This window comes from Canis lupus, chromosome 22, assembly GCF_003254725.2.
Source record: "Canis lupus dingo isolate Sandy chromosome 22, ASM325472v2, whole genome shotgun sequence".
In the NCBI taxonomy this organism is placed as follows: Eukaryota; Metazoa; Chordata; class Mammalia; order Carnivora; family Canidae; genus Canis; species Canis lupus.
In genome coordinates, this window is record NC_064264.1 from 34,446,141 (window position 1) to 34,518,229 (window position 72,089).

A 72,089-nucleotide genomic window follows, 5' to 3' on the forward strand; every position below is an offset into this window, starting at 1 on the left:
AGCTTGGTTGCAAAAAAGGAGAGATGTTTCCAGCCTAATGGATATCTTAGAGAACTTATTTCCCAGCTTTCTGGAAGGAGCTGAAGCCAGTGGAAATGTTACAACCCTGAAAGGTAACCCAGCCCTTTATGACAGAAATAACTCAGATACAAAAGTACTCTTTCCTGAGATTGTTGTGCCAATTGGCATTGCAATTTAAAAATTCCACTGGGGAGAGATCTCAGCCCTGCTGATGTAATTACTAGGCTTTGCCTGACCTTATTTGTTTAGATTTTCCTGTATTGAGTGTTGCTACGAATTCTGCCTAAATTTATTTAGTAGTATTGAAAGAAAAAAATATGGCACTGACTATTTTGGTTAAAAATAACAAAAGCAAAACAGGATTTGTACAGCTAAGAAAAGATCTTGTTAGAGAGACAACTTATTTATTTATTTATTTATTTATTTTAATTCCCAGATGCTTGTCTGGTCATTCAAGCCAAATGAAGAGAATTGTTAGTAATTAAAAAGTAATTCACTGAAGTGAGTGCAGCTGTAGCAATGGCTTTACTGCCAGACTCGATGTGATCTATAGAAGCAAATTGCAATTGTTTTAAGTGAAAAAAATATTCTGTACTTATGAGGATAAATCTGAAATGTTCATTTCATTTATAAAAATTTGGGGGAATTTTTAGCAATGAAATTATAAAGAAGAAAGGAAAGTTTGCCAATTTGAAAAATATTAGCCTCACATATGTATGCATCTGAATAATTATATAAAAACTACTCTAAAATAAGCAAGTGAATACCATACAGCCATTTTATTTCCTATTTTAGCCCTTGGGTTTAAAAGGATTATAAATAAAGAGCCTGGAAAGGGAGGAAAGAAAAAAAGCATTTAAATTATTTATTTATTTTGACTTTTAAATATTGATAATACTTTTAAACTTGGTATTAAAATATCACTAAAGCTATGAATATTTTATTAACACTCTTTGGGCATTTTATTTGACACATATTGTTTTTATGACCTTCAAATCAAAGATTTCTGCTTACTTTCCATACCTACCTGAGGGTGTGTTTCCTTTAGTTGGTATCTCCCAGATTCCTTGGTGCTGTTGCTTGCTTTATCCTGTCAACACTTTGAACTTTTTTTTTTCCTATTTTGGTACTTAACCACAATTTTGAAACTACTTATTTTTATTTTTGTCTTCTCTAAAAGACTATTATTTTTTGACGGTCAGAGCAGAAAATATTTTTGCCTATTGTCACACATCACTGTATAGCAGAGTCCAGGCACGCAGGAGGGCATTGGCAAAAGTAAACTGAATGAAGAGAGTAGAGTAGAGGAATGATAAATCTTATATAGACTCTTCTGATTTATTTTTATTTACCAGATTTTTTGCTGAAATGTATCAGCACTAATTTTAATGCATAAGAAATATTTGTACATGGGTTGTATTTATTAATGAAATGTTGATTACTTGCAAAACAGGTGGTTTATTGTTCTACTTTTATTAAATATATGCATTATTTAAACATAAGTTCAAATTATATATATATATATAAAATTAATTATATATATATATATATAAATCTTTACAAAGCTTTATTGAAACCTGTACATCAAGGTGACAATAATTCAGTGTTTGGAAAACAGTACCAAAAAAAGGGTATCCCAGACTCAGGTTTACCAAATAAATACTGGAAACCAGGGAGCGTGTTCCTCCATCTCTCGGCAGGAACACGGGGCCTAACAGTAGCTTCTGCTGACTGGGGGCCAGGAACCTGTGCTAAAGGGCACATCTGCAGCATCTCCCCAGAAACCATGCCAAGTGTAAAGAGGTTTGCTTTGGTCCAAAGAATGTCTTCCCGACACAAATTTAGAAGGCTGCTGTCAAGTTCTAAGCTCCTTCCCAAGTAAGCAACAGCAACTGCTATAGCCTTCATTGCTAGGTAGAGACAGAGGTCCTGAGCAAGGTAGCACAGGCTAGAGTAGGGTGCTTCTCTAAAGTTTTCATGGTAACACTGCCACCTCATTACGATTAGAATAAAAAGCTGCACAACCCTCCAGCGAACAGTGGTCAGTCCTCAGAATCATCTGGCTTAATGGAGAAATCCAGCAGCAGTTTTCAAAGTCTGTTCTAAAAACAGATTATTGGTGAATACACTTCACATGATCTATATTCTAGATGGGGTGATTTTAAAATTTAAATTATATTCACTGAGAAACTGCATTAACCACAATTTAAAGCAAATTTATTAGATTGTAAAATTCTAAAACCTAAAGGATAGACTTAATCTCTTTCAGAGTACATATGTATATACGTGAAAACTTCATGGATCTCAATTATAAAACACTACCTTTAGAACTGTTCATAAACTTCATGTTGGATCTGTAAGTTAAGTTATGAAATAAATAAGTCCTCTCTATTTAAAACACAAAATATTTAAAAATAGAATTCAGAGATTTTAATAGCTATTATTGTTTTAGAAGTTATTAAAAAGAACAAAACAAAATTGTACATGAATATAGTAATAGGTTGTTGCAAACGTAAAGGGGTTAAAAAGAGACACATGGATAATTCTAAATTAAAAATTAAAAGACATCTGGAACAACTGGGTGACTCAGTCAGTTAAGCATCTGACTCGATTTCAGCTTAGGTCATTATCTCAGAGTTGTGAAACTGACTCAGGCATTGGGCTCCATACTGCTGAAGATTCTCTTTCTCTCGCTCTCTCTCTGCCCCTCCCCACCTCTCTAAAAAAAATCCATTAAAAAAATTAAAGCACAGTCACTCATTCAGTAAATGTGTTCTGAGACATTCGATTTACTAGTTACTGAAAATACAAAAATATATTTGGCATTTGCTTTTATAGTTTACTTCCTAGGGTGGGTGGGGCAAGAAACAATAAACATGAATAAATGAATAAATGAAGGAATGAATATTAGGTAGTAATATGTGAAATGTAGAAAAATAAAGAGAAAATGACAACTGGAGGTCAGCTGATAAAAGTCTATGTGAGTAGAGACTTGAAGTACAGGAATGAATAATCTGGCTAGCCAAGGAAGAGCCTTTTGGGGAAGAGGGAAAAGTTTGGCAAAAGGCCCCATGGCAGGACGATCCCTTGATTGTCCCCAAAACAGGGTAATTTGTGTGCCTGAAATAAAATGAGTGAGAGAGAGACAGGTAGAATGTCGGCTTAAAGAAGTGACCCCCTCCCCTCAAAAACAGGAAGCGGCCCAGCACAGCATAAAGTAGGACCATGTAGCTTATCAATAACATCTTGCATTAAGAGAAAATTGTTAAGACACTGGGTGGTTTGGAGTCAAGGAACATGTCTAATTGTTTAAAAAAAGATTATTTCTGCTTTGTCAAGAGTAAGTTATAGAAGGCCAAAAATGGAGGCAGTGAGACTGGTTGGAAGCTTCTGTGATTAGAGTTCTGTATTTAGCTGGAATGCCCAGTATTATTTATCACAATCATCTTTCAAAATTCATAAAACATATACTGCATGACAATTCTGATTTCTTTGCATATTTCTTTATTTTTTCATGAAACTAGTTTTACCTTTTCTTCTGTTTTTGATACTATTTCTGTACTTTTACAGTCTCTTCACCTAATTAACATGATTAATACAAATACATGTAGCTTTCACTTACTATTTATGTACTATGTGGCATGTTGTGTATATAAATCACAACAATCTCCTGAGGCAGGAATTATTATGTCCTACTTATTAATGAAAAGTGAAGCACCTACAGGTTAATCAACCTGCCTAATTTTCTGCTATTAAATAGCAGATTTGACATTCAGATCCAGGTCTGTTTCCTAAAATGGCCTGCTATTTTTCCCCTGGACTAAGTGAAAGTTCCTAGTCACTGTGGCCTATTGATTATACCAGAATCTAAGAAAAGACTTACAGTGATTCTGAAAGAAAAAAAAAAAATCCAAATTAGAAAGATCCCAGAATCCCAAAGTTAGAACTTTGGCTCAAAATATATTTACTGAAAATTCATATCTATATTGCTCAATTGTTTTCTAGAATAATAATAATATCTATAAAACATAGCCATGGAAATTAGAAATAATCTGTCTATTCTATAGCTTTCAGACTGTTATGGTGGATAAAATATTTGACCAAATTATTTATTTTTAAAATATTGACAGATGGGTCACACATTTCGCATACAAACTCTTCCCAGAACAAAGTATTGCTTATTACTTATGTTTTCTCAGTCTGTCTTAGACTATACATAAAAAATAAACTACTTTGAAATCTGTACATTGTCTCAACCATTTCTTTAGGAATTAAATGATTGTTGCTACTAAAATTTTTTTAAAGATTTATTTATTTATTTTAAAGACAGAGTGTGCAAGTAGGGGGAGAAGCAGAAGGGGAGGGCAGGAAAGAATCTCAAGCTGACCCCAGAGCCACCCAGAGTGAGTGTAGACATGCACTGCTCAGTCTCAGAATGCTGAGATTACGACCCCAGCTGAAACCAAAAATCAGGTGCTTAAGTGGCTGAGCCACCTAAAAATTAGATTTGAGATAGTGCAGTCTTTCTGTTAGCATGGCAATAAATATATTCAGTTTCTGGCATTTAGTGAGAAAGAAATTTAAGACTAACATAGTATTTGCATATGTAGTTCATGTCTGTGAAAAACAGTGTGTGAAGCCTTGTAAATCTACAAAATAAAGAAATACTGGTAATTTATCCTGATACACTTGAATGGACTGATACACTTGGATGACCAAAAATGTATTTTTCAATGTATTTGTTGCAAAGTGTTGCTGGATGTCTGATTAAGTTACCCACTATTTTTCAAGGAATTAACAAGTGAGATATAAAAAAAATGTTTTTTCAATCAAATATAATTTTTCCTTTTTAATATTGGCATAGTAAGCTAAAAGTAATATGCATTTTATTTTTTTTATTTTTTATTTTTATTTTTTGCATTTTAAAAGTATAGAAAATATGACTTGACTAAGAAGTAATCAATGAGAGAAGTGGTCTTACTGGGGAAATTCAGAGTATATCTCTTCTAAAAAATTAGTAACTGCTGTTTATATGTATATGAATTTTCTTGTATCTTTTTGTTTTGTTTGGTAACTTTTTAAAAATTGTACATTCTCTGTAGAAAATGTAATGAGTTTCTGAGAATTGTTGAAATGTTCTCTTTTTTACATGCCTTACATATTTCTGAGGATTTATCGAAAATATATGTTGAAGGGTATCTTCCTAAGAAATCAACAGATATGTTATTTATCTTAAATATTTAAAATAAATAGATATTTAAAATAAGATATTTGAAATAAGTGGGACACCTAGGTGGCTCAGTGGTTAAGCATCTGCCTTTGGCTCAAGGTGTGATCCTAGGATTGAGTTTTACATTGGGCTCCCTGCAGGGAGCCTTCTTCTCCCTCTGCATATGTCTTTGCCTCTCTCACTCTGTGTTTTGCATGAATAAATAAATAAAATCTTTTAAAAAAAGATATTTAAAATAAGTAAAATATTTAAAATACCTACTTTCTCCAGGAAAGGAAAATAAATCTTTCACTAACTGAAATTAGTTTTTTAAGTGAAATCTTCCCTAACTTAAAGGTATATTTAATAAATTAAATTTATATTGATTTGTCAAACCTATAGTCAAAGTTTTCAAGTGTTCCTTTATAGTATCCTTGGGGATATCTGGAATAGTAGTATCCCAAACAAGGGAAATGAGAGTCAGGACTTTGACCTCGTTTATTTGCAGCCCAGAAAAAGGTCACGGACACTGCAAGACATACAGGATCTTATGTTCTACATTAAGACATTGGAGTATGTTCTAATGGAAATAGGAAGCATTGAAAGGCTTGAGCAGAGCAGTGACAATCTGAATTGCACTTTAATCAGTACATTTAATTATTCATTGAAAAAAATAAATGTCAGACATTCCAGATTAGTAAGGGACTTACTTATTCCTTTAAAGAATGGAATTGGAAAGCTAAAATGTTTCTCATATTTCAGTGACATTCAGAATTCTGGACATAAATTCAATCTTTAAAATGTTTTCTAGCACCTGACTTGGTAAGTGAAAATCAATCATATGTCATCAAATTCTTTCCCATTTTCCCCAGCACAAAACTCTGCCAACTTTACCTTCACTGTGACAAATAAGATAAAACAAGAAAACAAACAAAAGAAATTCTGGGAAATTTGCTTGCTAGTTTTTTGTTTTTTGTTTTTTCTTACAGTGAATAGAAATTAATTTAAACCATAAAGGAGCAGATTAAGTATATTCTCTAAATGTTACACTCTGCTGCTTGATGAACCTAGCCACTTGAAGAAGGTAAGGACTTTATCATACTGGGTTAACACATATTTTATATATAAAATAATTTATACTGTGGGACGTTTTGCCTTTCTTAATGCTTGTAGATATTGTATTTTCTTGTGGATGGGTAAGGATGGATTGTGAAAGGGAGATTGGGACACTTATACTTAAAACTGTATTGCATGTAATTATGACAACCATTTATAGTAGCAAACCTCTAATCCAATTTCCATTTAACTGTATTTATGCCTTGCTTGTTAGCTACCTAAAATCCATACGTTTCTGGGTATTTTTTCCTTACACAGAGACGTTTATCTAACTAGTTTATTTCTTTCAAAAACATGAATTCAGGGCTTATAAGTTGCATGTCAAATGATTCTTCTAAATAAAGACTATTTGTCCCCAAAATATACCAGTTGATAAAATAATTTTCATCCTGTTATACATGTAAGTCAGGAAGGAAATACACTACAATATTTAATGGAATTATATATGAAGTCTTATTCATGGTCTGAAATATTGTACAGTTAGAAAAAGTGATTGAAAATACATTTATACAGTAGATGCACATAAGCATAGTTCTTCTGCCCTAATTTATCACTGTTAGTGGGAACATGTGGAATTATAGAACCAGATAATTTAAAGGAAATTTCAGCAAACACATTGTACATACTTCCGTGAGTAATTAAAAAAAATCTTTATTTTTAAAGAAATAGTGAAATACACATTGGAAATTTCACATCTGAGGTTTTCAAAGGACATGCACATAAATTAAAATATTCATTTTGCACTAATATCGTGTAATATGAAGGAGAAAGCACCTATTATTTTCAGCTTACTATTAAGCAATGAATTATTATTTTTAAAAAGGATTTTATTTATTTTTTTGAGACAAAAAGTGAATAGGAGAGAGCAGGAGCGAAGGGAGGGGCAGAGGAGAAACAGACTCCCTAAGTGGAAGCCCCAGTGTGGGTTTGGATCCTGAATTACAGGATCCTGAATTCCAGGATCATGACCTGACCCTAAGGTAGACACTTAACCAATTGAGCCACCAGGTACCCTGGAAGATACCCAATGAGTTAATATCTAAATCCAAGGTTACCTGTCCAGTAAGTAATCAAGACAAGAATAAATTCCTTAACTATGCTATCTTCAATTCCTCATTATGTCTTCAAATTGCTAAGGGAATGTGAAAATGACACTTCAAAGTAAAATTAAACTTATATTTTGTTTCTATTATTGATTGAATTATTCCTTATAGTATTTCCTTAAATGCTAAATTTATTTTTATATATTCTTTTTATTTAAGTTCTAAGCAAAATTAAATATGCAATATCACCTTCTATAGCACTGTAGTTGAGATGACAAGATCATATAAATGAAAACTGAAGGTCTTTTAATTTGTCCTCACTCTTATGAATAGATTCTGGTAATTCTGAGTTTTGGTGCAGCTTTGAAATTCAATTTGAACCTAGTTCCATTTAACTAACAAACATGCAAATTAAAAATCTGCATTTCTTCCCAACAAAGCACAAATGGAGTTTGAGATATGTAAATATTTTATTCAAAAGCAAAAGAAATGTTCGAAACAGGGACTCCATCTCAGCAGTTTTGACATATTAGTGGGTTTCCCTTCAACTTCTCACTACTCATCACAGGCTGTTCAACTATAATCTACCTTCCAGCTTATTAACCTGTAATGTTTTTATATTATATGACTCAAGAATAAAGTTTTATGAATATTTTTGATCAACCAATTCAACTCTGCCTTACCTAAAATAGTATTGCTTTCCAAATATACAAAATACAAGGATTTTATATCTTTTGGATATTCTAATAAAAGCAGAAATAATCTATTGAATTGAAAATAAATTAAAGACCTTAAATTAAAGACCTTTCTATTTCATTCATTCATTGATTTAATAAATATTTAGTTTCTATATGTGGTGAATATTAAATAAAAGGAATTAAAGAACCTCAGTGAACTAGGCAGGCTTTCCATAGTCTCATATTGGTTATGGGCAGTTTACTAATAGTGTCTATAAAAAGGGGACCAGCAGATGTTGAACACCTCTGGAGCTCAAGAAAATAGATTATTATTAGACACAATCAATGTATTGGAGGTAATTGATTAAAGGGTATACTGAGGCCACTTGAAATAATATAGTAAATTATAAGGAGTTATACAAATTTAGATAGTATTTTTCCTAATGTGTGTGTTTGTGTAATTTTGCATATGATAATAAGGCACATTTTAAAAAATTAGATTCAATTTCTATTATGTTGTATTGATAAGACTGTTTAAATGTTAATTTTTAAATGCTATATCTTCAACAAGTGTTAGAAGATGATTTATGATTAAAAAGGGAAAGAAGATGAATTCTATTAAGGGAAGTATGAATTATTCTATCATTAAATCTAGATTTTATACTGCTTGGGAAGAAAAAAAAGTTGATTTCCTAATTTACACTGATAAAATATCTAGTAGTCTCAAAGCTGCTCAGAAGCAGTGTTTCTCAGTGCTAGGACTGTTGACATTTTGGGCTTGATAACTCTTTGTTGTGAGGACTGTTCATGTATTATAGAAATGGTTCGTATCATCTCTAGTCTCTCCCATTAAATTCAAATAGCTTCCCCAGCTCCTCTCTTCCAATTTGTTGTCAACTAAAAATGTCTCCAGACCTTGCCAAATGACCTTGCCTATGTGGGGTGCAAATCGCCTTGGCTGATAACCAATGATTTAGGAAAACCCTCAGCAAAGCATATTTTTGATAAAAGTTATTTTTTCCTTTTTTATCTTTTGCTTTCAAGGTCTAAATAATATTTGAATCAGTGTTTTAGAAAATGTAAGTTTAATGGGCATAAAGTCATTGTAGATTAAAAATGTATTATCTTATTATTATTTGTTGGGTATTTTAAACTATATTAAATATAAAATTTTTTAAAACTTAAAAAAGCACTTTCCTTTTCATTGTTAAATGTGTAAAATTGATAAACTTTGCATGAGAAACATGCAATTGCCTCATCTACTAAATAGATACTACTTTTAAAGTAAATAGTCATAGGAGAGCATTTTACACTTAGTATTGATTTAAATGAAACTAACTGAAATGTTTTACAGGCATCAAAACTTAATTCAAACACATTAATCTGTGCTTTTAACTTGAGTATTTTCTCATCCTATTTAAAAAAATTTATTATTGGGATCCCTGGGTGGCGCAGCGGTTTGGCGCCTGCCTTTGTCCCAGGGCGCGATCCTGGAGACCCCGGATCGAATCCCACGTCAGGCTCCCGGTGCATGGAGCTTGCTTCTCCCTCTGCTTATGTCTCTGCCTCTCTCTCTCTCTCTCTCTCTGTGACTATCATAAATAAATTTAAAAAAATTAAAAAAAATAAAATTTATTATTAAGGACTTATGTCTCCAAAAAGTCTATCAAATGTTATATTTCCATACATTTATCCTTCCACACTCTTTTATGTTTGTCGTGCTTTGTAAATGTAGCCAGGAAGAGTGTTGGTATAGTTGAGAAGAATGACTAGTTAAACTATTATGATTGCTGTTGCTTTATTGCATTCTATCTAATAATTGGCCACTTAATTTATATCTGAGAAATTATCTCTTAATCAATATTTCATGTGCAATATTCATGGATATAGTCCTACAAATACATGCATTTTTATTTTTATTTATTTTTATTTTTTTAAAGATTGATTTATTTATTCATGAGAGACTCACAGAGAGAGAGGGACAGAGACACAGGCAGAGGGAGAAGCAGGCTCCCTGCAGGGAGCCAGATGTGGGACTTCATCCCAGATCCCAGGATCACACCCTGAGCTGAAGGCAGACACTCAACCACTGAGCCACCCAGGCGTCCCAATGCATGCATTTTTAAAACAAAAGAAGTAAAATTGATGAAGACTATTTTATAATATCTTAAGGCTTTTTCTCATTATCTCTCAATATGTCATTAATTATTTTCATTTCATTTACTTAATTATCCCTCATCCCCATAAAAGTTATCTCTTAGTCATTCAGATTTTCAATGTTAATTTATTTGGAAACTAAGACATGACTTTAAGTTACTACTTTGGAAAGTGACTAATAAAACTTTATATTTATAATGAATTTACCATTTTTAATGAGCTAATTCTTTATTCATTATCATTGTTGGCAGTCTTTTCTAAGCTATCTCTGGATTCTTTATACTTAACAAGTAATTAAAGATTTCAAACTAAACACAATATTCCATGTGCAGCCTTACTAGTCTTTTCGAATTTATATGTTTATTTCTTATATTTATTTCTTATTGCTAGAAACCATATATTATGATAATAGCTATTTCTTGTGCCACTTATTATGTTTCTCCTCTTAACTTGTAACAGTCAACTAAGCATTCTAGCAGCACACCATTTACTAGTGGTAGGCAATTTCTCAGACGGATATGAAGTTTATAATGATATTTACTGTACTTGAGGCATTTCTGAATCCATTTAGGCTAGAAATAAATACAGCTGCTATCTTTTGGTTATCTGTGGTTACATGAGATTAGCAAAATTGGGATGCCAACACATTTGAAAATTTCTCTTTAGCTTTATCTTTTAAGGCATTTAATGGCAAATTTTAGTGATATTTTAATACCTCCTTTTTGTTATTATTTTAATGTTATTTTTCCAAAATTTAATACCAACTTTTCTAATCATATCAATATTCCATTCTAAACAGGTGAATAATTAGAACAGGACTGAAGCCTTTAGGATCACAGAAATAGCTCCCAGACAACTAAAAGGAAATAAATAGAAACATGTGGAAATCAAGGTGACAGTTGTAGGAAGATGCTCATTCTGGAGAGAGGGCGGTGGGTTGGAAGAAAAGATCCCTTGGAATCTTGATGGTAAACAGTAGAAGGCAACAAGTTGCAGATTTCAAGAGTCATAAATAAGCAAACATCTTTAAACAGATGAAACAGTACTCATAACCCCAACATAAAGCTGCCATATAGTAAAGACACTGTAATATAAAACAAAGTAATCCAGTAAGTACAAAAACCCTATGAGAACCATGTTACTAGAAGCACAGAATATTAAAATTCCTTTGCTTACTCACCATGTAGGCAAAAATACAAAGACATGTCAAAACTTTCACCTAGGGAGTTTGTAAAGAATCCTTATCTGTAGTAGTGATAGGTGTAGTCTTTTGGTAAAACTCATTGAGTACTTTTGAACTGCTTGTTAGAGTAGTTGAGATAATGGGTTATAACATCAAGAAAAATAGATGTGGTTCCTGTTTTCTCAGGGCTCAATCTTTAGCTAATGTCAAAAAGTTAGAGGTTGGATTTGGCATCCTCTATGTGGTAAGTATATATTTTCTCTAGATAGACTTAGTAAATAAAAAATTTAAGGTCATGAAAAAGTTGTTCACCATGATTATGGCCCAATAGTATTCTAACAGTCAATCACAGACAATTTCATGCTGTGAACAAAGGGGGAAAAATGGAAACAACTCTGACTAGCACTTTTTTTTTTTTACATCCCTGGTTCCAAAGGCTTGAACAGTATCTCTTTGGATAGATATACTTGAAAATAAATAGAATACTAGTAAATTCTCCTGGCCAGAAGATTGTGCTGTAAATCTGCTAATTCTTATACCTTGATTTAGGTCAAAACATTCATATGGGACTTAAGGCATCATTGAAATATGAAAAATGCTAGTGTCTTACCTCATGGCCAGACCTTTGTCCTGTTGTAGCTTGTCTTCCTCTCCTGTCATCTGAGTCTTATCTACTCCCAGTATCTACCCATAAGGTTACAGTATTCAACAAAGTTACGAATTACCCCTGATAATTATCAATTAAAGTGCCTCACCATGTTTCCACAGTTAAAGGTTACTAACCTCAGGAATTAAAATATTTTTAAAAGTATTGCCTTTATAATCAGTAATAGATAATTGTTTCTGCAGTATTGCTAAAGTTTTAGCATATAAATATCAGGAATTTTACCTCCCTTCATAATACATACTGAAGTAATCCCCAATAAATAGAGGTATCCTTATAAATTCAAACTAACCAAACTATAGTTGTAGGTAATAAGATGCAATATTTATTTCTATTGAAGTCCTCCCTTTTCTTTATAGCAAGTTAACAAAGTATCAATGGATTATCACTTAGAATTGCTGCCATTTTATTTTACTCTCATCTGTAAAAATTAGTTATAAAATAGGAGTTCCAACCATAGGAAGAGAAGTGGAATAAATGTACTTTGATCTACATCATTTGAAAAATGTAAAACTAATTCCAAATCTCTATTAACCTAGTTCAACAGAAAAATATCATTTCAGTCATCAATCTCAGCTTTTTTTTGTCATATCACCTTTTCATATTCTCATACAGGTTCTAGGGTTTTTCAAAATCTGCCAAAATTCTAAAGAAATCCTGTATTTCTATCTTCCCATGGGTTATTGATTCTTCCCTTGAAAGTCAATGATGACTTTGTAGCTTTCTGTGTTCTTCTTGAAAGAATGAAATTGGCCCAGTATCCAGCCTCCCTAGGCAACAATAAGGCATATTCACTCCTAAGATATGCCATACACTCAGGGGAACATGCCAATATGATGAATGGCCAAAAATCTACATATTTTAGTGAAAATATGCAATAAAATTTAACTGGCTGAAAGACAATTTACCAAGTGGCCAAGTCATTAAATTGAAAAACTTAGCTATTTACCAAAAATATTATACTTTCTAAGTATTTGAAAATTCCTAAGGTATATAGAATGTCATAGTCTTCACAGCATTTGAGTTTTTCTTCTGAGTTATAATTGTCAGGTTCAGAGTTACAGTTTAATTTTAATTGCAATTTATTTTCTATTTGCCTGCTATCCTTTTGCCTTACCACTTCCACTGTGAACAAACTACAGTATGCTCAAGGTTCTTACAGAGTTCAGGCTTATGATATTTGATGGTGCATTTCTTGTGAATTTTGACTTACAAGTGTTTACAAAGGGTGAATGTTAATATATTTGTAAATTGTGAAATTTTCTCAATTTCAACACATTTTCAATCCTAATCCAGAAATATAATTGACCTTATCAAATATAGTTTGTGTACATTGAAAAGAAACATGAGATGTTCAGTGTCTGAGATATGAATGTCTATACTTTGGCACTCAAATCAGCTAACCCTCAAAACCACAGCTAACTAGCTGAAACAATGTTCTGAAATTTAAAACACACACACATTAAAATTAAAACTGAACAAACACTTCAAAAATATTCAGACTGTTGAAACCATCACATGCAGTAAAATTTGCTAAAGGCTGCAAATATTTAACAGGGATATGTTCTGTGATAACATGTAACTTGACAAGCATAATGAGTTGTTTTGAGTGAATTTATTAACAGTAAAATAGTTTCCAAAATATAAGGCACTTCTCCAATAGGGCACTTAGCAAAATCTCGTAAATAAGCTAGGGCTTTCATGTACATATAAAACTAAAATGTGTTTGTAGTAGCTTCCCCTACCTATCTTGAAAAACCTTCTTAGGGGGATCCCTGGGTGGCTCAGTGGTTTAGCGCCTGCCTTTGGCCCAGGGCGCGATCCTAGAGTCCCAGGATCGAGTCCCGCGTCAGGCTCCTGGCATGGAGCCTGCTTCTCCCTCCTCCTGTGTCTCTGCCTCTCTCTCTCTAAGTCTATCATAAATAATAAATAAATAAATATTAAAAAAAAAGTCTTAGACAAGGATATATGAAATGCCTGATTCTTCCTTTGGAATGGAAGATAAGAGGAAAATGTTTACTAAAAATGGAAAAGAAATATAACTTGAAATTTCAATGCATCATTTTGCTATGTCAGAATATAATGAGATTACAAACAATGCACTTGTAGCAAATTGTGTAACCCATAAATGAAAATGATCAACCCATTAAATGATTGATGCCCTGACTTATACCTGCACAACAAAATTATTTAAAATCCTTTGGGGTTAAAGACATCGGATTGTATAAACTCATTGCCCATTATATAAAAGTGAATCTGTAGAAGAGATATAGTATATTTATACCTTCTCAATGTTTAATTGTTGCTGAAATGTAGCTGCTTGATATTTTCAGTGAAGTGTTACATCTAGTCTCCTTGCCAAAGTTAAAAAAGGAGAGGGTTTAGGAAAAGGACCTTGAGAGTATGATAAAAGACCCAATCAAACACGTATTTTGCAGTAAACTGCGGTTTGCTTCTTCTTGAACCATTTAAGGAACAGAGTGAACTCACCCACTTTTGTATCCCTCAGACAAGTTCATTAGAGACCATTGAAAGAAATTTTTTGCTTCTCTCAGATTACAACACACTTTTAATGCAAATCCAATAAATCATTCATATTTTCAAGTTTATTTGCAATTGTAATTTAGGCACAATTTAAATACCATCAATAAGGTTATTATGTAGCTTTACAGCATACATAACAAGAATGCAAATTTGCTGCTCAATATCATTGCTAATGGATTTTTTTTTCTTTACAGTTCTTCATGCTTTCGTTATGCATTTTCTAAATCAACCACTGCTAAAATTGTCCATGATGTGGTCCCTGGTTCCATGGAAGTGACCTTACTTTCACTTGTACCTGCTTTGCCTGCAGCCTGACACCTCAGACTTCATTGTGTATTCTGTTCTAGTGCCTCTGTCGGCTCTGTTGCACTAGTTGTGACACCAACAATGATGTGCAGCCAGCATTTCTGCCTTCTAGATGTTTTTGTTATGAGTCTTCTCTAGATTTTAGGAAATGTTCTTATAAGAGTTCAACATAACCGTTCAGCTGATTTAGGATTTTAACACTGAATTTGCCTAAATTTCATTTTCTGGTAATTTTATCCAACCTTCTATGTAATGCATAGATTCTCTTTTTAACATGTAGTATCAAAGCAGGCTGAAATTTAAGCAAATTCTCTGACTCACTTGCAGCATCAGTTTCAAATGTAGAAAGTGAGAGCAATTGTCAGTGATGTGATACTCCTGGAATTATGTGTAACATTTGTTAAATTACCAAAATGTCATTTTTTCCTGAGGAAAGATAATTAAATGTGTGTGGTTATAATGATTATAATAATACTGATGATCTGATGGATTACACTGCATAGGAGAGAAGCTGGATCCATATTTGAGATATTAGAAATAGAAATATTATATATCACCAGGACAAAAGCTAGACTTTAAAAATATTTGGGGTCATAAAAAAGGAAAAATTATTCCAGCAATGTAAAGAATATAGAATAGATGCCAACCCTCTAAAACTAGGGCTTAGATACTATGGATACTGTTGAGAGCCTTCTCTTTTATGCAAAGTAAACAGGCATGTGTGTGCTCTCACACATATACAGTAACACATATACATACATAAACAGGGTTGGCATTTGCCATTGAACAAGCATAGATATATAAATAGAACTTTATAATCAGAGAAATGGCCCTGTTTCTCAGTGACATTGGGCAGGTGTCTATACAAAATAATAAAGCAAAACAAAACACCGTATTTATAAATATACATATATTTCTAATTCTATAATTCAATGTAAAATAATAACCCTACGCTTTGGCTCATGGTGAACAGAAGAAACTAACAACCTAAGCAACTAAATAAGGTTCCTTAGTTCTTTTAGCATTTTTCTTTCCCCTATCCTGACCCCTGTCTTCCTTAGGCACACTATCCACCACAGCCTTTCACCTAATATGAGTAACACGTGTGTATATATATGCTTATCCAAAATTGTCTGATACTGTTTCATGAATGTATCTGCTTATAATTTACATAAGTGATATTTTTCTTTAATCTCATTGCATTTTAATTTCTGTTGCTCAACAATTTGTTATGAGTTATGCATGTATGCATAGCGTTCTGTTATATAAATCTACTTCACTTTAATTATTTACTGTATTTATCTTTAGTTGGCAATAACCCTCAGATACAATGTAAAGATGCCAGAAAATATTGGGTTTCAGTGCCCATTTCGTCATTGCTAGTTTTCATATTTAACTGATGGAGGGGTAACCCACAGTCATTACCAGGGAAAATCTTCCAATTCTATAGAAACTAAAATTGACCCAATTAATAATTTTTTAAAGTCATTGGATGAAAAATATAGATACCTGTGTGGCTTCTTCATAAAGAAATTTCTCTTTTTGTGAAATCTAGAAGTCATGTTGCAATTTCAAGAGCAGTGTGGAACTTCATGAGACAATGATAGGCTTTTAAAGTCAACACAGTTTGAGACTTACCTCAGCTGCTGTTTATAATATCCATGTTAACATATACATTTTTCCTCGTTCCTTTTTTTTTTAAAGATTTTATTTATTTATTCATGAGAGACTCACACAGAGAGAGAGAGAGGCAGAGACACAGGCAGAGGGAGAAGCAGGCTCCATGCAGGAAGCCCGAGGCGGGACTCGATCCCAGGTTTCCAGGATCAGGCCCTGGGCTGAAGGCGGCGCTAAAACTGTTGAGCCACCCGGGCTGCCCTTTACTGGTTCTTTTAGATAAAAGTTTTCCTGTTTAAGTAATAAGTGGTCAGAATTGTTACTTTTCTTTTCTCTCGAAAAAGCCATCAATATGAACCCTTATATATTTATAAAGAATTATTTTGATTAACTTTAGCTGCCATTCTAAAGAAAATCCAGTAACATTGATTTAAATAGGAGAGAAGCTTATTTATTGTTCTACAAAGCTCTTCTCATCTACTCCACTACTCTGGCATTACATCAGAATCTTAAGCAGGAGGAAGTAGGAGAGAGGGGACAAGTGGAACTTCTGAGTCATCTCTTAAAGTTTCCAGGAAGTTCAGCTTATATTTTGTTAGTCAACACTTACTCATGTGGCCATGCAATATGACTCAAGGTGGGCTTGTCTTTATTCAGGCAGCTGTGTGCTCAGGATTGGGGAACTATTTGCTGCTATAGAAACAGGCTGTTTCCTGAAAATACGGCCCATTTTTGTAATTCTTTGTGTAGCTCTATGTTCTTTGCTCCTTTATGTCAAACCAGTAACTTTATTCATTACTACTTTTGACTTCAGAATGAGCATTTCAATTGCAGATTTTTTTTTCTGTAGTTCTTTGAGCTGTGTCAAGGATAGTTCTCATCCTTTGCTGTGCTTCTTGTCTTCACTTCTACACAGATAACTTCTGCTCAGCCTCAGCTGCTTTTGGCAGCCCCAATATGTATTTTTGAGTTTGGGATTATATTTATCTCCAAGATTCTCTAAAAATGAAATTTCTGAGTTCTTCAAAAATTCAAAAATATATTCTTATCCTTTTGTAAAGTTTCCAAGAGGATAAGAAGGAAATGCTGAAATACAGTCTTGTTTAAAGCAGATGTTCTTATAAGTATTTTAAATTCTGTTCCAGTGATAGAAAAAAAGGATAATAAAGGCAATTTTAGTTAACTTGGAAAGAAAGAGTAATTAACAAGAAGTTGAATATGTTTTCTTATAGAAGTCCATTAATACCTAGATAATAATGTGATTATAGTCCTTGTTACAAGAGAAGGAATATAGTAAATAGGAAAGAGAAAGGAGACACTTGAAGAAGCAAGTTGTCATACTACATGGAAATGATCTTTCAACATTTTCTAGACCCATGAATTTTGGAGGAATCTATTTTCCATCCTTTGCCATGTATTTGTTCTAACTAGAAGTATAGAATAACTGTGACATCCTAACAACCAGCTGCAGTTAGCATCAATGTCATTGATATCATTAATGTAATAAATCAGTGTAACAGACCAGTCCAGCAGCATGGAGAGGTGAGCAAGATTGCTCCAAATTAGACTACATTGTAGGATTATGAGAGTTGCATAGCTATAAGGTAGGGCAGTAAAGACATATTATTGGTAATTCAGCTGAAAGAAAAGCACTTTTCATGATTTTTACCAACAAATAGAGAGGAAAAAACATTTTCCAGATCAATAGCTGCATACCGAGTGCTAGCTTAGGGATATGTTAATTTATTCCAGCTATGAAACTTCATCTGTAACAGCAGCTGCAATTGGAGTCAATAAGGGATTGAGATGATAATAATCCATCATTATTCTCCAAGATCCATCTGGATTGTTTATGATCCCTGTAGACAAGCTAAACGAGAATGTAGCATGAGTCACCATCTTTTAGATTGAGTGGCACTAACCTTGGCAGTACCATCACAATTGATTTGGAATTCTTGTTTTGTAGATAGAACCAGTTCTAATGGCTTTTTAAAAAAACCTTTCTTATTGTAAGATCCCAGGGAATCAATGTGGAAATTATGCCAGTTGTTAAGTGTGACTATTCCAAATTATGGGGAAATAACATTAGGATGTGTTCAAGGATCTACCAGGTCCTCTGTGAAATGGGTCCATTGCTCAATTAACCTTCATAAGCCTACTGACTTATCCATCTGACTACTGGAATACAATGGCATTTCAGGTGTCCTGGATTAAGGTCATCTCAGAGTCCAGCAATCTCTCAAAAATCTGATTATTTTCTCTTTGCCAGTACACAGTCACCCTAGTAAATGGTCACAGTGATTTGAGGGAAGGGAAAAAGAAATTTTAAGTGTTCATTTTTTGGCTTTATGGAAGGGTCCCTCCTTAAGGAGACTTGGCCTTTCCTTTAATCAAGAGAGGGTAGGCTTAAGTCTTAGAATTCATTTAGAGACCATGATTCTCTATTATAGTGATTTAAATACTTTTGTTAATGAAATTTAGAGTTTAGTCACTCATACGAATTTAGTAGACTACCCATATATTTCATTTTAGAAATACAATGTTCAACTAGTCAGTGCTAAAAATGTTGTCAGATTATTCTGATTTTTAGACTGTCACTCATTATGGTAAACATGCATACCTTGTGTTTGACAATTAAGAGTCACAACTTGGTCCAGACCTGATTATCCTCATTAAATTTGGAGAGTTTAGTTCTGTGGCAGCAGTTCCACTATCATTTCTGGCTTACACAGAATAGCCATCATAGAACTATTCAAGCATGGAAGGGTTCTACTCATGAATGTATTTTCTAGACTTGAAAAGGACTGTCCTTTGTAACCTCTGTAGGACATAGTTAGCAAGTTTTATATGATAAATTCATTCAAGTCTACCCCAGCATTTGGATACCTTCATATACAACAAACTTGAGAAGTTCTGATATTTCCTCTTCATTTAGCATAGTATAGTGCAGATTTGGGTCCAAATCAAACAAGCAAAATATTAGAAGTACTGTCAGCCAGTTAAGTCAAGCCATCATTTGCTCAAATTTATTGAACACTGCTATGATATTGAGATGAATATTGAACGTGGAATATCTATTTTGTAAATCTAAATTTAGCCTAATGTAACATATTCTTAAACCTGACTTAAAGCTTTTAGAATTGATTTCAACACATGACCCTAGGTTTTTGTATACATACATGTGCAAAATCTTGGTAATCGTTTTGTCTATATTAGACCTTCTCATGGCCATTCTTTGTACTTTATTCTCTGGCCTTGTTGGAATTTAAGCCCAGTGATAGATCTAGAAGTAATGGGGTTGTGGGTCATTAGACCTTGAGGAAGATCAGAAGTCTTTGGAATAACAGTACCACAGTGGAGGTCACTAAATTTTTTCAGGCAAAAGTAGACCAACTCCTCAAAAAGGAAGAAAATAGTGTTTCTACTGGCAAAAGAAGATTTAGCAAAAATTTTAGAGATTCAGTCCCTGGCATAAAAGCATATGCCCATCACAATTTTCAGTGCCTCATTCCTTCCTAAACATTGGCTTTTTCATCCCTACTTAAAAAGGATGCTTTCACCTCCAGTTTATAATTACATGTTCCTCACATTTTGAGCTCTCTTTGACAGCATCCTGCAAGCCCATAGTTTTACTAGCAGTCTGTTCAAAGAAATTTAAGCTTTCTATATAATATTCCTCAAAATTCTTCTAGCCTCTGCCCGTTACCTGATTCCAAAACCTCTCACACATTTTTAGGAACTTTTTACAGTAGCACCCCACTTCTAGGTAACAAAATATCTATTAATTTTCTATTATTTCCCAACAAATTACCATACAAGCAGTTGCTTAAAGCAACATGGATTTATTGTGTCAAGGTTGCTGTGAATCAGGAGTCTGAACATAGATTAACTGGATCCTCTGATTAGAGTCTCATCAGGCAGAAATAAGGTCGCCCTTGGGCCTGCTTTCCTATCTGAGACTCAGGTCCTCTCCTAGCTTATTTGGATTGTTGGAAAAGTTAATTTCCTTTGGTTGTAGCAATGAGCTCCCTATTCTCTTATTTGTTGTTCACCAGGACTATCCTCAGCTACTAAGACTTTCAGCAGTTCTTTCCATAGCATTGCAGTTTGCTCCTTCAAGGTCAGCAGACAAATTTTCTGTTTCACCTTGTTTTAGGAAAATTTAGTCAGCAAATTAGATCAAGCCCACCCAGTATAATGTCCTTTTGATTATTTAAAGGCCAACTGATTAGGAAATTAATCAAGAGAATGATATCCTATTATATTCACAACTTCTGCATTCATGTAAGGAGGAGGGATTATAAAAGTTATGAGCAGCAAAAGGCAGGAATCTTATTGACCATCTTAGAATTTTGCTTATGACACCCAGTGAACAAGAAAATATCAACAAAACATTATATTTATCTTTATGAAATGTCTAAGACAGCAACTTATTGATCCTCTGAAGTTTTATTTCCCATAGATATTTAATATAGGTGTCTACAGGTGATAATTTAATTGCTTTGCCACGTCATGCCATAGACTACCAATGGCCATTTTACCATAGGAAACAGTGTCATTAATTTTTTTTTAAATTACTTATTCATAAGAGACACACAGAGAGAGAGGCAGAGACATAGAGAAGAAGACTCCATGCAGGGGATCTGATGTGGGACTCAATCCTGGGACTCCAGGACTACGCGCTGGGCCAATGGCAGGCACTAAATCTCTGAGCCATCCAGGGATCCCCCATTAATGTTTTTAAATACAATCAGGTAGAAACCACATCCAGATAGCCCAGACCCAATTTAAAGAACCCATCATCAAGATCCTGTTCCTGTGAAATCTACTTATTTTTCTAAAAATTAAGGTTTATTCAGAAAGAAGCAAAACCATCCTGAATGAAATAGTATACAAGATTTAGCATAGTGTTTAGGTTTTCTGCATTTTGGGAATTAGTAGAAGAATATTTGCCATTCATTACCCTGGTCCAAGATTTGAGAAGATGACGGAGTAAATCCGAGGACAACTAGAGAAACTACAGTTCTAGGTGGTGATCAAATACATTAGACCAATGCCAACAAGATGGCCAAACACATTAGTGACATGTGCAAACTGTCATGGTGACTGGCAACCTCCTCCTCCAATCTTCACACTCTAAAAATATGCCTCCTATTTCACTTCTTTCTTCACTCCCTCATAGAAATTTATCCTGTCATTGACACTAACCTAGGGCCATACAGTAAAATAATTCTGAGCAATGCAGTTGTGGCCTAACAAAACTGACTCAGTCAGTAATAAACCCCACAATTTACAAAATTATAGCTACCAGAGATACAAAGAAGTAGCATGCAAACCTTTCTTAAAACATCACATTTTGTCAGATAAGTAAAAATCTACAGATATTGTACTTCAATGCATTTTTATAATACCAGGAATGTGAAATCAAGCAGTGGGACACTATTTTAGCTACGTCACTTTTCAAAGTAAACAGATTTGCATAATGCATAATTTTACAGTTCATTTTACTAATATAGAGCCAGTTTTTACATTACAGTATTTTGTGGTTCTGTTTTATTTTTTTTTAATTTATTTGTTGAGGCAGTTAAATTTTGATTTGACATTTCAAAATTCCTGACATATTGGGCAATGTTATAATAAGTCATGATAGAGACAATTAACATCTTAATTATAAAAATCAAGGTCCATCTCTTCTATGGTAGTACTTGATCCTTTGTTACAGGCTATAATTTACTTGTCCTTTAACACAATTTACAGGTTTCTCAGAACAGTAGTACTCCAAAATCATATAGGTGCTTTTATGGGTGCAGTCTGAACTTCACGAATTTTACATACTGCTTTGCTTCTTTAGAGTAGTTTTTTTCCTTAGTTAACTTTTGTTGGCATATCTTATTTTTTAAAACCAAGTTTCACATTTCTTTTTTGTGGGGACTATGTAGCCTCTTCTTTTAGATTCTACATGCTTCCTGTTTCTCCCATCCCCACCCTGGCCTAAGACAATGCTGGAAGATACCAATAACTTAATCGATGTTTCCTTGACTTGAGCATTCCCAGCAATGTTTTTATATTTGCAACAAACTATGTAGCTTCCAGCCTGAACGTTTATATACATTTGAGAAAAAAATTATTGACTTTAAAATAACCTCACCCTTCACAAATCATTTAAATAATGAGGTTTCTCAAAGACTATTAATCTACATGGAGAAGAGTCATAAATATTGATGAATTGTTTAATACTGTTGTTGTTAATGATTGCAATGTTCATTTTATATAAAAATTCAGTCTTTTTTCCTACATGTCATTTGGTAAAACTCTTTACTGACTGAACAGAATGTGAATGATTATCAATTCTTTTCTTGCTTTGATGTACAGTCTGTGCCTGAAGGAAGATAAACCAAAGCATACATATGTCCTCAAAGTTGTGATGCTTCTTCAGAAATGATATGAATTTGAGAGATTATGCAGATAGCATCATTCAACTAGCTTGGCTTTTCCTATTTCCTGATTTTTTTTTTTTTTGCATTAGTAAGTCTTTGTAAAGCCTATAAACCCTTGAATTGTCCACAATTATTCACCAGCTATGCATGAATTCCCATGTATCCAGGCTGAATACTGTAATTATCAGGACTGATTTTTATTGTGAAGTTATAACCACTTCATCTGTTTCTAATGTGAATCAGGCTTATAAGAATGTTATGTGCTTTGTAAATGGTAATTAGGTAAATATGAAAAAAAAAAGAATGACTTTAAAGGGGAGGCTGTAATGGCTTTCTGGTTTAACAAATTAGATGGGTGGCTGGTTACAACTGAGTATTTATTGAAGATGTCTTTTTAAAAAAATCAAACGTCTTAACAGCCTTTATTGCTTCTTAAGTCAAAATTAGATCACTCAATTGTAAAAGTCAAGACTTTAACCTCTTTCTATCTAAGATTTAAGTACTTTCATATGAGATATATAGATATAGATTTAAATCTGTACTTGAAAAGTAAAAGATGCAAATGAGCACAGGATAGCTAAATTAACATGGAGCAGAAGCTGTATAAGGATATTTGAAAAGTAAGCATAAGGCAAAAACTTTTTGGAAAGAAAGTGCTAATTCAAGTATATACATTCAATGTTTTCTTCTTTCTGAAAATTTTGTGTATGAGCTTATCATGTTCATCAATGTTGCCTCATGTCTGATAATTATGGCTTGCTTATGATCTAGTAATAGTTCTCCAGAAAGTGAATATTTTTATTATTGGCATAAAATGAAGTTATACTACTATAAAGATTATAATTTGTTCAATCATCTTCCTAGAGTAGAAATATTAATTGTATTAAAAATCAGTTGGCACAAGACAACTAAGCAATAAGCACTAATTTATCTACCATATACATAAATTTGACTTTTGAGGAATCCTAATTGAAGATACTTTCCCTGGTTTAATGCCTGAATGATAGACACTTTCCCAGGATAGATATTTCTGTTGCTGGATTAGATCACATTGAGTTTAAAACAAAACAAACCAAAAACAGGTTAAAATTGCATGGGAAACAAAGAAACAAAGGAAAAAACATTTTGAACAGTGTCTGACTACTAGAAATTTTCGAGTAATTGACATCTTGCATTTTTCTTATAGTGACATTTCCCTGATTCCTTGGGTAAATTTTTACCTTATCACCATGAAAGATCTTATGGGGATTATCTAAATGTAAGCTTATTCTAATGAAAGATGATATTTTTTTACAAAAGAAGAGACATTTCCCTGATTCAAATAAGTAAATTACACACACTTAGTTCTATCATGCTTTTTTTTTTTTTTTTAGAAAGATGTTTGGTCAATACCCTTCAATTTATCAATTTATCTAATGTGTAATTATTAACTTCAATTCTTCCAAATTCTAGAGAATCTAATCACATTTAAGAAGACATGTAAATGGATTTCTTAGAATAAAAGTTGAAGATGAAGACAGATCATTAATGAGTTTATAACTAGTATACTTTTTTAAAAGTCTGATTTTATAAGGAAATAGAGCATTCGAGATTTAATCCTCAATTTCATAAACTCATGGTTTTGTTGATGGCTATTTCAGTTCAGTTTAGTGAAATAAAATGGAAGTAGCATTCTACATAAGGTAAAACATCAACTCTTTTAAATATATTAGTGTCAATTTATGTATAATGTAAAATTTAATTTTTATATTTTACCCTTTTCAGGATTTTTTTCCCCAGAAAGTTTAAGAAAATGATGTTTATTTTGTTTGACTTCGTCACATAGGCACATAACCAGCATATTTTTTCCTCTGGCCTTCTATCCCCTCTCCACGTGTTCAACCTTGTGATGTTTCTGACAGAGTGTTTGGTGACCACTGTGTTCCAGACCTTCCTCTGGTGCTGCTGCTTCCAGACCATGGAATCCCAGCTCTGTTAGAGCACGTCATGCAGGAAGCCTGCCTTCCACCGCTTCTTCATGAAGGGGGAAGTGTTTTCTCCCTTATTATTTATCTTTTCCAATCTATCATTAGCAAATCTCTCTTCTTGTCTTAACAGCTTTACTTCATCATTGTTTTCTTAATTTTCTTTATTTCTAATTGTACTCATCTTGAAGGAACTTCAATTCAAATATACTAAAATTAAAATATACTAAAACTAGAATTCTTTAGAATTAATTCACAACTAAATGCACACAGACTACAGGGGCACTTGGGTGGCTCAATAGGTTAAGTGTTCAACTTTTGGTTTCTGCTCAGGTCATGATCTCAGGGTTTGGGGATCCAACTCCGCATTGGGCTCGATACTGAGCTTGGAGCCGGCTAGGGATTCTCTTGCTCCTTCTCCCTCACCACATAACCTCCATAAACAAACAAACAAACAAATGCACATAGACTACAATTGGGGTAAAAATAATTGTATAACACCTGTAACAACATATTGCATGTGCCTCTTTGAATAGCTGGCTACTGAATGAGAAAATGCCCTTGTTCGATACATACTGGGTACTGAGTTAATCATGATTTATTTGAAATTACCTTAACATTGTACCCTGTCTTGCCTTTTAATGGAAAATGACTTCTATTTCTAAATAAACTCTAATAAATCAGTTTTAAAGCATATTCTTCCAATTTACTATTTATTTTTTTTTTATTTTATTTTTTTTTTATGATAGTCACAGAGAGAGAGGCAGAGACATAGGCAGAGGGAGAAGCAGGCTCCATGCACCAGGAGCCCGATGTGGGATTCGATCCCGGGTCTCCAGGATCGCGCCCTGGGCCAAAGGCAGGCGCCAAACCGCTGCGCCACCCAGGGATCCCTCAATTTACTATTTAAAGCATATTCTTTTAATCAATCATTCTTTCATTGCTTTAAAACCTTTGACTTAGTCCATACTCCACAGTGGAACACTGGCATGGCTCCCAAGATATAATACACAGCAAAATTAATGGTATCTTCTTCCCTCACGGAGCTTATAGTTTGATGGATGATCCTAGAATTAATTAGATAATCATACAGAGTCATGTTATAAAAGTAATATGTAAGTTACTAACATTTAATTTATGATTAAAATAAAAGGCTCAACCCAGATATGACTTTTTCCATGAAGTTTTAACTGATCTCCACATTCAGGATTTCCCAGTCTTTCTTTTCAATTTTTCAAGCACTTATTTATTTGAGGTTGTCACACTTAACTGCTCTCTCTACATTCAGAATTTCCCATTCTCTCTCTTTTCAATTTCTAATAAACTTATTTATTTTGTCAGATTTGATAAACAAAAAAAATAGACACTCAATTAAATTTGAATTTCAGATAAGAAACAGATATTTTTAGGGCCCCACTGCTGCTGTAACAGATTATCACTATCACAAATTACCACAAAAAATTGCAATATATATAAATTTTCACATTATGCATGAATTGATACTAGTTTGAAATACTCAAAATGTTGCAGCTTAAAACAATCCATATTTATTATCGTACAGTTCTAGAGGTCAGAAATCCAAAAGAGGTCACTAAACTAAAATCAAGTGTCAGGAGAGCTAAGTTACTTTGGAGGCTTTAGAAGGGAATGTTTTCTTTCATTTTCTAACTTCTGTATGTTGCCCACATTCCTTGGCTCACTGACCCATTTCACCTATGAAGCCAACAGTGGTGGGTTGAGTCCCAACATTGAATCACACCTAAATTGCTTCCATGAAACATGAACCATACAATATTTAGGGGTACAGGGATCCCTGGGTGGCGCAGTGGTTTGGCGCCTGCCTTTGGCCCAGAGCGCGATCTTGGAGAGCCGGGATCGAATCCCACGTCGGGCTCCCGGTGCATGGAGCCTGCTTCTCCCTCTGCCTGTGTCTCTGCCTCTCTCTCTCTCTCCCTCTCTCTGTGACTATCATAAAAAAAAATAAAAAATAAAAAAAATATTTAGGGGTACATTTGAGAATAGCACACACACGTATTATATGTAATATACACACATATACAGACACCTAACGGCACATATATATAATTCACCCACCTTAATTTATGTATTGTTTGTATGTTGCAACACAAATTTCTATTTCTATCCCAGTTATTTGATTAGATATACGACATTCATTTTAGAAGGGTAATGATTCTACTTATGGCAATATAATCTATCATCATGCTTGGGGTCAGAAGCAAATATACATTTTAGTTTTATTAAGCAATTAATACATTGGCTCCAGGTGTCTCCATTTTTCTATGATGCTCAGACTCATTCTACTATGCTCAGAATGAATTGAAACTTAGCTATCTTAGGATGCTGTTATTCTCATTGGTTACTGATCATTTATCATTAGACACAGGGGTTGTCCTAGCTCAACAGTAGAAATACCTGATCATGTATGATGATGACCCACTTTATATTCTAGGAGTCCTTGAAAGTAAAAATAGAGAGTAAAAATATCTCAAAAATATAACACTTAAAAAGTGCTAGGTACTAAGCGTGTAACTTTTTTAAAACATTTATTCCCTGATTTATTTTTAACTTTTTATTTATCTTGATGGCCTGGGGAAGGCATCTTCATCTTTTTAGATCTCGTGGGCTCTGACATCTTACTCCAGTCCTGATTCTGGGGTCAAGACCTTATAGGTGTATCTATAACTGCTTCATTATTTTTCTGGTTACAGAATATTTCACCCTAAGTATGTTCCAATCTCTTATGATGGATGTATAGTTTGTTTTCTGTCTTTTACTGTTAACAAAGAGATGATGCCTTTTCTCATTTGTGCCTCATGTGTGAGCATGTTTTATAAATTGCGCCCCATGTGTGAGCATGTTTTATAAATTCCCAGCAGTAGGCACATGATTTTTAAATTTAATCCTAAGAAGATTCAAGGAGATATTATATATGTCCCATTTCCCAAAAGACAAATATGGAACATTAAAATTGTTTCCTGAAGGTCTTAACTGTAAGGATTCAAAGTTCCTTACCATTGGGACATTTTATCCAAGGAATTATTGGAATTACATACATCACACCACCTCTCAAATAGAAATTTATTGAGGAAAACCTGGCTGATAGTATGACCTTTGGCCTATATAATTCAAATTGAAAGACTCCTTCCTCATGTTGCCACTGAGCACATTAGCATCCTATTATCTTTACAAGGTTAATTTAATGGACTGTGATGCATATTGAAGAATACTTCTGAGTTCCCTCAAAGTCACCGTATTAGAATTTCTAACTGTTCATTAGCCATATACATAATAGAAGTGGTCTAGAGTCAATGACTTTCTGTTATGCTCCTTCTAAAACTGATCTTAAAATTGCACATACTGAATTGTAAATTCAGTATAAATTTTGTAATAAAATGTTATTTTATAATAAAAATACACATGTGTAAATGAAAAAAATATATATATTTTTTCATTTATCAGTTACTAAATTCATTCATGGCTAAGTTATTTATTGGGTTAAGACACTGAATCAGAAAATGGTCCTTTTGTCTTTCTCTGAATATTCAGGTTTAGAAATGCTTTACTTAAAATGTAAGAAATTTCCAGTAAGTTTCCAGGCTGCAGAGATACATTATTTATGTTAACAAACTGGAAAGAGTTCATTTGCTTTAATATTTATAAGGGAGATCAATGAGACATACAATGCAGTATTACTCAGCTCTAAAACCACTACAAAACATAGATTCAATTAATGTAATGTTAACCAAAGAATACAGTCAGCAATTCATAAATAAATAATTGTAATAAATGTCCAGATTTTTAAGACTCTTAGGAATACCCTACCAAAGCCAGCCATTAAGCAATGTATCCTGCTACCTCAATCTATTAAAAAATGTAATTTTAAGGAAAATTACATGCAGTCTTGCTCAGAGGAGATTACATATTTTAAAGCTATATTGGTTTTTTAAGCCTTTGAAGATAATAAGAAGGTTCATTAGGCTATTACCTTTGAGTTACTTAAAATATTGAATAACCTCAGAATGATCTGATTCAAGAAAGGTTTAATTGGCTTAAGTTATGTCATGCCTTTTAAATAAAATATTTTGTGAGATATTCATAAAAATATTAATTACCAAAGCATGTTTACCATAGATAAATTGGCAAACAATTTGGGAATAAAAATGTTTGTAAATAAAATATCTGAATCAAATGAATTTAAAGGCTAGGATATTTGGAAATACAAAAAACACAACACATTTCATTCATATAAAACTTTAATACTGGCCAGAAAAAAATAATTTTTTCCTTTTAGTACAAGATGTGAATTAGGAATGTGTTAAACATTTATTGGCAATTAATATGAATTTTGAAAAAAAATCCAAAGGAAGTGAAAGCACTCTCTCTTATTTATTTTCAGAGTGATACAGGAATAACACCATAATCAATATTACTCAAATTTTCATGCAGTGACTTCTAAAACAGAAAGACAGTAATCTAGCTGTTATTCATTTCACATGCCCTGGAGCTATTTGATCAAGGACAACAGTTGCCAATCAGCATCACTTCTATGTGTTTTAATTTCCTTATTAAAAAAACTATATTAAAACATTGCAAATGAATCAGTTCATATATTGAAGTACCTGTATCAGTCAACTCAAGGGATTTTTAAGCTTTATCAAATACTTTGATCTTGATCACACTGAAATTCCTTCCAGCAATTTATGAAATGTTCATGAATTCTTGGATGAAGCCCAAAGTAAGTTATCTAAGTTAACTTATTTTGGGGAATTCTTTGTAAAGTTTCATGCTAGTAGGCTTTTGCAAAAAATACTAATTTGTTAATTACCACTTAAAATGTTAAGCATAATAATTAAGTATAATAGTCAGATGAGAATAACCAAATTTTTAAAATTCAGTGAGAAATGTTGTATATATTCTTCCATACTTGAGCCTAGCAAGTTATCTCTCTCCTTGAAATTATGAATTTTCAGGAGAGAGTATTCATTGTCCCTTCTGATTATAAAATAGTGTCATAATAGAAATTAAGTTTTCTATTGCTGCTGATAATTTTTATTGGTTCTAAATTATTCCAAGTGGCAAAATTATTTTCATTGGTTTACTGACTTAGGAAAGCTCAATTGATAGCTCAAATCATGAAGCAAATTGCTTTTGATTTTTCAGATGCTGAATAATTCAACATATTTTCTTAGTAAAAAGAACAGTAGAAATAAAGTAAGCAGCTATGCACTAGAGACAGTTTTAACCACACAGTCTCCAAAAATGAAGACATTTGTATGCCTATGAAGGCACTGATTAAGCAGCCCATCTCTGTTGTAATTGGGGTATATAAAATAAATGTAAATGCTGGTAACATATGAAAATTCACTTATTCTGGCAACGATTGAAAGACAAAGAAAACACAGAATACTTAACTTAAAAAGAAAAGAATTCACAGAGGAAAGGTTGTTTCTATATTCATTCAATTGCTCTTCATCAGCCTTTCCTATAGGCCAGATGTCTGTCTACTCAACACATCTATTATCTCCTAATATCAGACACCAGGGAGACTCTGTATATTCAAAGCTTACACGTTGCAGTATAAAGCACTAAATATTTACTATTTGTTTGTTATTGTGTATTTGGATCTGTATCATTGTTTCAAAGCCATATGACTAGCAATATTTGTTTGGCGTGGGGGAAAACGCACTGCAGTTCTTGTAATTTCTATCATGAGAAAAAAAGGGCAAAAGGTAACATATATTTGTTAAAGTAGTTTAGTGAAAACTGTTTCATTTAGCCCTTTGGTTCTTTTAAAGTTGATTTGAGGTCTTTTGCAATTAGATTGCAAAGTTTAATGAAGTCAGAAGGGAAAAAAAAGTGTTCAATAGGAAGCTAGCAAGTAAGAATGCCCAGTCAATAAAAGAAGAAAAACAACAATAATAAAACCAAGAAATAAGAGATGAAATTCTGAAAATAATCGGGTCCATAAAAATTTCTAGGACAAAATAAAATTCACACAGTACATGAAAGTTAAGGGTTACATAAATGCTTTCTTAATTAGGCATCCTACCTTAATATAAGGACAATAATGACACTGACCAGGCTAGCTCCTCTTAGCAATGAAATATCTTGACATATTTCTCAAGTTAGTGTTCTTTTTTTTAAAGCGTTTATTTATTTATTCATAAGAGACACAGAAAGAGAGAGCCAGAGACATAGGCAGAGAGATAAGCAGGCTCCATGCAGAGAGCCCGATGTGGGACTCAATACCGGGACTCCAGGATCATGTCCTGGGTCAAAAGCAGACACTCCACCACTGAGCCACCCAGGCATCCCTCAAGTTAGTGTTCTTACAATAAGACAACATTTATTTAAAATTACAGAGATACTAACAACTCAGTGTGTCGGTCTAACTCATTCAATCATTGTATAGTCTATTTTTCAAAGTAGATACAGAATTTATTCATAAACATATATATGTACACACACATAAAACTATGTAGAAAATCAGAAGTCATCATAATGATAATCTGGTATGATTAAGAAGTCAGTTAATAATATCAATATAATTTTTCTATTCAAAAATATTTCCCATGAGACACGGTACAGAGCTCTGGGGATAAACTGTCTTAACCATCTGTACAATGTAAAACTGATATAATGAAATTTGTCCTCAGTGTAAGCTACTTCTTTTTTTTTTTTTTTCAAACACACGAGGGTTTATTCACAAGCTGGAGCCTGGGTCCAAGTGCACCCGACACAGCGGATCAGGGACCCAGACCCCGAGACTAAGAGGCATAGCAGCTTTATAGGGGCCAGTGGCCCATGGGATGCGCAGAAAGTTGCACAGTCAGGTCGGTCCACAGCAGGTGGCTGATTGAATTACACCTTACCCTATAGTATCCATTTGAGCTGGCCTATTACTTTGGTCAGAATTGGCGCGCAGTTTGGCGGGCACAAGGCGGGGTTACATTGTTATTAGCCGATTAGGGTGTGCCCAGCGGCTTGCCTAGGGTGGGGCAGCGCCTTAAGCAAAAAGCAGGTTATGTGGGGGTCATACAGGAGGTGGTGGGTGTAGCCCAAAATGGGAGTTAGTCCTGCTCTGCTTGTCCAGGGGTAGGGGATTTTTGATAAATTTCCTGGGTCCCACATTTCCCCCTTTTTCAGAGGATCCTATGCAGGACCCAATCATGGGTCCAGGTTGCTCTTAGAGTGAGCCAGGGGGAATGATTAAACCAGGATTCGAACCAACCTTGTTGCTGTTCTTGCTCCCATTTATATTCCAGCGACGAAGCAACATTCTACGTTTAAGGCAGCACATAACCCCCCCCCACACACACACCCTTTGTTGTAAGAAGACTAAGTTATTTTTTTATTTTTTTATGATAGTCACAGAGAGAGAGAGAGAGAGAGAGAGAGGCAGAGACACAGGCAGGGGGAGAAGCAGGCTCCATGCACCGGGAGCCCAACGTGGGATTCGATCCCGGGTCTCCAGGATCGCGCCCTGAGCCAAAGGCAGGCGCCAAACCGCTGCGCCACCCAGGGATACCTAATCCCCTTCTATTTTGAAGGACAACCTCAGACTAGGGAGTCTTGGAGGTGCGAAATAAGTGAGAACGGCGCAGTCTTAGCTTTAGGGGATTGTCTTTGTCCGGTTGGCTTTTCCATTCTGGAACAAAGTCCTTGAGAAAGGCGTGTGGCTCAGCTGCCGGACGTGGGTGTAGTGGACCCAGGGAGTAATCCCGTCGACCTGGAGAGCGGTGGGAGTGGTCAGGATCACGGTGTAGGGTCCCTTCCAGCGAGGTTGAAGTGTCCGGTGTTGGTATCTCCCCACGTACACCCAGTCACCCGGCCGATATCGAGGGGGGTCCGGGGGTGGCCCAGTCTCATAGAGGGCCCTCAGCTTAGGCCACACCACCGTGAAACCCTCCGGATGGGGTCCTGGAGGTTTCTTGGATCCCGGACGAGCCCCCAAATGTTGTGCCCAAGATTGCGAATCCGAGAAACCACGAAGGAGCTGACACCGATGCAAACACACGAGGGTTTATTCACAAGCTGGAGCTTGGGTCCAAGTGCACCCGACACAGCGGAGCAGGGACCTGGACCAGTGTAAGCTACTTCTATAGACAAACTCTACCACATGGCTGGGTATCTGAAGTGAAATATAATCAATTTCTTTAATTCAAAAAATAGAATGATAGCTTTTCCATCTTTATATTTGGACTAGAAGCCATATATGTCTCATTTGCCTAGGGACATGATGTTGAGCTAACTGTTTTGAGTTCCTGCCAAAAGCTCCATTTTCAAAATTATATTTGATAGTCCATGAAAAATGCTAAAAATTCATTGTTGTAGGTTTTAAGCTTTTTTCTTCATATTTGAAGTTTGTCTACAAAGAGCATACCTGTTTTCCAGAGACACTTTAAAACTCTTTTACAAAAGAAATCCAAAGCTATCATGACCTAATGTAGATTTTTTTTTAATTGCTACACATTTAAAATGAAAATATTTTCACTGCCTCACTAAAGCCAGTGGGGACATCTTAGCCCTGTGCTCTCCCACTGCCTTGGCAGATGCTTGCATTCCACAGTGAGGGACACTCATTGATCACCTGGCTCTGGTGGGCAGATTGAGGTACATTTCTGAGCCCCAAAGGGACTGACAGAGAGACTGTTCTTGGCAGTCTACCACCCCCCAGGCATTGTATAGCCTGCAGACAGAAACAAATTCCTAGTCTTCCTGTGGGAAAAAAAAAAGTCCTATTTACTGTTCTGGAGCTTCAGAACACATCTAGAGGTGATGGAGGTACTCTTAGAGAACATACGTGAAGGTTGTCATCTTTGTTCTCTCCCATGGTCTTGCTATTGTTCATGGTACCTCCCAGAAAGGAGTTTATCTGAAGCCCATTTCCATATCTAATAAGGTGCTGATATCCAAAACATGTAAAGAACTCATATAACTCAAAAGCAAAATACAAATAATCCAAATGGAAAATGAACAGAGAATATGAATTGGTAGTTTTTCAACAAAGGCATGCAGCTTGCCATATGGCACATGAAAAGATGCTTAACATCACTAATCACTAGGGGAATGCAAATCAAAACCACACCTCTTACCTGTTAAAATGGCTATTATCAAAAAGACATGAAATAACAAGTGTTGGTAAAGATGTGGAGAAAATGGAACCTTCTTGCACTGTTGGTGAAATATAAACTGGGGTAGCCACTATGGAAAACAATATAGAGTTTCCCGAAAAATATTAATAATAAAGCTATCATATGATCTAGTAATTCCACTTCTGAGTATTTATCCAAAGAATATAAAACATTAATTTTAAAAGATACATGCACCCTTGTGCTCATTATTTATGATATCCAAGATACAGAAATAACCTAAGTGCCCTGATAGATGAATGGATAAAGAAAATGTAGTAAAGGGGTGGCTGGGTGGCTCAGCTTGTTGAGCATCAGGTCCGACTCTTGAGTTGGGCTCAGGTCATGATCTCAGGTTCGTGTGATTGAGCCCTGTGTTGGGCTCTGCGCTCAGCACAGAGTCTACCTGTCCCTCTCTTTCTGTTACACCCCCTGTGCTCTCTCTTTCTCTATGAAATAGATAAATAAACAACATCTTAAAAAAAAAGAAGAAGATGGTATTTACCATGGTAAATATACATGGTTGGATAATACTCAGCTACAAAAATAATGAAATCTTGCTATTTGTTAACATAGATGGACCTTGAGAATATTATACTAAGGAAATAAGTCAAACAGAGAAAGACAAGTACCATATGATTTCACTTAAATGTGGAATCCAAAAAGCTAACAAACAAAATACAACTAAACCAAAACCAAATTCATAAACCAGAGAACAGGGTGATGATTGCTGAGGGAGAGGCGAGGTTGCAAAATGGGTGAAAGGGATCAAGAAGTACAAATTTCTGATTATAAATAAATGTCATGAGTATGTAGTGTACAGCCTGGTGACTATAGTCAATAATATTGTATTGCATATTTAAAACTTGATAAGAGAGTAAATCTTAAAAGCTCTTACCACAAGAAAAAAAATGATAACTCTGATGATAGATGGTAACTAGACGTTTTGGTGATCATTTTTCAGTGTCTACAAATACTGAATCATGTTGCACACATGAAATGAATATAATATTATATGTCAATTTTACCATAATTTTAAAAAGTAGCTTTAGCTTCACAATTGAAGATATTGTCTATTGTCAGATTCAATGACAATGTCATTGAATAAAAAAAGGATTCATATGATACATTCCTTTAAATACTGGTATTAGTCTATTGTTTTACCTCTAAGAAGACTTAAAGAATTAACTATGAGTAGTCAATAAGAATTTTCTATTTATTATTTTTTTCCTTATGCATGACTCCAATAAATCTCCAAGTTAAATATAATATTTGATTGCACTAACAAGATTATCTTCAGTTGCTGCTCATATAACGGTCTTAACTCTCTTGGTATTTGTTTATCTTGCCATAATTCTAACTTCTCAAATTTACAAAGATATAAAGACATAAAGCTGTACATAAATACAGATAGGAAGACACTGTATTTAACAATTAGGTAAATGCATTATGTAATGAATAGTATGAGTTATTGTGTTCTTTCAAAAATAACTAATGAAAAAAATATTTCCCCATAGAACTCAGAATATGTTGCCTCAGTATCTTAGCAATTCATAAAATATATTACAAAGGAGTCATTTTCAAGCTGTATTTTTAAAGCACTTAGGGCATTTCAAATAAATTGTAGTCCAATATTGCTGACATTCAGGATGAAATGGGAATGGGGAAAATTTAAAGTGAGGGAGTTAAGAAGGGATAATCACTCATGGGCCACAATGTGAAAAGCTTTATATGGGAAGATAGAAGGCAAACTGCTATCCCCAAGACTGGAGAGACAGACAGGAAAATCCTAGGGTTATGTCTTACCAGAGCAGAAGTAGGAGAGGAAACCACTGCAGAAATCAGCACAGGAAGAAAACCAGAACTGGAATCTACAAATTGCTGGAGGATCAGGGAGGACAAATTAGAGAGTTATAAACTCCAGGTGGGCTCAGCCTTAAGAAGATTCCAGCAATATTGTGAGATGAACCTTCAGGAGCTGGACCAGATTTCCATAGTAAGTGTCAGAACAAAGTGCCCCCTTCTGGTAGGTAGAGGAGAAAAGGAACCATCGTGAAATACAAAAGAGCTCTCTGTATTTGACAAAATCTGCCCTCAGAGAAACTAGTTAACCATAGCCTAACCTGCTGGGTATTACCAGAGCCTAACTGACCTGCGGGGGCAGAAGGTGTAAGGGCAATCTCTGTACCTACCCTCAGTTTTGCTGTAAATATTAAACTCTTCTAAAAAAAAATGAAGTCTTTATAAAATGAAAACCACCACCTGGGTGTAAGATTAGAAAATGTGCATTTTAGGGTCCTGGGTAGCTCAGTTGGGTAGGTGTCTGCTCAGGTTATGATCTCAGGGTCTGGGATCAAGCCCTGCATGGGGCTAGCTAGCTCTGTTCAGGGAGGAGTCTGCTCTTCTCCCTCTACCCCTTCCCCACTGCTTGTGATCTTTCTCTCTCTAGCTCATATTCTCTTTCAAATAAATAAATAAAATCTTTTAAAAAATGAAAAGAAAATGTGCATTTTATTATATAGATTAGTATTTAGAAGATACTACTTTTTCAGAATACAAAAATATACTTCTTTGAGGAAGTCAAGCAATGCAAAAATTATATATTAATGGAAACTTTTGGACCCCACTATCTACAAAATGGCAGATTAGAGAGTCTGAAGACCTTCCTTAGAAAGAAAGGTTTGATGGGGGGTATAATAAACATAAATAAAATATATTTGCATTCACAGGCTTGTGATAAATCAAAAGGCTAAAAGGAGGAGGTATGATTCCACTTTGAAAAACTAGTGCTAAAGTCGACGGTATGTTAAGGGCACACAGTGATACCAAGAATATAGAGCTTCTTTTTGTGAAAGTCTGGCCAGGATTCAGAAGGCAAGAACACGTGCACTTGGAAATATGTCCTCCAGCTAAAGCTAGGATTTCATTGAAAACATGGGTCAGAAAAGGAAAAGCAACTGCAAGCAAAAAACAAACAAACAAAAAAACCCCCAAAACCCCAACCAAGTATATTGATAATGAAAGCAAGAAAGGGATAAAAAGACAGAGGAAACGAGGAGCAGGATAGAGGAAGGAAGGAAGAATAGGTAAACAAGATTCCCTTCATATTTTGTAGCAGCACACCAATTAATAATGCATAATAATCTGGGTTGAAAGAAAGTGGTGCCTTGCAGAAGCAAAGCAAAACCTTTAAAGAAAAAGATCCTATTCTTTGCTCCGATTCCTCAGTAATTAATATATGCAGATCACCTAAATATGAGCCAAAAAACACCAAGTGCAAAACCATTGTAAAACAGCTGCAGAGAAAAAGTCACCTGAATGAAAAAATTAGAAACTGAATTATTGATGCTGAAATTATCTGTTATGGTTATATAATTACCATGTTTAAAGCATTTATGGAAATGAAATTGAAATTGATCAGCAATGAACAAGCTAATCTGCAAAAGAACCACACATGAGAAGTTCACAGGAAAAACATGCAGTGGCACTTGCAGAGGTGGGCACCACCATCTCCACAGGATGTTTCAAGGAAAATATGTTCTCAAGGAAATGTGGATGTTCACATGGAAATGTACATGGTGCAATGGTGGGAGCTAATGTCAATTTTATCCAAGGTTGTGTTCCCAGAGTTAAAAAAGAAATAGAAATTTTAACCTCATATGTAATATAACCACAATTTTGAAATAAAGTACAGAAATTTTATAAACAAGACTCATAAAACTTTCTTTGCTGATGGTAGTATTTGGTATATTCACATATTTTCCTTGGTCAATTTATATATTTCCTATGATTGGACTGATACTTAAATCCATTTTTAAATATCTGTATCACATTGAGTACATCTTAAATTACTGAAATATTTTCATTTTCTTGGATATCAAAATATGCATTTTATACTTGCAGATTTTTCTATAAATTAAAATATTGTCTCTTTACAGATGCAGATATCCATACAATCAAGATAATGATAATGGTCTTAAATAACAAAAATATTTTTCTTCCTTAGAATATATTGCAAAAATTTTCTTCTAGACTTTGTCATGCATCACTAGAATAGGTAAAAAAAAAAAAAAAAGTTTCTTCATAATCCTGCTCAGACAAAAGAGCTGTCTTTCTTTGGTCTTGTTTTGTTTTGTTTTCTAATTTGGTCAGAAAAAAACTTCACGGTATTAGGGCTTTAATTAGTATTTCTTTAGAAGAATTTAAGTTTTTATGCCATTATAATAAATAGTCTAATCACACTCATGGCTTAGAAAAACACTTAAAAAAAAACACAACAATTTCCATAAACTAATGAAATGTATGTAAAAATCATCCAATCTACCCAAACACTGGCAAAGAGCCCATCCAATGACACTGCATTCTGTGTTGTCTTTTTCCCCCTGCTAAATGTAAAGACATTTTGTTTCCTCTATATTAGTTATATACTTATCATCACTCCCACCAACACATACACACACTCCTGTCCTCTAGTCCAGTGATTTGCACTCAATCGTTTGTTAAATACAGCCTGCCAATTAAAAATGTGAACAAATAAATCTTTCCTGCAATGATTGTCTGAAGCACATTGTTGTGAAATATAAGCATTTCTGATGTTTAGTAAAGTGAATTTCAGATTATTGCTTGAAATATATAAAAAGATGACCTTCAATTAATATATCTATGTTTCTTTCTCAATTTCTTGGTTTTAACGAAGCATAGAAAAAGCGATGCTATATTTCTATAGAATGGAATTACTGAATTATTCGGTATAGAACTCCTAGAGAGCAAGCTTTCTAAAATCACATTTCTTAATATTCTCCTTGAAGTGTAAGTTAAGCACATAATCGCTATATCTAGATAATAGTCACGTTCAGTAGGCTATATTTTCCAGGTTTTTATGCTTATTGAATCCATTCTTTTTTTCCTTTTAGACAGGGTATGTGTAAAAACAAAGATTATGAGAATGCCTTTCACAGCAACACCATGTTAATGTGAAATCATTTTCCTATTTCCAAAATAATTGATTTTTTGTGTTTTCAATAGGGGAGATGCATATGTGATAAGAAAAATAAAGGATTTAGAGGAGAAAGAAGAAAAGAGTGATCATGACAGCACCTCTTACATACATATAATATAAAATGTGTTACCTTTTTAATTCAAGAGACAAGTATACAATTCAAGGTAGAATTATCAGCCTCCAAATAACTATATTTATGGCCTAGAGTAACTGAAAGTCCATAAATGACAATTTTGTTATATTGTATCTAACTTTTAAAATATACTCTAAAAGGACAAAATAGCATTTATTTGTAGTATCAAGTGAATAAATGAATCGTCAAAGATGAGCCATTGCTTTCTTTTCATTGCTGTCATCTCCTCACATGAAATCTTTGTTTCCCTGAATAATAATGAAGAATTTGTTTATAACAATCTAAGTTCTTATCTTTACTCCCAGAATAAGTTTTACTCTTCGTATTTCTTCCTAGTCTTCACTAAGGTATTCATTATTATGTGGATCAATTTATGAAAAACATTTGATCAGGGTCATATATTTAATTCCATTGACTTTCAACTACCTGAAATACACTGGCTCAAGACACCTTGATATATGTAAGATAACGCTGACAACTTTGAATTGGAGCTACTTCACACATCTATAGAACAATCAATTAACAGACACTAAAATTCGATTTACATATAACTGGGGAAACCGTATTTGAAAATAGTAGACCCAAGTGTGGAGCCCATTTTTGAAGAGCAGTAAGTTTAAAAGAAGACTAAAAAGAGAAAGTTGTGTAAAGAAACTCCAATATTGATGAAATATAAATAAAACTACCCCCAGAGATAGTTTCTTGCCCTAGTTAGGTTGATAATGGATCACATCAGGTGCATGAAAAAGAAAGGATATAAAAAGTGTACAATTCCAAAGGAAGCAATGTTGTGGAAGCATATCTACAAAACAAGGAGGGAAAAGGATAGGATTGATGGTGAAAAGAAAGAAGTAATCATGCCCTTCAAGTTTATAAACTTATGAAAACAAGAAAGCATCACTGAGTCACAAGCAGAGTCACATTGATCAGCCCCCTGCCCTACCAGCACACACACACACCCTTACAGGTACCATTTATTAAAGAGTTGAGTTTCACTGTAACACCAAAATAGAAAGGTCTTAAAAAAAATTAACAAACCATCCAAACTCCTCATCTCACTTCACCCAATTTGTTATTGCTGGCATAAGAAAAGTCTACAAAACTTTTTATGAACAATAAAAAACAATTTATATCTATACAAAGCTACTGTAAGAATTAAAAAGTGCCAATCAGGGCTCTTGGGTGGTTCAGCCAGTCAGGTATCTGCCTTTGGCTCAGGTCATGATCCTTGAGTCCTGGGACAGTACCCCACATGGGGCTCCCTGCTCAGTCTCCCTCTGCCTGCCACTCCTCCTGCTTGTGCTCACTCTCTTAAATAAATAAATAAATAATATATATATATTATATAATATATATTATATATATATATATATATTTTTTTTTTAGTGCCAATCAATGCCTGAGTATGAAAATACAAATAACTTCCTGCTATGGAGGAGTGGACCGTCAGAGAGGTAAATGGTAAAATCTTTCTGCCCTTAATGGATAAGTTAAATAGGAAATTAGAGATATGAAAGAAATACAACAAATACGATATAAAAACTCCTGTTTGTTATGTACAAGCAAAAGAAAGATATGAGCTATGGACAAACTGAACAAAAGAAAAACAACTGAAAAACAAGCCATCATCTCAGAAATGTTGCAATGTACCAATGAAAGAGTGGGTAAACCTTTAAGCAACTCTAAGAAAAGACAGAGAGAGAGAGAGGTATTATCTTTTCTTTCAATAATTCTAATAAATGTCTTGTTGTTCACAATGGGAAATGCATGCTTCAACAGCTAAAAGTGTGTTTTGTTATATCTAATACTAAAAGTTTAATATCATAGTAATCTAAGTCCCAGGTCTGGTTGATTCATAATGCTAAATGTGGGCTTCAACCTGGAAGTTGCTCTCACCCTGCAAAAGGCTTTAGAGAGATGCCTACACTTAAGCCAAAGCAAGATGTCTCTTTGGAGAGACTGAATTGAAAGCAATAGTTGGAAGTAAGAATAGAAAATGCACTCTCTACTTGAAAGTTATTCCTAATATGGGGACTAATTTTGTCCTTTTCTAGCAAGGAATATATATGCATCAAGTGTCCCAGAAAATTAAGTTGCTTAATTCAAATTTCAACATAGTCTTAAACCCTAGAGTAGACAAATAACATAGGAAGAGAAAGATACTAAGAAAATGCATTCTAAGCAGATGTTCCAGGATGGACAGATGCACAAAAAGAAGAATGTTTTTTTTTAGGCAACCGTGTAGGTAGAGTTTAAGATAACATGTATGGGTCTGGAAAAAGGAATGGCAAGAAGTAAAATTTAAAAAGTTTTGATAGGTTAAATTTGTGAAGGGTCTTGAAAATTATGGTAAAGATTTGAAAATTCACATAAGCTGCAACCTGCCTTTGAAGGTTTAGAATTTTTTTTTTTTTAAAGTGGGACAAGCAAGAGTGAGAACAGACACTATTTTGCTACTCATACATTATACATGAGATATAATGAGGCTCTACTAGTGACATTATGATAGAGGTGGAGGTGCATTCTAAATACGTTTCCTGGATCTGGATGAAAGTTAGTAGACAGCAATGCTTTTAGTTTCTGGAAAAAGTAAAGTAGGAAAATAAAAAAAAAATAGAAATATCTAGTAAGAAGCTGGAGAATAGACCATTAGTTCAAAAGAGAGATAGGACTGAAAATATGAGAGGCATAAAAATAGTAGTTACTATTTATGGATTGCTTTCTGTGAGTCAGATAGTTGTCATGCATTATTTCATGTAATCCTCAAAATCTTCAAAGCAGAAAGTTTGCCCTTTTAAAAAGGAGGAGACTAGATCTGAAAGGGATTAAGAAACTTGCCCAAAGTCACACAATTAGTAAGCCACAAATTTAGTAAGCAGCTTAACCAGGATTGGATATTTGGAAGATTTGAAACTTACACTTTTTTAAACTATGCTTTGTGTCTGTATTGGAGTGATAATTGAAGCAAACCATATCTTATTAAAGACAATATCCAACTTATATTCAAGTAGAAACAAAGCAACATTTTTCCTTATCCACTACAGCTAAGTATCATGGACATCACATGAGTACATACATTAACACAGACACACAATCCTATGTTTTGGGTTTATGACTTTGGTGTGTTTTTGTGAAATTTCTTTTAACTTCTCATCTTTCTATTATCACTTAGATCATCCAGATACTTTGCTATGGGTAAAAATTTAAACTATGATGGTACAATTTTAGCATTAATATCAAATTATTTGTGAAGGAATGCAACAAAGATTGCTACCATTTCTTCAAACCTCATTTTTTCCTTTTCAGCATAGAACTACTCAATGTTTCTGAACCTCTCGTGATTTACAGAAACCCATATGACTGCCTTCTGTTTGGTGTTACGTGAGATAAGCGATGGGTTCTATTTCAAGACTAAGCTTAGTGAGTATTTTCCTCCCCAGACTGTCCCTCTCCTTATTCTAGGTGGATTCCTGTCATAACAAGGCTCTAGAGGATGAGAGACTCAAATGATTTAGAAGACTGGACTTTTGACTCACACTATAAAGGAGAGCTACATACTAATCAGGAAAACCACACTGAGAAATAAACTTTTGTGTTTAGACTATTTAACATATTGGAGTCTTTATTATTACGCCCTAGCTATCCTATAACATTGACATTGACATATATATATATATCATATATATATATATGATATATATATATATATCATTGCTTTATAGGGTTCAGATTTTCATACTCCTAATCTGAAGTAAAATTAGAAATTTACAATTTAAAATCTATAATTTTGATTTTAATCTTAACCGATTGCTAATTTACACATGAAATAGACATGATTGCCAATTTAGTTCATAGTGAATATTATAAAAATACCTAAATGTGTGTTTGTGCTGACAAAGTAAAATTGTCAAAAACCTTTTGCCTCTAATATCCCTATACATAGAAGATGATCCTGCCCTGTGTTTATTATTAACACGTCTTTCTTTTATTTCTATTTTATCATCTACATAGGGCAACAAAAATGAAAGCAATTTTGCTTATCATTACTAAGTCCTGAGAACTAGATGTGGTATTCCAGTTACTCATTTATGAAACTATATGGAAAGTAAACTTATTGTGGAGAAATCGTGAAAGGACAAGAGCAATCTTAATAACTGGATCTTGGCATAACAAAGAAGTCCTTGAAATACTCAGACTTGAAATAATCTACTGTAATTTTCTCAGGAGCTTTTTGGTCCCAATTAAGCTTGTCTGTTGTGACTGAATTTTAATTAGTACGGATGTTTTACTTCAGAAATTCAGAGTTTGAATTAAACTTCATAAATTTGCGAGACCAAAGGAAAAAAGAATAATTCAATAAGCTTACAATTTTAATGAGGGCATTTGAAAATGCTAGCTTTCTTCATATCATAGTTGCTATGTTATCCCAAAATACTTCTATACAACTGGTTTGAAGATCCAGACTGAATTAACCAGTTCGTTGAGTCAAATGTTCAAACCAAAGGCATTGTTTGAGAAATTAATATGTTAGGTGAATTATTTGTTTTTTGTTTTTTTTTTTTTTTTTTTAGCAAATGATCAAGTAGCTCTGTAGAAATGCAGACTTGAAGTGTTTTCCAAATTATATTTTTGATTTCCAAACAATTCAAATTTTTGGAGAATTTTCCTGAGAAGCTAACGTCTATTGCACTTCATTTACTTGAAGGCTACCAAACTGGAAATGCGAGACGGTTTCAAAAACAGTTATTTGTTTTGTTTGTTGGCTGGCTTTTAAAACAAACAAACAAAAAAACAAACGATTTTACTGAGATATGATTTACATACATAAACTATAGATATTTAATGTAAACAACTTTATAAATTTGGAGATACATATACATCTATGACTTTGCCTTTTCTTTTTTTCTGTTTTTTAAAGGATTGTTCAGGAAATGGTAATGCAGGAAAATCATCTTACCATCTATGGCAACTTTGAGCATGTATGTCTTTGACAGAACATAACTGAAATGTCTTAAAACCAATGGTTTTCAAACTTACGTGTATATTGCAATCACCTAGAGAACCAGATAAAACACAATTTTCTAGGACTCAACTCCTGAGTTTCTGATTCAATATTCCTAGGACAGGAACCAAGAATATTCATTTCTAATAAACCCCCAGGTTACGTGCTGTTGCTGGTCCACAGTTCTTTCTGAAAACCAGTGGCTGAAGCATTGAAGCCTACTTAACACTGGAACTCAGTTTAAGGATGACATTATATGATGACATTAAAAAAATTAAATATGTTGAAAACTTATGTTTTATGGTTTAAGGATGACATTATATGATGACATTAAAAAAATTAAATATGTTGAAAACTTATGTTTTATGGTTAACCCTTGAACAATGTGAGGGTTAGGGATGCCAACCCACCACATACTCAAAATCTGGGTAAAATTTTTGCCTCCCCCAAAACTTAACTTGTAATAGCCTACTATTGACCAGAAGCTTTCCTGATAACATAAACACTTGGTTAACACATATTTTGTATGTAATTTATTTTACATACTACATATTTGCAATAATGTAAGCTAGAGAAAAGAAATTGTTATTTAAACCAAAAAGAAAAAATACGTTTATAGTACTATAGTGTATTTCTCAAAAAAAAAAAAAAAATCTGTGCATAAGTTGACCCATGCAGTCTAAACTTGTGTTGATCAAGGGTGCACTATATTTCAAAATTAGGCTCCTTCTTTCCACCTGGCATGTGTTGGCTTTAAGTATAAAAAATATATCCTTTCTATATATATTTATAGAAAAGTGAAACATTTTGGAAGGAAGTTTCAAAGGAAAGGAGATTACATATACATAAAGGAGATAGAAAGTAAAAAATATATACATACACACGTATTTATTGTGACTTTATTGTGCATATGAACATTGTAGATTGTATGTATTTGTACTGATTTCTAATTAATTTTGTTATGGTAAGAAAAATTACTCAATAATATGTGAATATTTTTAATTTTATTGAGATTTGTTTTATGGTCTAGCATATGGATTTCTTGGTTTAATATTTTATGTTCAATTTAAAAGCTTTATAAATAATAGTTTGGGGTATGGTCTTTTGTACATGAAAATTAAGTCAAAATGATGGGTGGTATCATTCAGATAATATTCTTCTTAACTTTTTGTTTTGTTTCAATTTCCCACAGATGAATGGTAAAATCCAGAGATGAATGGTAAAGACAATTGTGGATTTGTCTCTTTTTTTTTTCTTTTTTTGTAGTACTGCTTGATTTTGCTTCATTTATATTGAGACTCTCTCATTGGGCACATATGCATTTATAATTTTTATGTCTTCTTGTTCAACTGGCTCATTTATCATTATGAAATGTTACTATCTCTACCTTGTGGTGAAATCTCTTGTTTTTTTTTTTTAATTTAATTAAAAAGAGCCATAAAGCCTTCTTTTGAGTAAAATTTCATGGTGCACTTTTCTATTCTTTTACTTTCAACCTATCTGTGAGTTTATACATATGTAAGTTGTGTTTCTTGTAGTTATAAAACAGTTATATTCTCTTTTTAATCTCCTTTTAAGTATGATAATTACTTCCCTTTATTGGATCATATAGTTCATTTATATTTAATGTAGTTATTGGTATGTTTGTGCTTATATACACCATTTCTGTTTTTCATTTGTTTATTTTTTTCATTTTTTTAAAAAGATTTTATTTATTTATTCATGAGAAACACAGAGATAAAGAGAGGCAGAGACATAGGCAGAGAGAGAAGCAGGCTCCATGGAGGGAGCCCAATGTGGGACTCAATCCTGGGACTCCAGGATCACTTCCTGGGCTGAAGGCAGATGCTTAACCGCTGAGCCACCCAGGCGTCCCTGTTTTTCATTTTATGTGCTTTTTAAAACTGTGTTTTCTCTTTTCTTTTATTTTTTGGCTTAACTTCTTTTTTCTTTTTAAGATGAAGGAGCATGTACTATTCCTGTCATAAACCCAATGTCATCTTTTAAAGAAATAGAAAAAAATATTAAAATTAGTATAGAACCACAAAAGACTTTAAATAATCAAAGTAATCTTGGGAAAGAACAAAGATGCAGGCATCCTACTTCCTGATTTCAAGATATATTCCAAAGCTACAGTAATCATAACAGTATGGTATCTGCAGAGATTTAGATTAACAGAATACAATAGAGATCCCAGAAATAAAGCCACTCGTAAACAGTCAACTGACCTTCAGCAAGGGTGCCAAGAATATACAATGCGGAAATGATAGTGCCTTCAACAAGGTAAATTGAGAAACTTGAATGCTAAAGTCTGAAATGAGACCTTTATCTTATGTCATACACAAAGTGATACTCAAGATATAAAACCTAAATGTAAGACCTAAAACTGTAAAATTCCTGGAAGCAAACATAGGGAAAACTTCATATTAGTCTTGGCAATGATTTCCTGGACAAGACATCAAAAGCATAGTAAGAAAAAGCAAAAATACTAAGTGGGATTATCTCAAACTAAAAAGCTGTACAGCAAAGGAAATAATCAACAGAATGAAAAGATAACCTATGGAAAGGGAGAAAATATTTTCAAACCATGTATTTGATAAGAGGTTAATATCTAAAATTATAAGAATCTCCTTTAACTTAATAGCAAAACTAACATAATCCATTTAAAAAATGGATGAAGTCCTTGAATAGACTTTTTTCCAAAAAAGACATACAAATGGCCAACAGGTACCTGAAAAAGTGCTCAGCATCACTAATCAGGGATGCATGGGTGGCTCAGCAGATAGTGCCTGCCTTCGGCCCTGGCTGTGATCCTGGAGTCCTGGGATTGAGTCCCACGTCGGGCTCCCTGCAAGGAGCCTGCTTCTTCCTGTCTATGTTTCTGCCTCTCTCTCTGTGTCTCTCATGAATAAATTAATAAAATCTTTTAAAAAATCACTAATCATCAGGAAAACATAAATCAAAACCACAATGATACACGCACCTCATATCTGTTAGATGACTATTACCAAAGGACAAAAGATCAGTGCTGTCAAGGATGTGGAGGCAAAAGAATTCTTGTATACCATTGGTGGCAATGCAAACTGGCATAGTCACTATGGAACACAGTATGGAGACTCCTTTAAAAATTAAAAATAGAACTACCATATGATCCAACAACCCCTTCTGGGTTCACGAAGATGTGGAAAAATTTAATCTACTTTTTAAAAATCTACTTGCTTCCTCCATTAAAATTTTTTCCATGATTATCTTTATATACTTTTAGTGTTTGTTCTAAAGTGTTTTCAACAAATTTGGTAAATTTGAAACTACTACTTCATTCTTTAGCCACATTCTCTCTCTTCTGTTTAAGATTTCTGATACATATTTACTATAGTGCTAGAAACTTTCTCATAATCCCTGATATTTTCCAATAACTCACAAAAACTCTACCATTCTATCACAATTTTCCCTTTGTCTTTCTGTTTGGATAGTTTCTATTGTTAAATTGTTCATGTTCACTGATTTTTTTCTTCAATGTCCAATCTCCTAATAGTATCAGATGTGTATCTGATATTTTTTTTTATTTCCTTGTATGTTTGACATAGATTTTTCTACTTGGCTCTTTTTACGATTTTTATTTTTCCCCTATGAGTCCTCAACTTTAGCATCATCTGTTAGTCCTTAAATATATTTATAATAGTTTTTCAAGTTTTTACTATTTCTACAATTAAATGCTCTACCTTTGAGCTATGGCACTAAGCTCCTTGCTATTTCTAATCCCTGGATTTGAACTATGCTATCCTTCTTAAAAGGGAATTAACCTATGACAGCTTTTCTTATCATTCTGAGGCTTTCAAAGTAGTCTTTGTTTTGGAGGTCTTAGAGAAGTTCTTACCATGTGATGTGGTTGTTGGTTTTAAAGTATCTCAAAGAATGTTTTGGTATTATCAAAGTCTCTCTTACATGGATTGGAATACCAAAGTCTCTGGCCCCATGTGACCTCATCATCCTGTGGCAGCTGCTTTCTGCTTGGCCTTGTGAAGTTTCACCCTAAAACTGAAGAGAGCTCAAAGATTCTAGAGAACCCCAGTCCCATACCGTTCCCTCCTTCTGATGCACTGTGCTTCAAATGCCACCTGCAATAGTATCCTTGAACTCCACTCTCAATAAGACCTTCACCCTGAGACCAGTTTGAGGATTTATCTCTAGTAGAGAGATGGGGTAAGTGTGGGGACTTATCTGATGTTTCCGTCCTTCCTTCCTTCCTTCCTTCTCTCCTTCCTTCCTTCATTTATTTATTTGCATTTCCAGAAAGTCATTTTCCTCTATGATATGTCTGAATGTCTACCCAAAATATAGATGAGTATTCAAGTTTAAGGACAAAATTTCTAAAGGCATCCTTACTCAAGAAAAACTTTACCATGATATTTTCTCAAGCCATAATTATTCTGTTTATTTGAGTTAGGCAATTATGTTATCATTATAATTTATATGATTAATAGTAATTCTTCAGTTAAAAATGTGGTTTGAGGTTCACAATGTAATTTATTTTAAAGTGCATCTTCTAAAGTTCAATTTCTTCTTTTATTCTTTCCTTTGAATTAAACTTTCACATTTAAGCAAACATTTTCACATTGCTTTCTGTTATTATTATTCTGCAAAGAGTAGTAACTATGGAAACTAATGTGTATCAACTAATATAGTCTGGATATTAGGTTATTATTTTTATGTGTGTGTGTTTTAATATACACCACATATATTTAGTTTATTACTGTATTTTGAAGATTAGGACTAAGTAAAATAATACATATAAATGTTGCTTTGATGTTCTCAGGTCTTTGCAAAAGTAAGTTGTTTGAACTGCAAAATAAGTATTTATTGAATTGATACTTTTATTAAAGCTTTAGACATACATAACACTGTATTTTGGTATTTTAACCTCAAGTAGAAAATAAAAATATTTGAAGTGGTTTGGATGAGTATACAGAGTAAAAGAAGTTTATGAGGAAACCAGAGGTTCAGACAATTGGAATAGGAAAAGAGAGCTGAAACATGCTTCATTGATTTCTTTCTGGTTCTATTTATCTTTTAAAGCACTGCTTAAAGTTGATGTAATCTTTCTGTTCATTTGTCACTTCAGACTGGGGAAAAATGGGAAATTTTCTTAGAAAAGAGATTTCATAGATGTTTATTTTATAGGTAGTGAAATGTAGATGAACACTTATTGGCTGGTTTGCCACACCTTCAGTATGAAATTTCTCCTGAATTTATAACTTTGGTCACTTCCTTTGATTTTAAGCAGTCAGATAAAACAAGTATTAGATTTGCACTCCATTAAACTTACCTTAGATCAGAATGACTTTTTAATGCTTAAGTTTCTTAGTAGTTATTCCATTCAGTCATGCATAATTGATTATTTTTTTAATAATGTTAGTCATTGTCTCCAAATACCCTGCACACATGCTGAGAAACATCCTTTAACCAGAGAAGAATTTTGTCTCCTGAATAAATTTTGTCATAGAAATCTCTTCATTAAAAAAAAAAGAAAGAAAGAAAAGAAGACATTATTAGACTCCAAAATAATTATTCTGTTTTAAAGTTTGTGTTATTTTTCTTTGTGAAATTTGTATTTATTTTGTTATGGAGTAACTCTTTTAATAGTAAAGGATATTGATACGGTTATTGCAATGCAGAAAGTCTACCTATCAGTTACCCTTAAACAATGCCATGAAACATGAAAGTCATTTTTTTTCAATAATGTATGAAATTTTCTTGAGAGAAAATAGAAGACAGAACATTATCACCAGGACACATGCAGCTGCACATTGTGCAGAAGGTGGATAATAGGATAGTGTTTTCTATTTGGATCTATCTACAGTTCAGAGGCCGGTTAATTATACTTACATAAATAAGCCCTATCATAACTCTAGCAAGGATAAGTCACCCAGGAAAAAAAAATGTTTAATATGACATGATTTCAACATGGTTAAGTAGTAAGCTACACTTAACCAAGTTTCATCCTGTTTAAAGAATGCTATGTTGAAGTTTACAAAATGTAAGTTCATTTCGTAATAAATGCCTACTGACATGATATTTGGGAAGCAATAAACTTTTTACTATATAATATACTCCATTAAGATTCATAAAAAAATCTAGATCTATGCCAGTAAAATGGAACGTTCTAAAGTGATGCAATGCGGAAAATTATGGAGTGAATGCAGCCATTTTATGCCATAGAAAAGAACTTTTACTGTAATACATAGATAATTTACCAGAAATGTTTTATTGGAAGTAAAATACTTTATATGGTTCTCACATTTTTTAAACTCTACCATGAACCTAGAGATTAATTCCTTGTAGTGGTCAAAATGTTATATTGTGACACATATCAAGATCTTTGCAAATATGATCCTATTATTTGGAATCCTTTGGCTTATTCCCACTCTAATACTCATACATTCCTACAGAAGTGTGTACAAACAACTCTTTCAGTAATCAGGGATCCTCTCAGAGAAATCACCTTCTAATGCCACTGTTAAGTGTAGCCATTTTATCTATGTGCTTTCATAATATCTTTTTCATACCTTGATCAGAGTACATCAGCATATTCATTTGTAATTATCTCTCTCTTCCAAACTGAATTGTAATTCCTCCTTGTACCCCAATGTCTACCTGTCTAGCAGAGTGCCTAGCACATAATAGGAACTCCCACATGTATGTATTGCAAAAAATACTAGAAATTATAGATTAACTTCCATCTACAAGTACTTTACTTTTGTTTCTTTTCATCTTTGAAGCAGTAACAGTTTTACACATTGAAAGCATATCATCACTGCATCCCTTTTGTATTCCACAACCATATATAATAATAATAGCTAACATTTATCAACTGCATGCTCTGTGACAAGCACTGTGGCTAGCACTTCACATGGATTAATCCATTTGATTATCACACACACACATACAATTTGTGAAGTAGGAAAATGTATTATAACAATTTTATAAAAGAAAATCAGTTTCAGAGCATTCAAAACTTGACCAATACCAAAAGCTAAATGATTGTACGATAAAATTCCTAAGCTAATTCTTTCTGAATCTAGTGACCTATTCTTACTCATTACAGACCAATAGTGCTATTCTCTTCTCTCTCTCTCTCTTTCCTTCTCTCCCTCTAATCTTATTTTTTTCTTATTCACTCTCTTTGTTTTTCTATGTTTTTCATCCCTGACTTTTACTAACCACTGAACGAATTGAACTACTGATCAAATAGATCTTAAGAATGAGTCTTTTCTTTGAGAATATGCAAAACTTTGAAGCAAAGAACAGCACACATTGTTAACAGTAGCCATTTGGGAACAAGACTAATAAAATCATCAACTGTGGCTTCAAACTTGTGTGATAAAAACAATGCATAGTATTTCAATAGTCTGGACGTCACTTACCTGCTAACAGCAAACACAGCTGGACACAGCTAATGAGTGGTAAATAAAAAACTTAAAAAAATGTTCCTGTACACTTGTAAAGATGTCATTAAATCCATGGACTAAAATTACTGTACTTTACTGATAAGGTATTTCTTCAGCTTAGAAAGAAAGAGCATGTCAGGTAGTAGGTTTTATTTATTACACAAACACATATAGCAATTTACTTGAATAACTGGCTAGATAAAATTTGTCTGGTGACATCAGAGTTACTTATATATCTTATTTCCATTTTCTATGTCTTTTGTTGACTAGAAAAATTTCTCCTTTCATGATAGGTTTGATTACTTACTAGATTTTGGTTGAAAAAAAAAATTTTGGTTGAATGAATCTTGTCAATAGTGATATTTGTGGGATCCACCAATGAAACATACTTTGAAACCAAGTCACACAATAGGCTTTAAAAGCCACTTTAGGCACAAACTTACAAAACTCAAATTTTCAACAGAACAAGTTTATCCAGAATATTGAGGACAAATTTATTGATATGACCATATGAATTTATTGTTCCTATTTCCATAAAATCCATATAAATGGTTATATTTTAATATCCATATATCATGTATACTTACACAACAAAATTATAATAAAATTATATTTTAATAAAATGCCAAAACGTGTCATGAAATATAATTAAAGCAAAATTTGATAACATATCAATTGCTCATTTGTCTCTGTAAGTAGAAGAATTTAGTATGATCAATTTTCTTGTTTCGGTTAACAAGCTTACTATCTGTAAATTTCAGAGCTCTGCCAATAAAATATGGAAAGGTAAATGCAAGTAATATCTGGTTCTCAACTAACATAGTATTAGAGTTGTACAGCATTTAGTTATTTAGGAGAACTAATACAAGCTATAAGGTTAGTATTTTTGAGTTATAGCAATGCCTCAATTTAACTAGTATCATCACCAGACTGAGTTCAAAAAGCCCCATAGGGAAAAAAAAAAAAAAAAAGTACTATAGAGAATTTTTCTAAAAGCTGCTTTATTGGTCTAGTATCTCCCCCACAGATGTTCCTGCCCAGATAAGCCTGATGCCAGACCACAAGAAACTAGATCAAACCAGATGGGCCCAAGGTGGCTGACAAAATAGGGTAAAGTTCAGATTATTCCTTCATTATACTATATTAACATGCTAAAAACTCTTCCCTGAGGGTCCCATGGTGGGAGACCACTGATCAAATAAAGAGGAAAAAAAGGGAGGCCTAAGTTCCTGGAAATTTCTGCTCTTCCCCCAAATCCAGCCCATAACAAGCATCTTAGATTTGCCTCCAGTTACATCATCTATGCCCCTCCAATTGTAGGAAGAAGGAAGTGCCTTTAGATCATGACCTCCCTCTCTCTACTCTCTAGCTATTGAATAAATTATCTGTTTCCATCAAATACTGTTTCGTTATTTGGCTATTTGGTGAACAGTATTGAGTATGGAGGATCCCTGGGTGGCTCAGCGGTTAAGTGCCTGCCTTTGGCCCAGGGCGTGATCCTGGAGTCCTAGGATCAAGTCCAATGTCAGGCTCCCTGCATTGAGCCTGCTTCTGTCTCTGCCTGTGTCTCTGCTCTGCCCGCCCCCCCGCCCACGTGTGTCTCTCATAAAAAAAAAAAAAAAAAAAAGTATTGAATATGGAAAGAACCTACTGATTTGGTAACAGTATCTATGGGGAAATACTTATTGAGAGTGTAGCCTTCTTAACCAGTAGTAAATATATTTAGAGTTGTTGCAAATCTATTTCAATGAAGGCATAAAATGAGTGAAAGTGTGGTTTTGGAGGCAGGCTACAGGGAGAGGGGAGGCAGGTGAAGGAAGGCAAATGTCTTTTTCTTCTTATTGCTAGCAAAGTTTTTTTTTTGTTTGTTTTGTTTTGTTTTTCCTTTTTTTCCGGGCCCCTAGCAAAGTTTTTCCAATGAAACATATTCAGTCTATGTCTGTTTCCTCAACAGGGAATAGGGAATTAAAATAATTCAAATAATTACATTACTCAAAGCATACAATAGTCTGAAAATGTAACCTCTAAATTTATAGAGATATAAACTACCTTTTTTTTTTTTTCTTTTAGGGGAATGATAACCAGTGTTGTGAATGAACCAGTGTTGTGAATGAGCCTTTGTGGTTCCTAAGGTTGCAAGATGACCTCAGAAATAACTATCAGGGAATTTTGGGAGGGAAATGTTTATTACTTACAAATCGAAGACTTATAATTGTGAGGTTATGGAGAAAAGGGAGAGAGAGAGAGAGAGAGAGAGAGAGAAGTTGAGCACATGTGGGCCTGGACTCTGCCTTTATTGGGCTCAAGGTGGAGGCATAAGGTTTCCCTAGGCTGAATCTTAGTTGATGAACTTAAAACTTAAGAGTGGGAATTTAAAGAACAGAGAGAAAAAAAAAAAAAATACCCAAATGGTCAGTGTCTGAGGAGCTTGGGGGTAGATGGTAGGGGTTGGCACTTTATCTAGTTGTGTGGTTGACAATGAGTTTATTCAAGACAGCCATCTTTGAAGTTGAAGCTTCAGCAATTAAAGCTTAGGTCAGGTATTGTATCACAAAAAAAAGAAAACCCAGGGGTCAAGCCTTATACTACTGGAGGCAACATTCCTGAACTACTTTTTATATTGAAGACAATATTTCCAAACTGGCTTTTCACATCCTTTTTAAAAGTCTTGTCATCCATAATTTTATAAAGTTGATTACAAGATTGGGTCATACTGCTCTCTTTTTTTAAAAAAGGCTTAAGATGATACATTATTGATAAGCAACATATTTTTTATGATGAAGACATTTTTAACAATAAAGCAGATTTGTTAATATTGGTGAAGTAATGAAGTTTTTTTCTGTTTTTCGTTTTTTTGTTTTGTTTTGTTTTGTTTTTTTATTATTTTCTGATATTCTGTGTGATGGTACATGAATATTTTCTCTTGATATGTAAAAGGTCATTTTTCTCAGTGACAATTTTGTTGCATCTTGTATTTACACTTAAATCAAGACAAATTATAAAAAAATAAACAAACAAAAAAACAGAAATCTGTATCCAAATTTTGTTTTTTTGAAATGAGGAAAATATTGCAATGAGTTACATAATTAGTCAGTTACAAAACTTTTCTTGTGAGCAAATAGCAATCCATCTCAGTGAAATGTGCCAAGTGAGACCATTCCAGCAATAACCATTAAGACTCAGAACAGAGAAGCTAAAGTACACCAAACAGAAAGAGAGATTGACTCATTAAAACTAAATTCTCCTTCCCCCAAAGGATACCCTTGAACACTCTCCTTAATATGGAGAATTTCAGCTGATATTTGCAAGAACCATTTATAACTCAGATCCTAGTTGAATTGCAGAAAATGATGGGTGCTATACACCCAACAGGCTTTATTCTGACTTTTCAGGAAAGATGTTTTTCAGATAAACATCTTTAACAGAATTTGCTATTACATCTAAGTATGAATTGCTTTAGAATTTTGAAAACCATTATGTTTTTGCAAATTACTCCTAATTTGCATCTTTATTTGACAGACATCATGATTAAAACAGATTCTAAGACTTGCACCTGGTTAGCCAGTACTATAGATATTTTATATTTTTAACATTGAAAATTCATAATAATATCTTTTAAAAATGTACCTAAGACCAAAAGGGTATTTGACACATAAAAAAATGTAGTAGATGAAGTCAACTTATTCATTTAGGTCAATTACTTGGTGATGTTGTTACAGCTTATTTCATACAATTTGAATTAATTTTCTTATAAATAATTCTAATTTATAAATCTCATATTTTTTCTGTTACCTGGTAATTATTTTTTTTAATTTTATTTATTTATTCATGAGAGATAGAGAGAGAGAGAGGCAGAGACACAGGCAGAGGGAGAAGCAGGCTCCATGCAAGGAGCTGGATATGGGACTCGATCCCGGATCCCAGGATCACACCCTGGGCCAAAGGCAGGCGCAAACTGCTGGGCCACTGGGGCTGCTCACTGTTACCTGGTAATTAAAGGAATCACAGGGCTCTAATTAAAACTCCTATTATAATACTCTGACAGGAGTCATTTCTATTTTTTCAAGGTTTCTTAAGCAATTCATTAATAAATACTGATAAAAGCTATTCAATTTATTAACAAAAATCTTTATACAAAGGTTACGGATCTGATTTAAAGAATTCCCCAGTAAACTTTAGGAGGTATTTGTAAACATCATGTATTAATACTTTTTTATAGAAGTAGAAAATATCTTCCAAAACTAACATCTACAATGATGGTAAATCTCTATTTAATAAAGTACTATATACGAAGTAAAATTGTAAATCTAATTATTTATTCTAGGAGGATTATTTACATTGAATTCTTTATCCCATCCTTTATTCCTTTGTGGAATTTATAAACCATGATACAAGTTAACAATAGCTTAGCATATTTATAGTGATTTATTCCCAATAACATACTTCCATTTTAGGCAGTGACTAATTTAAAATCAACACTGATGCTCAGGGCACCTGGATGGCTCAGTGGTTAAGCGTCTGCCTTTGGCTCAGGGTGTGATCTTGCGGTGCTGCAAGGAGCCTGCTTCTTCCTCTGCCTATATCTCTACCTCTTTCTCTGTGTCTCTCATGAATAAATAAATAAAATCCTAAAAAAATTGCTTATTTGAAGGTGAAAGAGTAGTGCAAATAAATAGTAAGTTATTATTTTAAAAAATAGAACCAATGGTGCACTGGAACTGTCTTTTATTGGCTTGGATGAGCTGATTATTGAAAAGAAATTTGTCAGCTAGATATTAAAAAACAATTAGTTTGAAATTGGTTACCATGGTGTTAGCATTTTCAACATGAAAATCAGCTAATGCTATAAATTGAGACTACCCCTATCCAGCAGTTGTTGAACATTTACCAGCACGTGAAAGTGTATATGTTTAACAATTATGTTAAAACACAGGGTAAACCAAGTCTCCTGTGGTAACTGAGCCATAGGGTAATCTCCATTAACAGTCATACTTGCAGTTGCTATATTAAGTTAATGACTGAAAAAGCATCAATGAGGCAAAAGGGCTTACTAATACTTCTCTCAAATCCATGTTTTACTCCACAGGTAAAATATTTTAATGTTATTTAGATATTTTCCCTGCCTAATTTGAAGCCCTCTCATGTGCATTAGGATGAAGTTCAGCATGCTTACTATGGGTTTCACTAAATACAACTGATCTGCTGCCAAAGACATCCTTCGCCTAGTCTTCATCAATTTCCCCAGAACATACTGAAAGTTGTAGGGTTTTTTCCCCTTCACTTATTAATGTATTATGCTCTCCATTCACCTTCAGAAATTTGTATATGCTCATCCTTCTACTTGGAATTGTCTTTAATTCATTTCAGTAACTAACTTCTACCCATCCTTTCATGCTAGAACCTTGTATCTAGACTAATCTTGTTCTGGGTCTTCATTTTCTGCTCCTCTTTGCATCAAGTCTGGAATTCCTTCTCCTTCAAAGTCATTCTTTATCAATATCCTTTGTGTGTTCCATATCCCACCCAGTCTTGAAATATTGCAGCTCCTAGGAGTAGTTCAGAGGAATATATATTCCTTTAATATGTTACCTTGTATCTGGATCTGCAGCTTTAAATATAAAGTTTTGGTTAATTACTCCCAAAAGCATACTTTTAGACTCAACATCTCCCTTGAATTTAAAACTCATATATCTAAACTGTCAATTTAACATTTTAAGTTTTGGGATCCCTGGGTGGCGCAGCGGTTTAGCGCCTGCCTTTGGCCCAGGGTGCGATCGTGGAGAGCCGGGATCGAATCTCACGTCGGGCTCCCGGTGCATGGAGCCTGCTTCTCCTTCTGCCTATGTCTCTGCCTCTCTCTCTCTCTCTCTCTCTCTGTGACTATCATAAATAAATAAAAATTAAAAAAAATTTAAGTTTTATAAATAACAGATCTTTCCTGGAATGTTACAATTAAACATGTGCCACTTGAAACTGTTGCTTCTTGAGTGTCTCCAATATCAAGTTGATATCAACAACTATCTAGGATCTCAAACCAAAAACCACGGAATTTTCTTTGTCTTTTTCATGCCACTCATGTTCTCTGTTAGTGACTCTTACCAATGTATCACAAACCTTTCATTCTTTTCTGTATCTGGTAATTAACAGCCCAACAAAAATTACAAAATTTATGGTTTAGACCACTGGATCTCTGTACTACATGCTTACCTGCTCTGTCTGTTTCTCTCTTGTCCACTCCCTCACACACTCCATTCTCCAGAGTATACTCTTTGAAATATAAATTTCCTTTCCAATTACATCTAATTATTATCAAAATCTTCAAATAACTCTTCTCATTTACTAATAATAAAATATAAACTCCTTACCTAGAAAACACAATTTGTTGTTCACCTACCTAATCCATATCACTTCTTACAACTATATTTCTGCCTTATTATTTTCAAACTACAGCCATAAAAACATTTTTTCTGATTCTTATGTATAAAAATATTGTTTGTGCCTTAAGTCTTTGCAATATCTTATCCCTCTGTTCAGAATTATCTTCCCTAATTCTTCATTCAGGTGACTCATGTCATAAATTTAGGTCTCAAAACTTAGATACCAAGTATATTAGTTCCCCAGAACTGCCACAACAAAGCACCACAAACAAGGTGGCTTAAAATAACAGCAATTTATTGTCTCAGAGTTCCAGAGTCTCAAAGTCTAAAATTAAGATATTGGAAGAATCGATTCTTTCTGAGGGCTCTGATAAAGAATTCATGCCATAACTTAACTTCTGGAATGCTAGTGATCTCTGGCATTCCTCACTTTGTGGAAGCATCACAACAATCTCTACCTTTGTCTCCATATGGTATTTTCTTTATGCCTCTGGGTTCTCAATTTTTCTTCTTATAATAAAATCAACATTTATTGGGTTAGGGCCACCCCAAGGAACTTATCTTAACTTGATTATATCTGGAGACCTTTTTTAAAAAAAAAGATCACATTCATAGTGCAAGGATTAGGGCTTCTTTTTGGAGGATACAGTTCAACCCATAATATCACCTCCTCTGAGTGTTCTTCATATAAAACTCACTCTTATAATGCAGTATCTAATTTTTATCAAAGTACTTGCCATGACCTGATAGTTTTGTATTTATTTAATTAATGTTTTATTTTATGCCTGCCCCAAATAAAGAATAAATTCCATGAGGGAGTGACCTCATTTATTTCTTTTGTTGATTTTCCTAGATGTGTACCTAAAAGAGTGTACAACATACAATAAGACTTTAATTTGGATTTGTTGTATGCATGTATTACTAATTAATTTTTATAATATCTGTTTATCCTTAATATTACTGACATTGTATCTGTTTACTATAATATCTAAAATATTTTAATTTGCCTTAACTTTATAAATGTGGTTTTCTATTTAATGGCTAGTCAAGGTTATAGTGATTTTTTTTTTTTAATACAAGAGACCGTAAGTGCCATTCAAGAGTGAGTCTTTCTCCATTACATTAATGTAGCACAAAATTCAATTTTTGGCAGTGTTCCCAGGCAATCAAGGATTGCAAAGTCATCTTGTCCTCCACATTTGCGTATAATGGAGAAACATATCATCATGATATATTGCAATGTTACTGAGAGGGGTTGACCTCATTCTGAAAGATTCTTGATTATTTCCACTGACATGTGCCATTTATAAATGATAATCATTATATTAATTTTTAAAAATGATAAATCATGGATTAAGAATTAAAGCTACTACAAATCTATCAGGTAAAGAATAAAAATAATAAGCAGGATGTTATTTTTGAAAAATATAATTTATTATGTGTAGTATCACTGAGCTGAGTTATAGAATTAGATAATTTTTGAATTATATTATGATAATCTGTATTTCTAAAAGCAAAGTAAAACCAGAGATGCCTGGGTGGCTCAGTGGTTTGGTGCCTGCCTTGGGCCTGGGTGTGATTCTGAAGTCCTGGGATTGGGGCCCAGGTCAGGCTCCCTGCATGGAGCCTGCTTCTCCCTCTGCCTGTGTCTCTGCCTCTCTCTCTGTGTCTCTCATGAATAAATAAAAATAAAATTTAAAAAAAAGTAAAGTAAAACCTAAATCCATTAAAAACTAGCTCATACATAGTTATTAGATTTTCCAGGTTTTCACGTTAGCATATTCTAAAAATAGAAAGTTTATTCATGATAATTAGAAGATGTGTTGGTCTTTCAGGCCAGCACTATGCAAAATATTGAACTGTTATGTAATTTACCAAGGTGTCAATTCTATTCAATGTAATTTAAAACATGAATATTTTCTTGAACATGGTTTAATGAGAAAAAAGATCAATTAAACTTAGAAGAAACTTACTAGAAGAGGGAAAATAAATATCTCAGTTTTCCAGAAAAGGAGATTATGATTTTTCCCTTACACAGTAGTATATTTTCTGCTACAAAGTTTTATGAAGAAAGAGAAAAACCTAAAAGAGAAAAACTTGCTTTCCTGCTGTGCAGTAAAATAAAGTTTAGATTTTAATTGCAACATAAATTAATTGTATTAATTTCTCAACCTTGGCACTGTTGACATTTTGGCTGGATAACTTGTTGTGCGAGACTATCTTTTACATGATAGGATGTTTAGCAGTACTCCTGATCTCTACCTCGTAGTTGTCAATAGTACAATATCAGCCATTTTTAGAGACGACAATACATATCTTCAGATATTGACAAATGTCTATGTGAGTAGGGTGAGGGAGGTTGATTTTCTCTGGTTGAGAATTACTGCATTAATTAGTTTACTAATAAAATATTCCTACCATACCATAATTGTGGTTTGCAGGCTCATATCTGTCTTGGCATTTAAGTAAACAAAACAAAACAAAACAAAACAACTCTTTGAAGAATCAAAATCCAAGCCTATGCTAATTATGGGATAATGTAAGGGAGTCCAAGCAGATAATTTACAGAGAGAAAATACATAAATATATTTGGAGACTGTGGAAACTCTCAGGAAACTAACCAAAGGTGTATTAAACCTTTATTTGAGAAATTATCCACAATCTAGAATACACAGAAAAATAAAGTTTCCCCTAAAATTGAGCTTATAAGTAAAATTAACAAAGATAATAATCTTTTATGACCAAATCTATTTGGACCAAACTAATATGAGTAATATTCTTAAAATTTAAGATAGACTAAAAACTAAAAAAATAGAATAATAAATATGTTTTAAAGAATTAAATTATAAAATAATGAGTGAGAAAAAAATAAAAGCCTAGGGCACTATGAAGCAAGCATAGACTGATTTGAAAAATACCAAATGACCATCTAGAAACGAACTATTTTATTATAATTAAATTTTAATAGATTAATTAATCAGATTAGATATAGTTCAACATAGAATGAATGAACTGGCAGAAACATCTAGGGAAATTTTCTGGAAAGCATCACAATGATATAACGCAGTGAAAACATCAGAGAGGTTCTGAGACAAAGAAGATATTATACACATGTGCAATTTATAAGCAAGAGAATGAACAATTAAGATTTTTTTTAAGTGAATCTGAGGGTTCTATATTTGAGGTGACATTGTCTAAAAACTCATGGGACATAAAGAAAGATATAAGTCCCAAAACTAAAAAAACGTTGAGGCGAGAACAAAATAAATCAAAACTAATCTAATCTTAGGCGTGTAGTTGACCCTCTAACACACTAAATAAAGACTCATAAAAAGAAACAATAATTGGGGGAGCTGCTGTGCCCCTGCCTGGTGCAGGGCTCAGTGGGGGTTGTTTACCCCGTGAGGCCCCAGGAGGAACAACCCCACTGGCGGGGCCAGCTCTGGAGCCCTGGATTCAGCCCCCCCAGTAACTCCAGAGCTCTCCGTCTGCAGGGTCTGGAGGCTCCGGGGCGGGGCCGCTGATCTGCTCAGCTGGGGCAGGAGCGTCCTTGCTGTCCTGGGCCCTCCCGGCCTCTGGGATTATGGTGAGTGAAGTAAGTCAATCGGAGAAGGACAAACATTATATGTTCTCATTCATTTGGGGAATATAAATAATAGTGAAAGGGAATATAAGAGAATGGAGAAGAAATGTGTGGGAAATGTCAGAAAGGGAGACAGAACGTAAAGACTGCTAACTCTGGGAAACGAACTAGGGGTGGTAGAAGGGGAGGAGGGCGGGGGGTGGGAGTGAATGGGTGACGGGCACTGGGGGTTATTCTGTATGTTAGTAAATTGAACACCAATAAAAAATAAATTAAAAAAAAAGAATAATTATGTGCAGAGGGAAAACAATTAGAATTCTGGCTGCAGAACTATCATTATTAATAGAGACCAGAACACAAAGAAGTCTAGAATAAATTTATAAACTGTTCAAGTGATAACCACAAAATACTTAAACTTCATAGCAGATATAATTTTAATGCTTCCTACCCATAAGATTCTCTTCCAAATAATAATTAAACTTTCTACCCATAGGATCCTCTTCCAAATAATAATTATTATTTTTTGTTCTAAGCTATCATTATTATTTTACTGTTATAATCAATGCTAATTAATATTCATTCTCATTTATCAATTATCTAATGACAGCCAATTTACATTTCTCTACTAAACTATAATATTCAAGTTAAAGAAGAAACATTTCAGAGACCAAACTATTACTTCATCAAAAATCCACTACCAAAATAATTGTAAAACAAATTTTGGGGAGGATAAATTAAATCCACTGAAACCAACAAAATTGGTAAAGATGTAGGTTGTAGGTTACCTTTTAAGTCCCTTATGTAATTTTGAGAGACAAGAGAACTAATGCATTTCAAACACTTAATGCAAGTATACATTTTAAAGCATATGAGTAAAATTGCTCAAAAATAAAAACAGAATAGTTTTTTTTAATTTGAAGAGAAAATATAGATTAAAATGGATAATTTCAATACAAAATTGGAAAGAAGAAGAAATAAAAATAAAATTCAAAGAATAAAAGCTTGGGAAAGAGGTTAAGATGGTGTAGTAGAAGGACTTCAGGCTTATCTCATCCCTTGAACACTAGTAAATAACTATCAAATCGCTCTGAAATTACAAGAAATCAGCCTAAGGACTCACAGAAAAAAACTGCATGACTATAGAGAGAGAAAACACCACATGGAGGACATAGGAAGTGTAAAGACACAGTTTGAGGAGGAAAGTAAAAGCTTGATCAATGGAAAGAACAAAAAAGGAGGTACAGATAAAGCCAATAGATGATGACAATCATATTACATACAAAAATGAAAATTGCCTTAATATAGATATTTTCAGCTTAAATTAATAACAAATTCTGTTATTGGATAATTTTATTTTAGTATTTCTTTAGTAGCAAAACTGAAATAAAAAAGAGAAAGAACCAAAGTAATAGAGAGAAATAAGCATACAAACCATAAAACAAAAGGAAACTGGTGCAAAGTATTAGAGTCACACATCACTAATCATCAGAGAAATGTAAATCAAAACCACAATGAGAAAGGAGATATCACTTCACACCCATTAGAATAGCTATTTCAAAATGGAGAGAACAAGTGCTGCCCAAACTGTGGAGAAAAGGGAACCTTTGTGCCCTGTTGATAGTAATGTAAATTTGTGCAGCTACTATGGAAAACAGTATGGAGTTCCTCAAAAACTTAAAAATAAAACTAACAGCAATACCACTACTGAGTATATATCCAAAGAAAACAAATCACTATCTCAAAAAGGTATCTGCACCCTATGCTCATCAGAACATTATTTACAACAGCCAAGATGTGGAAATACTAGCGTCCCTTGACAGAAGAATAAAGAAAATATGATACATATATCATATCTATTTAAAATTATATATACATAATTGTCAATGTGTTGACACTGCATAACTGGTATATTAAAAACATAGTATCAAACTAGTGAATAATAGTGTGTAAATTTAAGGAGACACAAACAAATCCACAATCAGTAGGAGATCTAAGGCTTTTTTTTTTTTTATTTTCCATCAAGATCATTTGTGATTGCTCTAGGATATTAGTGTCTACCTGAAAATAAATTTTCCATACATTATTTCAAAAAAAAGTAAAAATATATATATATACATATATATATTTGTGACAGCATAAATTAATTTTGAGGGCATTATACTAAGTGAAATAAGTGAGACAGAGGAAGACAAATACCATATAATTTCACAGATATATGGAATCTAAAAAACAGAACATAGAAACAAACCAAAAACAGATGTTTAAACACAGGGTACTGTCTTAGATTTTAAACTGTTTCCATGATTTAATTAAATAATTAGAACACATTGTGGCAATTTTAGTATTTTGATATTGTTTTCCTTTTGAAGAAATGAAGCATTTGTTCTTCTCTTGGGGTGAAGGCTGTTATACTGAATGAAATGTATTTTTAAACATATGGATTTCATACAAATGATCATCTGATAATGCACTGATATATATTATGTATGCTAAATAGTCATTCAGCTTAAAAATAACATTATGAAAATGGCTTATGTTCTTTAATATATTTTTCAACTTTGATGATACTTTGTTAATACATTTTGGTAGGAAAAATTCCATATAATCTTAGTGATTTTGAAAATCTGAGAAGTTATAATATTAGTTATAATATTATAGTTTAATAACTATAAAAGTTATTAAAATAATCCATTATAAGATAAACCAATATATTAATGCTTAATTTTATGTGAAAAACAAATTGTAAGGTCTACACTGTAATACCTAAAAAAAGAAAAAAACAATGTCAATTTATTAGAGGGCTGAGCCTGGCATCCATACTGAATCAATACTGTCAGTGAAATGATCCATAACATAACACTTAACATGACAAACTTTGCTATTTTATGGTAAGAAAATAAAATCTAAAAATCTATTTGAAACCACCAGAAATCTATCACTAATGACATTAAACTCTATCACATTATACATGTTGTCTTCAGAAAATAAGCTTTTTGAAAGGCCAAATATATTATAAAGTAATGAATGAAAAACAAGAAGAAATGAAATAATAAGATAAACTATGAAGAAATTTACTTAAGTTAAAAAAAAAAGATTTCCTTCATTGTAAAAATGTCCATCAGGTAATGCCATTCTGAGATGCTGAAAGACCATTATTTTCAAACTTAATATCATTCGATAGCTCATATTTTAAAGTTAAAAGACGACACATTTTTAAATAGCATGCTTGGGATACATTATAAGCCTAAGTTAATGTCATTTACAGATCACTGGGGTTTTTGGCTTCACACTACAATGGCCTCATCCAGAGAAAAGAGGCTGACTAAATCTAATTAGGACTTGTAGATGTGATGAACCCTCGTTGCTAAAAGCTGAAATGGCATGGATTTAAACAGTAGCATGATGCAGTGGAATGAGCAAAGGTTCAGAGTTACATGAAAAGGTTATGTTTAGAAATTTCACCATTACCAGTTTTGTCACCTGGGAAAGTTATTTGATGTCTCAGCACCCTATTATCTGCCTCTGCATAATCTGATATGCTGTTATACATTTTACATGAGATGCCAATAGTGTAGAATAGTAGTTACCACAATAAGCTCTGCAATCTGGATAGACTTGGTTGACATAATGACACCTTAGGAGATCTGTTACGATGAATAGGACAATCCTGTAGCTCTTGGTGCTGGAGAATGACAATATTTGTTTCTTAAGGACATTTTAAGGAGGTCAGAAAACAATCAATGCATATCTTATCATATTGCCTGGTCCATAGTAATTGCAATAAATTTTAGCTATTATCATAGGTAGAATGTTTATATGCTACGCTCTTCTTGCCTCATAGCTATGCTCTATAAAGGTCATCCCCTATGCTCTACTTCATAATTTATTGTTATTATTAATATGTTTAAGGGAGCAAATATAGTGAAAAGTCTATGCAGTTTGGAGGCATATGAATATTGGTTTTATTACTAGATATTTGATTTTATGAAAGTATATGTTTGGAAACTTAGGATTTGGTAAAAAGCTGCTTGTGAAAATAACTGCTTCAAAAATAAGTGGAGACTCTGTGGAAATGGCTTGGTAGCATACAGTGAATGAAAATGCTCTGCATTGGCCATCTCCATGAACTTCATGAAGGCTGGAGAAAGCAGAAGAGTGATGAGAGTCAAGAATAGATAAGAGCTCGTGATGTCAGAAATAGTTTAATTTTAACTGTAGTTTTTAAATATTTAATTCTAGTTATTTGCATTTCTTTGGATTTTGTGGTTATTAAAACCCAATTGTTTTATATGTTCTTTATGGACATTAAAGGAAAGGGCTGATGACCACATCAGTGTTAAGCTCATTATGATCAGGAATCTGCAGAAATTAAAGGCTGGTGGTGTGAGCAGTTCATTGACTAATGCAGATGTGAATTTTAAAACTAGGATTGTCTCTATCTTCTTGAATATGGCATAAGATTGCAAGAAACTTCACTTGAAGCTCAAAAGGAAGCATCTATCTCCTGACATCTGCTTATAAAAGTCTCCAAACCAATAGTGAAATACAGTTTCCTAGTGGATAAAATGGGAGTAAAGGAGAGTTATCCACCAGTTTTTCTGTAAAATGTAAATGCCATGAAAGTTTGGTGCATTTTGGAGTTTGCTGAATTTCGTTCTTCATTAGATGTCCAGTGATTAACTGAGAAGTGAAAACAAATATTTATTCTAAAGATTAAATCACATTACATAAAAAAGAACCATATATAATATCAAGCACATAAAAACAACTAAGCAGTGTTAGTTTAAGTCTTTCATTTAATATTCCAATGTTTTATGAGTAAATAGTATTAATGTATTGTAAAAAAAACAAAGTATATCCATTACTTATGTGAATGACTATAATAGATGAGCACTGTGTGTCACACTATAATCACAAGAGGAACCAGAACTGTTCCATAGAGGAGTATTAATAGATGGTATTATTTTTTTAAGATTTTATTTATTTATTCATGAGAGACAGAGAGAGAGAGAGAGAGGCAGAGACACAGGCAGAGGGAGAAGCAGGATCCATGCAGGGAGCCTGACGTCTCCAGGATCACGCCCTGGGCTGAAGGCGGCGCTAAACCGCTGAGCTAAACCGCTGAGCCACCCGGGCTGCCCAATAGATGGTATTATTAGATGGTATTAAATATAATTTTAATTTCACGGGAGAAAAAAGAATAGAAAAAAAGGAATTGTTAAACTTTAGCTACTTTTTTCACTACAAAAAGGAAATCATTTTAAATGGTTTCAAAGTTAATGGTTCTTAAAATTATTAAGAAGATTTAAATAAATATCTTTGACTATTTTGTCTCATTTATAAGATGATTAGGAAATTAGGATTTCTATATTTATCATTTCTAATTATTCCAAATACAAGTTCTTGTTTCTCACATTTAGTTTTATGACACTTAGAAAATCAAAGTAATCTCTGAAATTCATATAGAAAATATTAAATTAAGACGAATATTGAAAATCAAAAATAAAACTAAAGTCCTGTTAATTAGGGATTTAGAAGACATGAGAATACATGCAAAATTTCAAATCCCATGAATAATAATTTTATGTTCTTATTAATTTTTTTAAGTCAGAGATTATCACATCAAAACCTATCATTTTTTTCCCTTCAATTGTTATATTTTTGATGTCCTGAATAAATCTGTTTGAACCTCTACTAAGAATTCTTTGTGGATATTGAACAACATAGTAGTGAACTTCCTTTCTTATTCTCCTGAGCTGAATCCACTCTTCTCATTGTAGATATTCTTATTTTTTCTGTTCCTCCCCTTGTGCATTTTTCCCCCATAGATATGTAAAATATTATATATATCCTATAATATATATATAAGTAATCCTGAAATAATGTATATGTACCATAAATGGAATATAGATCACATTTTATACAATATTATATGTTAGGTATAAATGTAATATATATTATATATAATATGTAATAAATATATATTATATAGATTTTAAGTGATCCTCTTATGATATTGAAATTAAACATACCTATAAGCAATCTAGAAATAAACATGATTGAGTATAGGCCTGGATATAGAATTTAATATCCAACTGAATTATGTTTTCTCAGAAATTTTGAAGTGAATATATCTTCTTGTATTATCCTGTGTTGCTCAAGAGCTGCTTGGTAACATTATGATATTCTTTTGTCTTCTTTAGATAAGTTTAAAATTTTCTCTTATCCTTAGTGTTCTGAACTTCTGTGGTTTGTCTGGTCTGGGTCTTACTGTCTTCCAATTAGTAGTACATGATGAGTTCTGTCCGTGTGTAAGCATGCCCTAAAAGTGTAAATATTTTGTCCTCCTGTGTATCTTTTTCTCCCTTCATTTTGGATAATTTTATTATTTTTTCTTTAGAATTTTGTGTGTCTTTGCTATTCATATTTGTTCTCTATCCTTATACCAGGCTCATTGATTAATAACAATATTATTATTTTTGAACATGTAGCGCCATTATTTTATTAGTTCTTTCCATATGTTTTTATATTAAGTAGATGTTCTCTCATGGTTATCTTATATTCTTAATTCTTTTTGACATCAGTAGAACTGTACATTTAAGCACAAATGCCCATATGTTTATGCATGCACTTTTAATTATCTTTTGTCCATACAACTATATCAGTTTCCTTTAGATCAATATTTCTATTACCTTACTGTAATATCTATCATATTGTAGGTAAGATTATTATTGGTTTACAAGTAATTTCCTAAAATATTTTTTTTCTAAAAATGCTTTATTCATGTATTTTTTAAATGAATGAGTATAAGATCACTTTTTTAATATTTCATTAAATACACTGAAAGACAGAGGAGTAATTTTTATTATAAAATGTCAGTAGTTTACACTAAGTCAACAATAATGATATAATGTGTGGTTTGTAATTGATTTGAAGGGATATAACAACAATGAACAAATATTTGAGTGTTCTGTGACTATAGGGGGCTTTTCAACTGATAGGCTTTACCTTTGATTCATCATACAGGAGGGGGCTTCACTCTGGAAAGTACTAAATACAAGCATTTTGGCAAAAATTGCTCAGGGCCTTGTAGTTTCTTCAGAACAATCAATCTTTTATTCTTATACACCTGCCTATAGAGATTTTGCATGGAGAATGGGGTCACCAGTCGACACAACGCCTCTCTAGGAATAGTTTAAATTAATGACTGTCTTTTTTCATCCTGAATCTAACTTCTGCTCTTAGTCATCTCAGCCTCTCAATGTGCTGGATAGAATGACCCCTCTTTTGTCCATATCTTCCTCTATGAATGTTATTAGCTGTTTTCTCTTCCCTTAATCCAGCAGTTACCACTTTTCCAACTCTCTTTACTTCTTCCTCCTTGATAAATTTGATATGCCTTTGGCACATTTTATATCTCTATGTTATTGTGGATATATAAGTCAGAAACATTACTTTCAGTTTATGCCCTTAGAAATTTGTGGACCATAAGAATTTAGGTGAGATTATTTGGCCACAATTGAACTAAATGTACTTATTATTAGAATTTTTCTTATCAAATTTAAATTATTTTCCCAGAAACTGTAGTTTATTTATAAATCTTTTGCTTTGTATCATATTCATAGACTAAAAGACAAACTATAATAATTATCCTCACTTAAAAATATGACAGGCATTTGAAGCATGAATGGTTGAACACATTGATGAGTGGAGTAACATGTTCATCTGAACTCTCTATAGTAAATTTATCATGATGTCAATAAAGGAAATACATTTAAATTACAGGAATTAAATGGCTTTTATTTTGCTACATTTTTCATTCTATTTTTTAATATATAACTAAGATTTTATAATTTATTACTGAATACACATGTGGCCAGCTTGAGATTTCAGTTAGCAAAATAAATAACTTGCATTTGCATGAATCCCCAAAAATTCCAAGAAGTACAGGTATATAATTTTTTTTCTGGTGGATATATTAATAGAAGTTGAAAATAAATTAACTGATTTATTTTCTATAAGTGAAGTCAAATGAAGTTGTGTTACTGGAAAACTAAAATGTGTTCAGTGCCTATATTCTAGATATTTCATTAACATTTGCCTCATATTTATATATTTATTTTTTCAAGTTTTTATTTAAATTCCAGTTAGTTAACTCACTGTGTAATATTAAAGTGTAGAATTTAGCAATTCATCACCTACATACAACACCCAGTGCTCATCACATTGAGGAGTCCTCCTCAATCCCCATCATCCATTTAACCCATCCCCCACCTCCCTTCCAGCAACACTCAGTTTGTTCTCTATAATTAAGAGTGTGTTTCCTGATTTGCTTCACTCTTTTTTTTCCCCTCTATTTTCATTTGTTTTATCCACATATGAGTGAAATCATATGGTATTTGTCTTTTTCTGATGGACTTATTTTGTCTATATAATACTCTCTAGCTCCATCTGGTCTTTGCAAATGTCTGGCTGATATTCTAACATTAGATGGCATACAGGTGATACTCAATAATGTCTTAAATAAACTAATGAATTTATAAATCTCTTACAATCTTCCATTTTTAATTCACATTAGTAAACTAAACTTCAGGGTATGTAAGCAATTTATACCAAAAGGTGTATTATTAGTAAGTGATGGGAGAAAAAAAAAATGGAAGCCCAGAACATGTGTTTAGTAGCTGATACTTTATCTCACCTCATGTAGTATTTCACTTTGTCACAAGTTACCAATCTAGAAAATTACAATTAGATTCAAGAGCAAAGATGAGCCTACCACTTTTAATTTATCAAGAATTTAAAATGTGATTTCGGTGGAATCAGAGGCTATGGTGCATTGGATTGCCTACTTCCATTTATCTTGATGTTTAAGGGAATTTTTTTTTTTTTACCTGTTTAAACCATTCAGAATGAAGCATCCTGTGGCTTGCCAAACAAAATCTTAATTGGTAAAGATTAGACCCCCAAATTTTCACATAAATGAAAATACTTATGGAAAAAAAACTATAAAAAGACATCTTAACATATTGGATGTCACAGAAATTATATCATAGCAATGCTTTTACTGAAGGAAATAAATACTAGTGCAATTTACAGGTGAATAAAAGGTCAACATTTATGAAAGTAGATTCATGGAATAGGATTAGTGAAAATCACTAAAATTAGTTGCTGGAATATTTCTGTAAATAACATCACAGGGTTTTGTAGGGCAAATCAAAATATTTAAGTGCTAATAATTTTATTAAATATTTTCTAGTCTAGGTTTATCTATTCATTAACCTATGGGAAATTTATTATTATTTTTATTAGAATTCAGTTAAATTCTTAATTTACCAAATAAATGTACAAACAAAATATCTGCACCTGAACTGAAAACACATAACATACTACACATTTGTATAAGCTTAAATCAATAAGGTATTGAAGACTGACCCCTAAACTTAAAAAATGAATAGCAGAGAGACGTTTAGATTTCCCTGTCCTAAAATGCCCCAATTTTAGTGTGAGCAGATGGAGAAACATGAGAGATAGGAACCATTTCACCAGGGATACTGCTAGCATATTTTAGCTGCTAAAGTTCATGGCTATTTTTGGTGATTCAAGGAAATTTAAAGGTTAAAAAATGATGGTATGTTGGCAGTGTCCTTGCTTGACACAACAGAGCCAGCCTCTCCAAGTGGCAGGACAGAATCTGCATTTTAGAAATATTCTGAAAAGGCCTAGCACAATAATGTCACAACTGGCCCACAGCCCAGCCCAGCGAAGATCCTCTAGACACCCAGTGGGTTGGTGCTTCATCATGCTATTCTCATTCCTCCTCAGGGACCTTTTAAAAAATGATCAAAATAACCCAAACCCTCCCTCCTACCCCACTGGCTGCTACTCTGTAGTTTTGCAACAGAAAAAAGTTCTTTGTATATACATACTAAAATATATTTGCAGATGCATTTTTAAATGAGTTTATGCATTTGAAGTTAACAGATAAAAGCAAACATAACTAGGTTTTTACCAATAAAAGAATGTAATGAGGACCAAATAAATCATAAATATAATAGGATGACTGACAAAAATAGCACTAAATATATCATTTACAAGTATCAGAATGAAATATTTTCACTTAAGGACAAATAATTGTATTCTGAGTAAAACATGATAAAGTGCAAAAAAGAAAACATGGTAAAGTGTATAATATTTCTCAAAATTTAGTATAAAGGCTAATAGTTCTTTATTACTATGAATTTCAGTCATATAATAATAATGAAATTATAACATTTTAAGATTATTTTAAAAGGTTGGAAAGAATGTATAAATAACAATAACCCTGTCATATTTTGCTATGTGAATTCATTTTGCTGTGTGACTGATATTTAATGGTGTAGGTGGAGAAGGGAGACTTCATAATGTAATTTTATTGCAATCTAAAATATACTGTTTTTAAAAATCCCCAAAGTTTGCAG